Raw genomic sequence first — 71,871 nt, forward strand, 5'->3', positions numbered from 1 at the left:
ACACACACACACACACACACACACACACACACACACACACACACACACACACACACACACACACACACACACACACACACACACACACACACACACACACACGCACATGCACACAAACACTCTTTATCTTCCCTCACACCCTCTTTCTTTCTTTTTCTCCCCCTCTTCCTCTCATCCCTTTGTCTCTCTCTTTTGAAGAAGTTTTCCATGCGGATCCAAGTCAAACATCTGGGTCAGCTTATATCCAGTGGAACAAGACTTGCAGGATATTGTTGGCAGGATGTGTGAGCTGGAGCAGTTTACTCGGTGGGAATCCCCAATACACACACACACACACACACACACACACACACACACACACACACACACACACACACACACACACACACACACACACACACACACACACACACACACACACACACACACACACACACACACACACACACACACACACACACACACACACACACACACACACACACACACACACACACACACACACACACACACACACACACACACCACGCTCACACACTATTCTGGCATTGTTCCTCTCTTCCTCATTCAATGTGATTTCCAGGTGCGGCAATTCATGGCCGACATGTCAGTGAATACTTGTACAGCATGAGGGATATAGTGTGAGAGGAAGTATGTGGGAATCAAAAAGAACACAATGAATAGTTGGTTAAATGCCATGTTTAATATTTTTGAAGAATGCACTGGTTATTACCAAAAAAGATTACAAAATATGTGCAAGAAATGGGCTAAATCATATTCTATTGTTCAACGCGGAGTACATACAATAATAGGATAATCTGTTACTTCATATATGTTCACAAATTATTCATGTGCAAGAAGTGTTCTAGGTTCCTTTCTTTCAGTGCCTTGCTCAGAACATACAACAAACTGTTAAAACTGCTATATTTGAGTTTAAATATACCCTGTTCTGTATGTAAAGTCACTCACTACTTTGGGTTCAACTAGCTCCGGATATGTTGTGGTATGAAAAATAGGAGAAAACACTACCCCTGCTGAATATCCTGTATACTGTGGACCCACAATCTATCTGCTGGACCGCTTCCCTCATATGTAGTTGTAGTGTTTACAAATTGCATAAGACAAAAATCCATTGCAACAGCTATTTCCCCTCCTCCTCCTCCTTCTTCTTTACCCCTTCCTCTCCCTCCTACTTTCCCCCCTCTCCTCTCTTGTACTGATTCATTTTTTCTTCTCCGCCGACTCGCCTTCCTTTGGTGTCTCATCTGTTTTGCAATCTAGGAAGAAGTCGTTGCAGGCGACAGTGAGGGCGCCCATCAGGATGATGAACTCGGTGAAGTCCACCTCCCCGTCGTTGTTGGCGTCCAAGTCGTTCATCACCTTCTCAACTGCTTCATTATCTTTGGAGGAGCCCTGTCAGAGGGAGGACCAGAGAGTTAAGAATGTGTGTGTGTGTGTGTGTGTGTGTGTGTGTGTGTGTGTGTGTGTGTGTGTGTGTGTGTGTGGGTATGTGTGTGTGTGTGGGTGTGTGTGTGTGGGTGTGTGTGTGGGTATACATCAATGAACAAGCTTGTCTGAGCTTGCATGTCCCAGTATGTGAGTGCATACCTTCACCCGTGTGTCCCATTTGCAAACTTCATTCATGTGTAGTGTACAAGCACGTATTTTCTACTTCACATACTTCCTTACCCCTAAGTAAGTCCCCAGCTCCTCTAGTAGCAGCTCCTTCAGTTCACCCCTGCTCAGCGTGAACTTGTCGCCCTCCTTCCCGGAGTACTTGTGGAAGGTCTTTATGAGCATCTGCATGGCACTCTCCAGGTTGGAACTGGGCTCCTTGGACATACTGCAAAGATATCAGGGCCAAAGGTCAGAATCTGCTACAAAATGCCCGCTCCAGCCCAAACTGCATGTGCGGTCACATGGCAGTCAAGGGTGAAGCCACCTCTGAGTCAAAGTGATAGTTGGACAGGTAGATGGAAGGAAGGAGGTTTTCCCATTTCTACACAATGGGTCGAATAACGCTCTGTGTGTAAGCAGAGGCTATTACTCACCCTAATTTAAGTAGTGTGGTCACTGTGACCTTACTGGGTTTTACATTGCAGAGGTTTGGATGGAAAGATGGAGGATAGCGTTGGAAAAACTTTTCGAAACAATCTTACACACATTGTGTCCGGCATCTTGGAGCTTCTTGAGCTGGATTTGTGGAGAGACTGCACAGACAGACACAGATTAGTCACTGTCAATGATGCAGAGTTAGAGGATTAAGACTTTTCTTTGTCAACGTATTTACAAAAGATGCTTTGTGACACCTAAAACATAGTTTTAAGAACATTTCAGCTGTTTCGAAAGTTTACTTTTTGAGTTATTGCTCTTGTGAATGAATGGGTAATGCATGTAACAATTAAACCTGTGGTATCGGTGAAAAGTGTTTTCATGTCTGTTGATCCTGAAACAGCCTCATCATTCAAGATGGAGACCAGGAGAGAAACGCAAAACTAGCCTGGTGCTCACATTCAGAAACCCAGTACCCTGAGGTGCAGGCCTGTGATCTACATGTAATATGTGGCTACAGCTCAGTCACATTCAACTTGCTAGTCAAGTTAAAAAGCTGGGGAATCTAGAAATTAGGATATAGGCTGTTATTTTAAGGTTAATATTACCACACAGAATACAGAATCAATATGTCAATCCATCCCTGAGCATGATTTATTATGAGCTATTGCATAAGTAGAAGGGATGCTATTGTCAGTCTCCGGTTATTGCCTCTTATCGTTCTGCATAACATTGTGCCGCCGAGTTCGGAGTTGTAGGCGGCGGAGATAAAAGAGGAGGCGAGTGGACACCAAAGCTGGCTTACTGGAAAATGTATAGGGGTCACCCGTCTCACTGACTGACACAATACAAAAGAAAACCATGGAGACCAAAATGCTATCAGTAACACAATATTGTGTAAGGCATGTAATGAAGATGCATGTGGTAACGCCATGGTTAATGGTATGTCGAATGACACTAAAAAAGCAAATTGTTAAAATAGGGCATTGACCTATTATTTTGTATAAATACCAGTGCACAGTAATTTCACACTGCTTGGTAAGAAGTCCCTATTGGTTTAACTTTTTTGATGTAGGAATTCCCGGTTGTGCACTTCTCAAAGTTTGCACAGCATCAAAAGAAAGCAAACAATAACTTAAGATAAAAAAGTGAAATGACTCCCGCAGTCCTATTTTAGCGCCTAGTGCCGTTATGCTCAGAGGTTTTCTGATTCTACAGATATTTACTGTTTCAAAGCGGATAAAATGTGTATCAGTGACTATACGAGTAAACCTTCATTAGATACATAGGAGAAAGTACGATGGAGAAACCCATTCAAGCTGTCTGTCTTACCTGAGTGCTGATGGAGGGCCTTCTTTGTCTTTGAAGAGGTGCAGGGGACTGGGCCAAGGCAGAGATGGATGTGGAGAGAGTCTGCCAGTGGCTTAAATATCACCTGCGCCTCTCCCTCCTCCCCCTCCAAACTCCTTCAACCTCTTACATACTTTCTACTTCTGTTTCTCTATCCTCCCTCCATCTCTCTCCCTTTGCAGGTGCTTTCCATCACACACACGCACACGCACGCACGCACACGCACGCGCGCGCACACACACACACACACACACACACACACACACACACACACACACACACACACACACACACACACACACACACACACACACCACACACACACACACACACACACACACACACACACACAAACAATGACTGCTTTCATGCAAGTAAACAAGGTCACGCAAATTAATTATTATTGTCACAGTTTTATTCAATATTAGCCATTAAACATGTTACATAGAATTAGCAAAAATGATACAGCATAGCATACTAGCATATTGGAGTTTACTGGACATGTCAGTGGACTTAAATTAGTCCAACTGCTAAACACATACACCCTCTAGCAAGAAATAAGAGTACATCAACACACAATGATGAAACCCTGCACAATATCCTGGGAATGGTCCCATAATCACAATCATATTGGACCCAAAGCACATCCGTTTACTTGTATGTACACTTATTATATCTGCTGGGAGAATTCTTAAGGCTTGTATGCCCATCTACTGTGTCAAAGAATCAATGAGAGCTATTGTGTGTCAATGAATAATCTGGCGGCAAACACTCCCTGCTGCAAATCTTCTGTGTTTGGTTTCAGCATGTTTTAAATCTACATGGAGTTAAAGTTGGGTGGGGTTCACACTATGGGACGGAGAAAAAACGTCCGGTTCAGACAGTTCCGAATCTTTGAAAGAAAACTCACAGTGCACTCCGCTAATCTGCTGTTCCAACATGGTTAAAAGAAAGCATTAGCTACAATAGAATAAGTTCCAGATGATTAGGCCTGTTTACACTAAACCTAAGTATCTATTGCAACATACAAATGCAAAAACAAGCTTGGCCTACGGGGGAATAGCAAAAAAGGTTTGAAGCTTGCCAGAATGCTGTAATCTAGCCATAGATGGTGCGAGAGAGTGATATGTTTCTATTTTTCACAGAAAGTACCATGATTACAAATGTTTTGATATAAAAAAATATAGATTGTAATAAAACAATGAATAATGACGCCTCAAAACATTTCCAATACGTTTGTTAGTAAAAGATCATGCAGGAAACACAGCATATTACGAGCATAAAGGCTGAGCAGAGTGTGAATGAGAGAGTATTTACAATGGGAGTGTCGCAGTGAGGCAGGGTGACCACATGACTTAGGTTTATTTGTCTTGCCCATTTAGCTGCTGAGCAGTTTGAAGTGCCAGGTGCAGTTACTGTGCAAAAGGTGCACATTTGGTAGTGTGCCCAAAATGTGTGTGCCTTGAGCACTACGCAGCAGGCCAGGTAGACATATATCATAGTGGACCTGCAACACAAGCCTTTTTCTCATGGCTGCATTATTTATGATTAGACCATTTACAAATCATTAAATTGTAATTAACGAATTGCATATAAGGTGACAAAGAAGTATGTTTTCAAGTGATCTCCATAGTGGTCCTAACAAGAAAGAGTAAGGTTAAAAAGTTAAATATAAAGAGGCCATGTCAAACTTAAATATTTGGCCACAGTAATTGCAATACAATGTCATGCAACATCTTATGTATAGGCTGTTGTAAAAGAGCACACCACATAGATCTATATTGATGGCTCAGTATTATTATTTGGTTTTTAAAAAGCACCTCGGAAAATGATCCCTCTGACACAACCTCGTCTGATAGGCAGGATCACTGAAGCCCGGGATTACTTTCATGTCATTATTTCTGTCCCACGGTGTTCTACCCTTCAAATGCCTAATCCAGTGGTTTCCCAATGCCTGTGACTCAAGGATCCAGTTGCAGGTCAAACAGGGTCCTTAATCTGTTTGAGGGTGTGGCCGACAAACAGGCATGACTGTTAAATTTAGCAGCTAATACAAGCAGAAAACAGCAAGCAGCGATTAGCATATTCAAAGAGAGCCAGGTTTCTGTAACTCCAATCGAGTGCTACCAGGGTATCTCCAGATAATGCACCGGCACTTTATGGATCAATTACCATTCAAATACCATTGACATAACAAATACAAATGCTGTAATTGTGTTGGCAAGTACTTGAGATAAAAACGGACACCTGTTATGGGTTTCCTTACTTGTAGGTGTTTGTTATCTTGTTCTTGTCTACCAGTTCGAATCCAGGTGGATTAGGTTGCTCTCGTCAACAGCCCACTCCCATGGGACTCATTTGGGGCTCCCATTTGACCGTAAGGGTCCTTTGGTGTGGATTTCTTTCTTGACACTCAATTATTTAGGACCAAACTTGATCTTACATTCCGTAATCCATAGCTGACTTGGGGTTATTGGAATATACTGAAGGATCCACTTGGGGTGAACTTTTATGGGAGTTACAGAAAACAAAAGGAAGCGACAGATAGCCCATAAAGTAGACTAGAGTGAGATAGAGAGAGAGGGAGATGAGGGTTGAGCACACAATAAAGATGGGTTGAATTAATGCAAATCTTCAGCAAAACAATTTGTTTATTGTCATGCCAAATCAGCTACATAGCATTGCGAGTTAAAAGATGAGAATGTAAAAATGGTGTTATTGACAGATTTCCATGCAACAATTAAAATAATTATCTGATGTAATGGGAAATTATTAGCGTTCATGCTGAGAGTTAGCTGAGAATATTGATACCACCTCACTTTAATCTGTATGGTAAAGCTGAAGCTACAGCCAGCTTAGCCTAGCATTATGGCTGGAAACAGTCATCTAGCTTGGCTCCGTTTGTAACAAAATCCATCTATCAGCACTTCAGAAGCTCGCTTAATAAAATGTTTTACCGTACAAGAGTCACATTCTAAACTGATCAGAGATAACGTGTCAATTTGTTATCCTTAGAGGTGCTTGCCGCGTTTCCAGTCTTTGTGCTAAAATTAGCTAACCGGCTAATGGCTGTAGCTTGTTTTATCAAGGACCAAGGCTTTGTTAGCGGTGTAGAGAGGTTTTGAAAAAGTCCAAGTTAGTTTCCAAGGTAGTGGGGAAAGGACTATATTTAAAGTTGACATCTTGACTGCAGTGGCACTTTGTGTGTCAGTATGCTGCTGAGGGTAAATCTTATTTTGCAGTAAACTTTTCACAGGGATATGGCATGATAGAGTACTTCTGCATGCTATCGTAGTATATGATCATAATGAGGTAAATGTGCTTTAGTGGGATGCACATGCTGTACATATAGACATAGTGGTTACAAATAGTACAAAGCAATGTCATGTACATATTTATCATAAATGAGGAATGGGGTTTCTTCAACTAGGTTGGTAGGGATGTGAACTTGTACCAATATTTTGTATTACAAAGTTGTCTGTATTTGAACAAAAAAACTCTTTAGTGGCATATCTTGGAAATCATGCTGTGATTAGTGTAGTGTTGATTGTAAGAATGTAGTGTGATTTCTTTTTGTGAAGGAATGGATTGTCCCCTATGAGATCGCCTCCTCAATCTTCTTCCTCCACAGCTTCAGCCAGCTTCTCGACGGCTTCCTCCACCTTTTCTGTTTCCACCTTGATCTCCTCTTCTTTCTCAACCACTTCTTTCACAACCACATCCACCGTTGGTGTTGCCTCCTCTAATGCTGCTGCCACAACTGCTGCGGCTGGTTTCTCCTCCTCCTTCGCTGGCTCAGGATGCGTCTCCTCCTCTGACTTTACTTCTACCTTAGCTTCTGCATTTCCAACTAGATTTTCTTCTACCTTTGCCTCTTCATTCGCTTCTGGCTTGGCTTCCTCCTTTACCTCTGCGTTTGCCTCTGGCTTCTCCACTTTGGCGGGGGTACTTTGTTCCACTTGTTCGGAAGCATTATTTTGAGCAGGCTCCTCTTTGGCAGCTGCACGTTGTTCACTGAGCGAGACAGCCAGGTAGCCGACCAGCTTCATGTACTCCTCAAAACCAACCTTGCCGTCTTGGTTGGCATCCAATCCCTGGGCCATGTTGTTGACCGCCTCCTTGCTTTCTGTATCCTGGAGAGAATAGGCACACACAATCATGAGACAATCAAGCACGATGATTATCTAATATACCTGGACTCCCAGTGGAGAAATCAGCATACAGAAGTAGTCAATTAGCCTCTAAGAGTGGCCCTATCTACACTATAATGCTAATGAATGTCATTCTATCATATCAGATCACTTTACCCCATTCGCCCATATTACACAACCACTTGTCACAATGCTTACAATTGTGAACAGATTGAAACTAGCCTCTGTTTATGCAAGACAGCTTTGTGTTTTCTATGAGGTGGTTACATAATGCAAGTGTCGGTCATATTTCAGAGAGGTTCAATGAAGATTTCCTTACCGAAAGGACGTTGGAGAGCTGGTTCTTGACGAGGTTCTGGAACTGATTCTTTCCTAGACTCTCCTTTCCCTTGGTTGACTTCAGGAAGACCTTCACGAGGTCCTGAATAGCATTCTCCATGATTCCTCTCTGTGGGAGAAGGAAGAGGTCAAGATATTGGGTGGGTGGGTGAGTGGGTGGGTAGGTAGGTAGGTAGGTAGGTAGGTAGATACAGATAGATAGATAGATAGATAGATAGAGGAAGGAGGCGTGTGGCGCAGTGGATAGAGCCTTGGTGTTGGGATCAGGGGAGCACAGGTTCAAACCCCACTGCAGTCAGCATTTCGTTGTGTCCCTGAGACACTTCACCCCAAATTGCTCCTGTGGGGATTGTCCACAGTATTGGGAATGTAAGTCGCTTTGGATAAAAGCGTCTAACAAGTAACATGTAATGTAATAGATGGATAGATGATGATTGCAAAGGTTTCCACTATGGTTTGATGAAAAAAAATATTGGAACGATAATGCAAAACCAGTGGAAAATGAAACAGATGATCTTCCTCGCGCGTCCCCATGAGGCCTTAGTTTCAGGTGTTGAGTCTGGAGCCGCACGAGGGACGGTGATGTGAGATAAGTTAAGAGGGTGAGAGGGAGTCTGATTGAGAGACAAGCTGTGATGCGCAATGGAAGTTCTGATCTTTGATAGGTCACCTGATCTACTGAAGCTACCAAGGGTACTGGGCTTCAGATTACCTCAGGGATTACTTAGTCCCGGTCTGCTCCGCTCTCTCTCTACTTCTTTCTTTCTTTCTCACCAGCTGTATCTGCCTCTCTTACCATTTGCTTGTCACTGCCTCATACTTGTTTTCACTTTGCTGCCCTTGTTTTGAGCCTTCACACTGGTGCACACAACGCATTTGACAAAAGACTTGATAACTTGATAACCAGGAGAAAACCCTTCATAGTTTCACATGATTTATATAGAGACACAATCATCAGTTAGACATTGACAGATGTATAATATAGACATAGCTCAAAATGTAAAACATGCCAGTAGGTGACACAGCCTTTCAGGAATTCCAGTCATTGCTGTCTGTGGAGATCACTTAGACAGGAATTTACAGGCCAACTCCGAGCTAGTTTTGCCCCAAAGCAGTGGAGGGGTGTTCGAGGCGAACGTACTTGTCTGTCAGCTTCAGTATTCAAATACTGCAGAGCAAACAACAGTTTCTGCTGGTGAGACAACACTCCTTTTCTCCACAGGATGCCATGTCGCTCTTGGCAGATTAGCAGTCATTTGTAGACGACACCTTCATTTTTCAATTACTGAAGTGCATGTCCCACTCAAGCTAAGACATCTATCCACAGCAGTCACTACATGCATATGTGGCACATTAAGGAAGGGGCCTGTTACAATCATTATACCCTAAGAGACAAAGAGCTCCGACACTATTACAAAGGTCAAATTTCCTTCTCGAAAATGTGACTCTTTGACCCTAATGATGCATGATTTTGGTCTGAACCATTTGGCCACCATGTGAGCCCAATGCAGAAACATTTTGTATAGTAAATGAAGCATATCCTATCTGGTTGCCAATGCAGCTGTCATTAAATAATAGTGATAATACCAGGATTTTAAAAGAAGTACATTAGCCAAAAACTCTAGATATCATGTATATTGTCAGTATTTGTGATTATGGAGAGCAGTCCATATTTTGACACACCCTCAGCCTGAGCACACAAAGACCCTTAACGGATTTCGGTGTGTCCTTTACACACAAAAACAGCAAAGGCGTTTTTCTACTTTAGGATTGACATTTCCTCATCACATTCATTATTTATCTATAGGGACCTTTCTTTGTGTCCCAACACGTGCCCTAATTTTGACAAATTAATTGCATCACCGGTCCCATATCGAGTTTCATCCTGTCCCACTCAAGAGACAAACTAATCCTTGTTATTTGTCTTAAAAGGCCAAAACAGCAACGGCGCAAATAATTAAATATACAGGCCTACAACCATAGGGTTTCCCGTTTCACTCTATAAGTAGATTGAGTGTTGTGTTTCCAAATGGGCGAACGTGATACGGTATGTGCGCAGAGTAATGACAATACTACCGCTCGTGTGGCATCAAATATTAACAGAGGAACAAGTTAGGTTGTGGCCGTAAATTGCGGTGAGCAGACGTCCAGCGGCTGTCTCTCATCCATAGTTCAGATAGGTTTGAAAATAGCGACAATTGGACGCGGGACGTTGCGCAACACTGCCAGGACTCATCGTCATTAACACCATACACTGCTTTCAATGTTGAATTAAAGCGGTTAAATAAGTCACAACCTACACAGCTCTACAAAGTTCCACTCAGAATGCCAAGCTGTCACTCCCGTGGGCCTCTTTATAAGAAGCATATTGTGGGTAAACTGTTGATTTTGCGTAAAACTGCGCTTTTACGCGCGAACCAGGGCCTACACTCTCAATACTCTGCCACCTTTAGCTTCTTTATTATATATTCCCCTTGCAAATGATCTACAAAATGAGTACTGATCCACATAGAAATACCATATCATTCCGAGGGAAAGAGAGGGAGAGAGCGCATATGGCTATCAAACACGTCACTAAACCCGAAAATACAAGTCAATAAAAGCAGATTAACCATGCACCAACTTTTATAATTTACACTTAAAAAGGTGTAACGTGAGCCCAAATATTTCTGAGTGCAGGAGTCATTGAAACCGACCTGCAGTCAGTCCGCGGCCAAGTTTCATGGGATGGCTCTAGCAAGAGTCTATCGAAACGTGGCAAACTCCATGAACAAATACAACGCGTATACGCACGAGAAACTTAAAAGAATCCAGTAAGACGCATTCAACTCACCGTATAACGTCTGCGGGACAAGCGAAGTCTATAAATGTGCGCAAATGTAAGTTTCTGCCCTCTTCTCCGCCTTTCTACGCTGCTTTGAGCCTAGGGAACTTGCCAAACTAGTAGGACAGCAGAATCTCTTCCGTGATTTAGTTTTTTTTTTCTGTCCTTAAAACTTTTCCCCCTGACAAGTCAAAGGGCGTGTACCTGGAAGAGTGAGAGGGAGAAGTGGGATGTGGAAGAGCTCGGCTCTAACGCTCAGGAAAAGGGTGTGAAAGTGTATCAAAACACTTATACTTGTTTTTTTATTGGAATTATCACTGGGCCAGCTGTTTCACGTCATGCGCGATTTGCACAGTTTCACGCCAACTATCCAGGTTTGTGGCTTGGAGCAGCTTCATCTGCTGGGACTAGGAGACAGGGCGGGAGGGATTACTTCATCTGCACAAGCCTCGACTGCTTATTAAAGTATTCACTTGTTAAATGTAGACACAAAAACAATTTAAAACAAAGCTATCACCCACTCTCTTACAATCCTTTCCAGGGAGGATGTCTTTTTACACATCTGTTTTTCTTTTTTTCACACATCTGTATGTGTTTTGCACTCACAAAATGAACAAACATGAACAAAACCATAGTTTGCAACTGTAAAAGACAGCTAAACTTGTGTTGGAGCTTCAAGTTTTTCCCAACTGACACTTTGGAAATTTGAGAGCTTAAAGGTGGGGTAGGTACGTTTCAGAAACCGGCTCGAGATACACTTTTTGTTATATTCCATGGAATGCTCTTAACATCCCGATAGCAATGAATATCTTAAGTGCTTTGACAAAAAATCCATAAAAAATGTTCATCTGTGGAAGCCGTAATACTGTAAAAAGTACAACCAATCCGTTTAGCCGGGGCCTACCTGCCTGTCAGCCTTCCATCGGGGCACAAACTTATCTCGTGCCCTCATTGGTCATGTGCGCGTTCGTGTGTGTTGGAGGAGGGGCTCTGTAAGGAAGTGGCAGATTTTCTCCGGTTGTGTATTGTCAAATTCTAGCGATCTCGTGCCGGTTTCTCAAACTTACCTACCCCACCTTTAAAGGAATCTTGGTACCACTTTACAATTAGACTATACATTATAAAGGATTCATAAAGGGTTTATAATTAGGTTATGAATTAGGTTGTAAACACTTTATTAATCATTAATAACCATTTATAAACCAGTTCTAACATAGTTTTCATACATCAACACAGGCTCATTATTTGGCAAGATGACTAAGCCTTATATTGGCTACTTAGCGAGAATCAACTCAGTGAGCAACAGATACCAAGGATGCTGGCTGATGAAGAAGACGAAGTAAGCTAAGTAGCCAATATAAGGCTTAGCAGTACAGATAAATGTGGGCTCACTATTTGGCAAGCAACCGGTCACAGTTGCCCTGTTTATCTCATGTCTTGTAAAAGCTTATTAATGATCAGTGTTGTGCTAGTTACTGAAAACCAGTAACTAGTTACCATTACTAGTTACTTCATTTCAAAAGTAACTCAGTTACTTTACTGATTACTTACACCAAAAAGTAATGCGTTACTGTGAAAAGTAACGTTTTAGTTACTTAAAAAAAGGGCTCCCATTATATTAATGCCCTTATAGCCTTCATTTCAGTACTGTTATTGCATTGGAGAATAATACAATCTGTTGATCAACTTGACATGTATTATATGCAATCTGGATTGCATCGATATTAGCTGGCTTTACATTTTTGTATATTCTTTCTCCAGGTAGTTGGAAAAAGTTTTCCGTTTCATATGCCGTGTGCCGCCCGGACATGCTATCATGCTAACTAGCTCTCTGAAAGCGGGTGACTCCACTGTAGCAATAGCCTGCATGTGTTCTACAACATACCGTGCAATGGCTTTATCGACTTTTCCCTGGCTAGCAGTCCCTTGGTTAAAATCCAGCCGCTGTTGCTTAGGTGCAGGTGGATGTGGAGTGGCGTCGGCTGAGTCTCTGTGGTCTTAGCTACTAGCTTCGTCCCAGCATGTTGTTTTTGCAGATGTTTTAAGAGATTTGAATGACTGGTTTGGGCAGTAGAAAGGCTGTTTGACCCGCCAGGACACAACTTACATTTAACTAAAACGTTCTTTTCTTTGTGCTCGACAAAAGTGAAATAGTGAGAATAGTTCCAGGTGGAGAAACTAGACTTGAGCTCCGCCGCCGCCATGATAGTCTTGTTAGTAAACAACACAAACACGCCCACAGCCCGTCTCCGCATGTGACACAGGAAGTATTTAAGTACATTTACTCAAGTACTGTACTTAAGTACAGTTCTCATCTCTGTTCACCTGGCTGTTGACTATATAAAAAAACTAACGCAGTAACGGAGTAACGCACCATGTAGTAACGGTAACTGAGTTACTGAATTTAAAAAGTAATGCTTTAGAGTACTAGTTACTGCCAAAAATAACGGCGTTACAGATACTTGTAACGCGTTAGTCCCAACACTGTTAATGATTTATAAAGTGTTCACAACCTAATTAATACATGAATTACAAACTATTCGTAAATAAGGGTAGTCTTATTGTAAAGTGGTACCGGAATCTTCATTGGAAATATTAAAGCCAGTGAGGGTGGCAAAACTGTTGCAAGAGGTAAAGCAGTCTTGCCAGATTCTTGAAACGGCTTTTGGGAAGTCTTGAGATACAAGCCTTGTTCAGACACAGGTTATTTGGTGAAAAGCCTCCAGGTTTCTCACCAAGGAGACTTCCCCGTATACACAAAGTGCACACACAATCACACAGGTAGTGCCCTTACTTTTTTTGTCTCACCTTCACTCCTCCCACACTGGCAGCTTATCATATCTAATTTGGATTCAAAGGGCACATTTTCTAATCTGCCAACGTATCTGTGTTTTTAACATCACTTAGCAGCACCTTATCCTTTACAGAATTAAAACCGGCCTATAGGCTATAAAACAGCTGGGTAGCAAGCCAGCACACATAACTCTGTCTAGACATCAGAATAAGCACAAAGTGATGGTGTAACACAGATAATTAACAGCTAAACAAGGACAATGCATTTACTATAAAGCTCAACATGTCACAAACTTAATGGGATGTATGTGGTTCACATATCCCAATTACACAGTCCACTGAGGCCTTAGTGAGAGACAGTAAAGGTCCGGCAATGGGTTATGCTTAACGCTTGGAAAGGCCGCTTTGTGTAGGCATTATGAAGCTCTATGGAACAAGATATGGGGCGGATGGTTTATTTGTGGCAGCAGTAACGCATATAGGATTACAGGCCCCTAAATCAAGGCTGTAATACACTCCCGCTCAAATGTGGGTGCATGGTACATCATATAATGTGGTGAATGAATGACAGGACAGTGAGTGTTGGTGGCTGAGGGCTCAGGACAATGAAGCCTTTAATTCAAAGTTCCCTGCATTCAACACATGGTTAACTAAAGAGTTACACATGTGGCACTGGTGGAGTGATAAAAGAAATGCCTCTGAGTTTACAGTGGGACGACTTCAATCGAGTTGATTGGTGGTGCACAATCTTGACAGAAGACGGCGAGCTCTACTCGGTGAAGCCTCCTTGCTTGTTTGCCAGTGTTCCAATCAGCTGCCAGAACTCGAGGAAAGTCAGCTCCCCGTCGTTGTTCTCATCCAGCGAGCCCATGAGCTGATCGATGGCCCCGGGGTCGCTGGCGTTCTGTTGAGAATCACAGAGAGGAGATCAATACGAGATCACTCTGAGCTGCAATCTCTCTGCAAGACTGTCCTGCCACCTAATGGTTAATGAACATAACTGGAGTACTAATTCAATTACAGCCACAAAATAGTTTCCTGATGATGAAATCCTTCAAGAAGAAAAAAACCTTTTGATTCTGTGCATGGGTTTGATTAAATGTCCTATGTCTTGGATGATAAGAGTGGTACAAAAAACAAATGGAAAAAAATGGACAATTCCACTTTCAGAGATTCAACATTACACTCACACATTTGAAATAAACACATTTGATAATCAGTTTAACAAAAAAAGGGATTTATGAAGTAAAACCAATACACCTGTATTTTGTATAGCTTGTCAAATGTTTGCTTGCCTTCCTTCATCTAATGCAGTAATATGTATGTCCCTAAGACAACCTACGTAATTGTAATACACATCAAAAGGTAGGAAATCAGTGTTATTTAAAAAGAATACAACATCATACACAATGATATACTCCACAGGAACAAAAGAAAAATAATTATAGGTAGAGTAAGAAAGAAAATTGGCTTAACATGCAGCCCTATATATTATTTGTATGTTGCAGTCTGAGACCTTGTAATGATACTTCATATACCGACACAAAGCATAAACAGAGGTGGCAGAAGTACTCAGATCTTGTACTTGAGTAAAAGTACACAGAGTGTAGAAATAATCTGTTACAAGTAAAAGTCCTGCATTCAAAATGTTAATCAAGTAAAAGTACAAAAGTATTAGTACCAAAAGTAAAAGTACTCATTCTGCAGTTTGGTCCATTTTAGAATAATATATATTAAATGTTTTGATCATAATTATTGATCATTAAAGTGTTGTCAAAGCTGGTAAAGGTGCAGCTAGTTTGAATGACTTTGTATACTGATGGGTAGCTTGTGAATTTAATCCAGGTGTAACTAAAGTCTGATTTAAGTGTTGATTATATTTCACATCATTAATCCAAATCTGCAAAGTAACTAAAGTATTAAATGAATGGTGGAGTAAAAGTACACCATTTACCTCTGAATTGTAGTGGAGAAGTACAAAGTAGCAACAAATGGTACTTACTGTAAGTGCAGTACTTTAGTAGATACACTTAGTTACTTCCACCTCTGAGCATAAACATGGGCCCCCAAAATGGAACATAAAAAATAATAATCACAAAAGCTATATGAAATATAAACGTGTATTACATTCTCATATACAGATTGATTAAATTGTACAATTACAAATGTGGCGTTTTGTGAAAAGCAATAAACAGACAGTAGCCTACTAACATTACTCTGAATAACACTGCAGTCAAATCTCAAAGGTCTGCAGTTATGTTGCATCATAAATGATAGTTTCTTGGATATGTAAGTCAGGTAGAAATCAGGGTCAAAACACTTCTATAATTTACCTTGACATAGTTGGGCAGCTGAGCGGTCACCAGGTTGTGGAACTCCTCTCTGCTCAGAGTGCTGGAGGCTCCATCTTTCCCAGCGTACGCCTTGAACTGGGAGACAAAGGTGCAGATGGCAGCTTCCATGATGGTTTGTGCAGGGACCTGAGAAGTAAAGAAATGAAACCTCAACGAAAATCTTTCAAAGTCCGACTGTTGTAAAAAACAATGGCAATGGCCTCACCTTTAGTGTTTGAGATCCTGAGTGGTGTGTTTCAGCTGGTATCAAGAACCCTGTGCCTCCACTCTGACCATCACCTCTCTGAATATATATACGCTTCATCTCCGCACACATCAGCAGAAAACACTCAACTAGCCCTCTTCTCCCCCATCCAGCGCCTGACCTTATCTCGGCCTGATTTCCACTCAAAACTGCACACACACACAGCTAAAAACTGACACTGTCCTACAAAAGGGCAAATTTGTACTGATGGAAGCACAAAAGCCGTTTCTAGTCGGTTTGCAGAGAAGGATCTCTGTCAGGCTGTTCTAATCAAGTGACTGAATCGTGCATGTGTAAGCAGTAATCAGTTTATACAAAACATGACTCAAATAGGGCATTAGGGACAACACACTCTTTCCAAGTAGTTAATGTGCATGGAGAAGGAAGAAATGCTCACTTTACATGTTAAAGGAGCATAAAGATTATGTAGAATGAGAGATTACTGATATTTTGGGGAATTTTATTTTCTCAAGATTATCTTTTAGATATGTTGTAGTTTACTGTGCAGTTTACTGTGCCTTTGTCACCTTTGATTCTGGAATCAGGTTGCAACTGGATAAAGGAATCCTATAGTTAGAACATAAGCATGCAGAAATGATGGCATGGCGACTTGTTTCAGAATTCAAAGAATGACAAGCTCTCTCTGAAGCGTCGTAGTGACTTGTTCTGGACCATTCTCATTCATCCGCATATCAGGTCAGTGAGTGCCACACAGGTTGCTTTGTGTAGCATTACAGGCTGAGAGTTGGTGCCTGTGAATGTGTAACCTCCCGCTCAAAGTATTTCATCTAGATGTGCATATTTTGGTTGGGCATCATGGCTGTGATAAAAGATGCCTGTCATACCAACACATCCACTTCCTGTCAGACAGTGAGTCACACATGTGCTGGGTATCACTGTACATTTAACTAAATACAATCCATCTAAAGCAGTGGATGTATTTTATGATTTACTTCATGTAGAAAACAAGCAAAAGCGTTTTTAGTAAAGACAAACGTAACACATTTAATGGTGCAAGATTTATTGAACTTAACACCGACTTCCTAAAAGAGGACATAAATGATGATGAATGAAATTCAAATTAATCAAATGTTTCAATACATTTGTCCAGGGATCATTCACATGCACGTCTGAGCCAGATCCCACAATAGCAGTAAGCACAGAGCCCTACCATTAAACTAAGGATTCTTCTAATGAAATTAAGTTTTCTTCCGATCCCTTTGGTCTTAAAACGTTCTAAATAAAAAGTTCCTCTGTGCAAACAGCAGAGAACGTTTAACACTTCATGTGTAAACCCTTTGACATTCATTCTCTGCCTTATAAACAGCCCCATTAGGAGCCGTGTAAACTTTTCTTCTTATCTTGCAGAAGCAAATGAAATCCAAGACCACTCGAAGATATTCATAATAATAAAGGCACGTAAGCAGTAGCTGGCAAACTAAATAGTTCACAATATTCACATTCAATGCGTGTGGCCTGGGACAAAGTCTTATTAAAAATGAATAAATAAACATGAAACACTCCAAAGCTCCTGAAAAATGAGAACCAACAATCACTATCTGTCGACTTTAACTTCACATCCACCTAAAGAGGGAACACTTTGAACTGGCCAACACTGTAAAGCAGTGCTGCAATACTTGATGGACTTTTGTGTGTTACTGTATGTCTGGCTCACAAAATGCAGCAGCAGCTTCCTCATTTTGGCATTTGCTTGAACTCAATAACTTTGACTCTATCAGGTGTGTGCATGTCAGGTAACATCAACCTGTGAACAGAATAAAGGGACAATGACAAATATATTGCTTTGGTTGCCAATCTCATTTACAGGACATTAAGTCTATCCTTTTGACTCTGATGCTCTGGGATACCCAGTAATATTTATAGATCTTGTGTTGGAGGTCCCCATGGCTACATTACAAACATATTAAAGAGAGTTCTTTAAAAACACACAATAGAGAAAATAAACGTTGCTGTAAATGTGAATGTTTTTGAAAAGTGCTAGGGTGGTTTGGCAGTCATAAATGTAGCTATGGCGATCACTTTAACCGATTGCTTTTTCTTTTACAACGGACGTTTCTCAAACCGGTTCCTTGTTCAGCACATCTCCTATCGACTGACAGTTGGGAGTTGCAGAATGAAACGTCTGACAAATGTATAAACTAAACACTCAGGGCTCTGAAACGGCACTGTGTGTGTTTGCCCAAATCCACACAAAGAACTGGTCTGACCTGATCTGATTCTCATCACTGAAAGAACCGGGATCTCATCCTCTGGGATTAGACGGCTACAGACGACTTGAGTCAACAAAATAATAATCTCAGCATTTGTTTAAACCTGCTCGCAGTGGCTCGCTGTTTTCACACAGTGCAATGACAGAGAAGAATTCAACAAGCCTTTCTGAACTCATTTGAAGTGTGAGAATATTTCAAAGCACTGCGACGTTGCTTCACAGAATTATTTTTTGCAATTACCATCGCCCTAAAGCCCCATTGTTCTGTATGATTTCACTGTATCAGTTTGAATTGACATGATGAACTGCAACATGCACTAGGTATTGAGAAAACACTATACAGCAGAGGAAAATCCACACAACACATTACTGAAGGACTTTGCATTCGGAGGCATGACCTGACAGAGGTAGGTAACAACAACCAAGTCAAAAAAGACAACAAGTCTAGCTTATAATTAAAGACTCAGGGGGACACATTAATGAGAGGCACGACCACTCTGTACCAGAAGCTACTACAATTACAGCTCTGAAGAGGAGAATGTAGGCAAGAAATGTCCTATAACACCACCGGCTGTGCTGTATCTTAGCGCCATTTTGTATTACTTTCCCCCTCTTTGTCTATTCAAGCAGTGGCGGCAAACTTCCACAGGGCCTCCCGTTCAAACTCCTCCATCTCCTCCTCCAGGGAGTCGTTGTCCTTCTGCCCCTTGCCCTCCAAAATGTCCACCATGTCCTCCAGGATGTCTGCCACGTCTTCGGCAAAGTCACTGAAGAGAACCCTGTCGTGGATGAACACTCCATCCTCGAAGAACTCCGCCGTCAGCTTCCTGATCTTGTCTTTGCTCTCGGACGAGGACCCCTCCAGCTTGCTCAGGTACCCCTCCAGCAGCTCCTCGAACTCGGGCAGCTCCACCGGGTAGAGCCCCTCCTTGCCGGCGCAGTCCTCCACCGAGGTGCAGCCCGGCTGGGAGCGCACGCTGCGTCTGAGCTTCTGCTCCTGGTCCCTCCAGAAGTCGCTATGCTTGTGCTGCTGAGGCTGGTGAGGCTGATGGGAGTGATGGGGCTGCTGGTGGAAGTGATGGGGCTGCTGGTGGTTGTGGATGTTGTGGTTGTGGAAGCTCTTGCCATGATGGCTGTGCCACGGTTTCTCCTTCCTCCTCTCCTCTCTGTCCATCCTGCGCTCGTCCTTCTTCCTCTCCCACTCGGCCTGGTTTTTCCTCCACGCCTCTTTGTGAGAGTTTTGCTTCTTCTCTTCTTTCTCTCTCCAGCCTCCCTCTTTCTTCCTATCTTTCTCTCCTCTCCACTCTTTCTTTTCGTCTTTCTTCCACTGCTCATTATTTTTGCACTTGTTTCCTTTCCATTTGGGCTCCTGTGGCTTCTTCTTCCCCCACCGCTCCACCTGTTCAGAAAGCCTCTTCCGGATCTCCTCCAAACTATCTCTCACTCGTTTCCTGTCGCCTCCGTTTTTCTTCATCCCTTGCAGTCTCTTCTTGCTCTCCTCAAGAAGAACTTTCTGCCTGTGGAGTTCTTCCTTCAGTCTTCCTCCATCATATGTGTCCTTCTTCCTCTCGGGTGCAGCTTCTTTCTGGTTACTCTGACCCTCTTTGTCCCCGGGCGGAGGGGCTGAGCTCGAGGTAGCGGGAGGCATTTCCTCATCAGCTGTGAAAGATTCAAGATATAAAATGTTATTATATCAGAAAGAAAAGATTAGCACTCTGAGGAATTAAATGTTATTACTTTCATAGTAGATTTGTATCATAATAGATCAGATTTGATTTAATATTGATCTGATTCACTTCCTGTTTGCCACATGTACCTGAGAGCTGGCTGAGTTCAGTCACCCTGGACCTCAGACTCTCCAGCTCTTTCTTCAGCTCAGGCAGAGATGACAGCTCGTCCTTCAGCTTCACATTTTCTTTTTCCAGATCTGCTTTTCCCTTCTCATCGCCGCTCACTGCTACTGCCTTCAGTGCCAGGTCAAGTTCTTCTTTCTGAGACTAAGAAATAAAGAAAAATAGCATGAGGTTCTGCACGACTAAACAATAAACATTGACGACATGCTGCCTATTTATTGCTGCGCATTAACACATCATGATTAGCTTGAATTCAGATGGTATTCTGACCTGTAGCTGAGCTTCTAGCTGAGCCATATGCTGCTTTTCCTGTGTCAGTATATCCAATAGCTCTTTCATATCCTGTGGATCACCGCTAAGCCAGTCCTGAAGTGAAAATCATTGGCAAATGAATACAACACATAGTTTTAAATAATCCTATCACTACCATGTGTCTTTCAAGTTTTAAGACACATATTTTCACATACAGGACATGATTATGACATTGAGACTGAGTGAGTGGTAGTAACATACCTGGCTTTGTTCTACATCACTCAGTTCAGATGCGTCAAAGTCACCTGTCATAAGAAAACAACACATTGTTTACACAAGTATTACGACAGGACTTTTTGTTGACTCACAGCAGCCAAGCCGTCTTACAGCTGCATTAGATGCTCTTGTTGTGAAATGCATTCTCTATGCTGAGGCAATACTTGTGTTGCGAAACACATTTTGTATTCAGGCAAAATTAGTTTAATTCCAATTAAGAAAATGAAATATTTAGTCCTAACCAAGCAAAATGCCAGCAATAGTTACTCTTCCCCTCTACTAAGGCACCCTAAACATCCAGTGACTTCTAAACTGTGATGATGAGTGCTATTGTATAATTCAGTATGCGTGTTATTTGCCATTTTCTGCTGCGACTGCATTACTGCGAAGTGTCAAGCCAGATAAGTGCTTGGACAAGCTACTGAGCGTTAGCCAGCTAGCGCAAACGCTGACACTGCTGTCAGATATTTAGTACTGGAACGACCATTATTCAGGTCAGAGAGGACACTGGTTGACATAGTAAAGCTTGGTCAACAAAAATAACAGTTGACCAAGATAAGAGGCATGTACTGTTGACAGCTGAGCGCAAAGTGCTTATGCCATTTGTGTAAACTGGTTTAGTCAATGAAGCCATTGTGTAATAATGTCATTTAGACAATATTTACAATAAAACCACTTATGTAAAAGGAAAATATGAGAACAAATCATAAAATATTTATAATATTTATCAGATAAAAAAATACTATAGCATTGTTTTAGTAGTGCCTTTAATGCATCAGACCATGACAAGTAGAAGCATAATAGCAGGCGTAGTTAAATATTGGAGGAACTCACCAGACAGAAAGAGGGAAGCTAAGAAGAGCAGGATCAGAGAACCCACAATGCACTTGTTCAAGGACAACCACGGCTTTTCCTCCTTTTTCTCGGCCAGCATGAACTCCATTTCCTCATCTTCATCGTCTTCATCTGATGTTCTTGGTCTCTGCGCCCCGTAGGACGGGACGTTCCTCCTTCTGAGTCCATCATCAAAGCTACTAGATGGATCTACGAGAGGAATTAATACAACAAGATCAAAAAAGACGACCTCAACATGAAAAATAAATGGCAGAGGGCCATCTGATTTTATGATATATTCTAGAGAGAGATGATGACAGCGAGACTTAAGTTCAACCACATGTTTTTAAATGTGGCCCTGAGTCAGTTCAACAAATCATCTCGACATCTGCGGCTCCAAAAGCGTTGGAACCAAAATCATAATTAACTTCTGGCAGACTGCCTCGCACAAAATACCAACATCTAAGTGAATACACGAACCGTAAAACACAACATTGTGTAAACATTATGTAAAAGAAGTCAGTAAAAAAGTCAGTGCTGCCTGAGAAATGGATGACCTTTTTCTCACCAATTTAAAAACAGTAATTTCACGCATCAAAGCTTCTCCATTTTCTCAGCAGGGTGTACGCGTCCCTGTCAAGCTGATAAATCACTTTCCAGATCCCAGAGAGACACAGATGACAAATATGTAAACCAATTCTTCTGCTTCAATCTACTCGTGCCAATTACAAACAGAAGTAACCCACTTACTTTTCCCAAGGCTGTGGGCGGGGTCTCAAACACTCCAGGGGCCCGTAAAAGCCTCATGTTCATGGTGTGGCAGTTGTTTTATGGTAACATGATCAATTGGAACTTTGTTTATAGATAAACATTTAAAAAAAACGTAAACAGGTTCTTCTTCATCACCTAAAATCGAGGCGCTATCGTGAAGAGACCCGTGTCCAAATCTTGTTTTAATGCTTTACTATTTGAGTCAACATTGTGCATAAATTAGTTTGTGTTTAATCATATAACCACAAAGCATATTCATGTATTACATCAGCAGATATATTTATGTAACTTCCGGATGAACTCAGCTGTTCATTAACAAAAGCTAACTTAAAGATCAGGTGTTCAGAAATAATGGACTATTTGTCTCACTTGTTGTGCTCTATTGCATTCGGCTTACTTCCAGCTAGCAGCAAAGGGTGTGGATGCGGTGATGTCAGATTGGCAAACACTTTGATGAAGATATTTCAACAGGTAGGTCGACCGTGGGAGCACAGCCTAATGAGCATGGCTCTCTCTAGGGGTGGCTCGCGGAAGGCACAGACGTTTAGTCTAGGTAGAGGAACGTGTATATACATTTAAGAGGAATCACTGCAAGTGTATAGTTATCTAATTGAGCAGTGGTTCCCAACCTTTCTAGCTTGAGATAGACATATTTTGCAGTCCCTTATTCTTTCATTTACAGGATTTTGAATGCATGAAGAGTGTGTAAAATGTTATGACTGTATTAGATAATACTAAAAGGCTAAATAAATAGCCCTGTAGTTTTTTTGCCTTTGTAGCATCATAAATATCCCTATATTTTGACAACATACCTTCTTCTTCTTCCTCTTCTTCTTCTCTCTCATACTGGGTCACTGTCTCAGTGGTGTCCAACTCTTCCTTTTCCACAGCTGCCTCCTCCTTCTCCTCCACCTCCTCCTCCTTCTTCTTCTCTTCTTCCTTCTCTTCTTCCTCCTCCTCCTTCTCCTCTGCCTCTAATGAACCAACGGTCTCAGGTGCAGGACTTTCACTGATGGGGCTTTCTGTCACCGGGCTCTCAGTGTCTGGGACGTAGCTTGGTGGCTCTGGACTATCAGGAACAAAGCTCATATCATCTTCCACATGAGAGGGAGGATCTGTGGCTGTGAGGGTCTCAGTGGGGAAGCTGACCTCAGGTTCAGTAGTGAAGTCAGGACCCTCCACAGCAGGGCTGGCAGGAATCATCCCGATATCAGCAGGTGTGTCAAGGTCTTCTTCTGTAAAGGCGGGAATCTCAGTCACTGGCGGCGCATCGCAGGAATCCTCAGGCTCAGATGCCAGGAGTTCAGAAGCAGAGACATCACGTGGAGCCCCCATATCAATGTGGGTGACAAAGGGTGTGGCTCCCAGGTGCTCATTGTCACTGGGGGAGCTGGTTACAATATCATGGATAACCGGAGGCTGACTCTCCAGGTCGAGGTCTGGAGGATCAAGAAGGTGGGGGGGGACAGGACTCATCCGGGGTGGGCTAGAAGGGATGATGATTTCACTGGGCTCTGGAGAGGTCTCTTGACACACCTAGAAATAAGAAAAGTATGGAGAAAAGAGAAAAGTTATCATTGAATACTTCTTTATCATTTTTGAGAAATCTATGTGTTATTTAAGATAAAGTGATATGATTTTGTTTTAGTGCCTACATTTTACACTCAGTGTGTATTGATTACAGCACTTCTCTATCATTTAATAACGGCCTATGGTGCCCAGAGTGACGTTTTTCTTAAGAGAATGTCACTGGGCATTTGTTTTGGGTGTAGGAATGGGTATAGTAAGACTGAGGGAGTTATCCAGTCACCTTTCTGGAAATACAACATCTGATGTGGCTCAAAGCATCTTACTCTATACATTTCACGATGTAAGGATGCTTATAAATGTTAATTGTAGAAATAGAGGCTTGACTGTGAAATGCCCACAACGTTGATGTTATAGATCTGAAAAGGCTTCTTTCAAACTCGACTACACCTATGCTGGAAACGAATATTGTCACACTGTTAATGTGTGGGCCTTAAGCAAGTCCATACATGCGAGAGAAAAACACAACATCAAACAAGACATTTCACACAACAAGCATTAGCAACACCTGGTAATAACAAAATATGGTGTAGGGGGATAGTGATAATGTTAGTTGTCTATCGTATGTCTTGACTGGATTATTGCAGTTTACTGTGTACCAACCTGATGGCCTTCTTCAGACAGGACTGTTTCTATTGGGATTTCACTAGCAGCAGCAGCACCTGCATCAATCACACAATGACAAATCGAAAATGTGAAATGTTGACAATACAACACAATTCTTTTTTCGTTTTTAACAGTGATATTATATCATGGCTAAAAGAGAAAAAACATTGTTTCCTCTCTTAATACACTGTATCTCGTGGATATAATGTATCTTTTATTCTATTTTCACTTTTTAAAATCCTCCACAGAACATTGTTACAGATTAGCATTTGCTACAAAGAATGACCACAGTGTATGTGGTTCTTAGGCATGAATGTATAATACAACTGATGCTTCTGTTGTGTCCAATTTAAACCATGGGATAGGTATTTTTGGCCATAAATGTTGATGATTGTACCTAGCCAATAGCCACATATTTTGACTCGTCAGTACCTGTCACATCCTCAGAGAGACTCGGGGCATCACCCAGGCTCTCAGTGCCGTCGTCTAATGGCCCGACATTCTCCACAGCAGCTTCCTGTAGAGTCAGAGGATCCAGGGAGATCAGGCTTTCCTCAAGCATTTACATTAATACCTATAGTACTCTCCTTGGTTTCACTGCCCTTTACATTTACAGCATGCCCTACACAGGCATGTATGAGGATGAGCATGCACATACGCCTGGTCTGGAAAACACATCAATGTTTATTTTCTTTCGTCTGTCAATAAGATTGCATCGTTCAATGTGTTTAACTTGCAACAATAAAGTAGATGCTGAATCGCCTTTCTCCCTTAATGAAATGCTTGACAAAAGCAGCCATAAATTATAGTCTAACATACATTTTACATCCATTTACTTTAAATGTGATAACTACTATTGTGTTATATGCTTAGCTCTCCTATTAAGTCTAATCTCATTGATATGAATGTGGTGAAGATAATATGACCTAAATGATGCAACAGCACCTCATACTGCAGGCTCATATATGCTAAAACCTTTTTAAAAAAGGTAGGATGTATTGCAGTGGTGTTGAATTACAATTATTTTCAAGTTGCTTTGACTTAACAGGCAATTGTGTACATATTGATAACGGTCATGCACAAATAACTGCATATAGAGCTGAAGGATGCATACAAGTGCAGACATGTCATGTGTTAAATGAACGTGTATTCACAAGCAAGGAAAATAGCTATCCTTCAAATTGTATCCAGGCAAACAGCTTCAAGTTTCAGTTTCCTGAGCTGCTTCCGTCATACCTCAGGGGAGAGGAGGGTCCAGCTGTTGGTGGAGGACCCGCTGCTGCCTGTGCTGTTGCTGTGGTCAGACATCGCCCTCTGCAGGCTCAACGTGGCACAGCACCGTGCACACTCAGCTGTATGGCTTTCTGCAGACGACGACAGAAACAACCAGTCTTCATTGAACAAGCCTGATGCATACACTACATGTATGTATAAATTAGGCTAGATGTAATTATGTGAATGCATCATGGTAAACAGCTTTAATATAGATAGGCTAATAGATACAATCAATGATGCACGAAAAAAGCACACAAAATGACTATAGCCTACTATGTCTATTTTGTTTGCAATATTTTGATGGTGAATATACTAATAGTGTAAGAGGACACACTGAAGTAACGACGCTGCAGTTTGAGATCTGATTTACCGCACCCACGGGATAAGAAGAACAGATTGTCGTTAATACAAGTTATGTAATGGTGTGTTGGCATCCATAATATAATGCTGCGCAGTTTTTTAAAGATTGTTCTGTCAGAAATAACAGCAATCTCCTGATCTTTTTCACCACCGCTGCTATTTTCAGCCCACCATTCATTCACATAAATCCGGTCAATCGGTGAGGCAGTTAAATAACCAAAAATGGTCAAACCCTAGACACGAGCACTTCATGGATCCAGACACGAGCAAAAAACGGTTAATACTCACGTACCAAAAGCACAGTGTGTGCTTACGCTTCTGTTAAGCACATGTGAAAAATAAGCATTAAAGGGCTATAGGTGTTGTTGCAACCAAATTCAGGGATCACTCATGTGGTAAACAAAGGATGGTAGGCTGAATATTCCCACTCTTCCGCGTTGTTTCTCACTCAGGCAGGCCCAGCAGTTCGCTAGCGCTTCAAGCACCTGCTCGACTCTATCAAATTCAACACAAAGAAGAAGTTTACCCAAATGTGTTTACACCTCAGTCGCTTGCTCTTTTTCTCTTCAAAACGTTTTGTTTTTTAGTACGAACAACGATCCTCTCTTCCCATGAACTTGGGAACTTTGGGAATTCCAAGCTGCGTCACGTCAACCAAGACGCAATTCGTCCAATAGGATTTCAGCAATGGCTGCAAAGCTCCCGCCCCTGAACCAAGGCTGGCCCAATCAGATAGAAATATTGTGTCAGGAGAACGACGCACAGCCCAGCATGATTGACGATAGCAGGTGAAAGTGGCAGGTGATAGACCTAGCTGATCCTTCTTAATAATACAACTTCATGTGAACTTAACCCTCAGGATGCATGCGTGTACACACATATAGCCTATATATATACACAGAAGGAGGGGGCTACCAGGACCAGCTGTACACTGACACGTCTGCAGAGCTATATTTGAACTGTGGGATTTACCAGAGGATCACCTATCTACTCCTGTTGCTGCAGTATGGACACATATTTCATCATCTGGCCCTCTTTTCCCCTTAAATTAAAGTCTGTAAAAATGTTGTGTTTTCACTGGAGGAAGAACTAGAAGTAGCAATACCATTTCACAGTGTAAAACACATAATGTTATAAGTTAAAGTCCTGCCTTTAAAATGTTACTTAGTAAAAGTGATAATAGCTCCAAAATCTGAAGTCCAACAATTAAAAGTTGTCATTAAGCCCATTTTGCAATAAAATCAAGTAGTGCGTATTAAGAAGCAGTGATGCAATAACTTTTCCATTACTTGAATAATGCAGCTGATGAAAGTGGGGTATATTTTAACATCATTATACTGCTAGTGCTGCTATGTAGCTTAACCTGTAGTATATACATTATTAGAATGTATTCATTCATTTACATTATGTATTCATAATCTAAATATTCAAAGAAACTAGTAAATTAACCTGTCACAACAATAGAATAAAGGACAACGTAAAATGCAGTAGAGGAGAAGTCTAAAGTAGAAAAAGTAAAGTAACTCAATATTGAATTAACTACAGTACTGAAGTAATACATTGATTACTTTATATGTAATTTACCCTGGGGAAAGCAGGGGAAAGGAAAGTGTAAAACAACCCCTAAATAAAAAAGTACAAATTATATCTCAATGTTTTTATTAATACTATTACATTTTGGTAAAGCAGAAGGGGATCAAACGATGTCTGTCACATCTGTAAACCATCTGCAAGTTAACAAATAGTATGTTAATAGTAAATAAATGTATACAGTATTTCTTTATGAAATGTAGTACAACCAGAACTTAAGAAGTAAGTAGGAAAACAAGCAGACTAATTATTTGGTTAATAAATAAAATAATCAAAAGATTATTCCATAATGTTAATAATGATTAGAAGTTGAAAAAAATACACAACGTGTTAAAATCATTAATGTATTAAAGAGTAAGAAAGAGGAACAAAGCTCTTACAATATATCCATAGTCAAGAAGAAACTAAAAAATAACACGGGATGACACAGTGGAAATATCTGGGTCATGTTTGGGTTGCTTTTGTAAATTATAGCGTTCATGTCATAGGTTCATGTGTATACTGACCAATAAGGAGACTCTGTAGCGATGATGGTGATTTCCTGCGACAGACTTAACAGACCAATGACAAGAGAGTAATGTGGATGCGTTGACCAATGGGAAGAGAGGATGTCTATTTGAACGGCAAAAAGCGGGTTAGCAAACATTCGAGAGGGAAACAAAGAGGAGACAACATCTTACTTCTCTTGGACGCGAAACACAGGAATAATTTACTTTTTTAAGGGTCAGGAATTCTTTGGCAATAATATAAGGTAATTCTGAATCCCGGTTGATAGTGCTCACCCAACAGCAGCAACATCTAGTTCTTTAAAAGTTCTGAAAGAAAACGCTTGTTCTCGGCTAACTTTAGCGAAGTTAGCTCAACGTTAGCCACACTCGCTAAGCTACGCGAGCTTGCTGTCACGTTGTTCAACATTTGTCTAATGTGTCCTATTTCTGATTCTCACTGTTGACTAATGATGAACATCTCTCCACCAGGTCCCCGTCATGTCTCACAAACAGATCTACTACTCTGATAAATATGACGATGAAAAATACGAGTACAGGTGTGCATGACTCATGTTTATCCAACATTCAATGTGACTTCATCATGTCAGCGCTATTTTATAACCGTTTAACAAGGTGGCATTGTACAGAAGCCATCGTCAGTTATTTTCCATGATATGTCATAACAATGAACATTAATTTTCTGTTAATTTCCCCACTGGTGTTCTACAGACACGTCATGCTACCCAAAGACATTGCAAAGCGTGTACCAAAGACCCATTTGATGTCGGAGACCGAGTGGAGGAACCTTGGGGTCCAGCAGAGCCAAGGATGGGTGCATTACATGATCCACCAGCCAGGTATTTTATCCTCTTTCTAGGGGTAATGTCTTCAGCTGATCGCATAATGTACCAGAAGTGAAGAAAGCAGTAATATCTCTCTCGTCTTGATCACTTTCTGATAACAGTTATTTTGGTTCTCGTATCATGCCAATAATAGAAATCAGATCAAAATGTACAGTGTTACAGCAAAAGTGGCATAGCAGGTAAAAACAGGCATGCAATAATACACAATAAGCTAACATATTAATATATAGAAGAAAACACACATTAGTTATATTGGAATAATAGGTAAGTAGTAGGGCTGTGCGATTATGGCAAAAATCATAATCACGATTATTTGGGTCAATAATTGATATCACGATTATTTTCACGATTATTCATTGACCATTTATTGAACTTTAAAACAAATAATATTTTACCAATAAACAAGATCAACAAATATGTTGGTGCGCACTTCCAAAACCATACTAAACATAAATTATTAATATGATAAATAAAAATAAATTAGACCAAAATGAATTAAATCAAATATGATGCAGTGCACTGTCACAACCTACTGAAAACTCCTCAACATATAGCCAACATTTTGGTAAAACATATTCAACATATTCCACTCAGTTAAACGTTGAAGGCTGGCCAACCGTCATGGTCCAGAAGTAACAGGAAATAAATGTTGAACTACAATTTAAGACCAAATAAAAATGTTTAGGCCACCATGGCAAATGCTGGTAGGGCTGCTCATGTCATCTCTTAAAGATTTTTTGCAAGAAACACCAGCCTGTTGACATGGTCTGGTTTCAGAGATGAGCGCACAGCGCAGGCAGGTGACAATACCTGTACTGAAGACCCTCAGCCACGCCCCGACACATGGGGTGACGCCGGCCAATCACTAAGCTTTGATGCGTTCAAGTGCATTATTCTGGCACAGGAAGATTATGTTACAGGACATTAACGATAAAACAGAATATTGTCGTTCTATTTTTAGACACATCTCGCGATCGACTGGTTGGGCACCCCAGGGCTAGACCATAGGTCCGTTGTGGTCGCAAAGTAGTCAGCTGAAGCCACATCTCTCTCAACTTGCCCACGGCATTTGTCATATAGTGCAGGCAGCGCAGACCTGCTGAAATAATACCGAGGCGCCATCGTGTAACGCTTGTCCAACGTGTTGACAAGTTGCTTAAAGCCCTGGTTGTTAACTGGGCACATATCTTTAGCGATGTGAAATGTAATGGCAAAGTACTTGCAAATAGTGGAAATAGTTTTACCCTTATTTTTAACGAGTTGCTGCTCTTGTTCTGACATCTTCGCTCGCGCTGAACACTCACAACCCATGTCACTCCCACGTGGCCGAGTGGGCTTTTAGGGAGGGGCGAAAACGCACCCAGCAAAATAATCGTATTTTGTCAATTATGCTGTTTTCATAATCGTCGCAAGCCATAATCGCGATTAAAATACGATTAATTGCACAGCCCTAGTAAGTAGGTTAGTACACATACAAGGCTACACAATTATGAGCAGCAACGTCAGGACTTAGTGACATATGTATAAGCTGTTGAGACATTATACAAGTTATGATTGAAGATGTTGGATTGATGGGGCTTTCAAATAGCTTTACCAAAGTACAGTGGCGTAACTTGAGCAGCTTCAACGGTTTAGTCATCAATTGTGAAAAAAAGGAGTCCGAGTTACAGTTCAACATTGATGATCAAATTGAAGAGTGTACATTTGAGTGTAAATGTATAAGACAGCCTTTGTGCCAGATGTTGTTGACTGCAGGGCAATTGAACTATGAGCACTGGCTCTGTTCCACAGCGGTCATGTGCTAAATCTGTATTTACACAAATGTGATCACAAGATGAACTTAACGAGGCTCGTAACACAATGTTAATAACTGATATGTCACTAAATGGCTAAACTAAACGTGTCTACTACTGTAGTGTTGATTGAAAGTTGAAGTCTAATCGCCAATGAGGGGTTCATTTCATCTAAAGTCCTTGAGGCAAAAATGACAGATGCTGAGTGTTTGATTTTAAAACGGGTTAAGTTTCACCTATTTGAGGGGTTTGTAAAGGCTACCGCCTAATGTTTTTGTTTAGTTACCACAAGCATATGGACGGCGAGTGTCCAACCCAGCCGCACCCTTTATAAAAAAATAATAGAATCTCGGTTAGAGGAGTCAAGTTTCTTCAAAGCATCACAATAAGTGTGATTATCTCTGCTTATATATTGTGTGCCTTGTTCTCCCCTCTTCCAGAGCCGCACATCTTGCTGTTCCGGCGCCCTCTGACTTGCCAAAAGTCATAAGGGAGAGAATCTCTGGGTCCTTTGGAAGATCAGCCCCGTTTGCCACAGATCGTCTCATCAAAACAAGATCATGCTGTCAAGATTACCAAGCTCCTTTGTGGTAGGTGACTTGCGATTTGGGCTGATGCCGTTGGACCTGGAGAAGGACTATCACATTTATGAACAGTGGTTGTTGAATGGAGAACGCATTGAAGGAATTCAATTAGGGAAAAGACTTCTTCATGTGTTAACAGCGGGACTCCGGAAACCTTCAAATCAGCTTACATGGTCTTTTTGACTTTACCTTATCTGTCCAACTTGCTGAACCCGCTTGGATATTCCAGCCTTTTAGAACATGAATTGTTATAAGATGTGGGATGTGAAACTTGTTAAACGGTTAGTGATACCAACGGAGTGTATACTGGGTCGGAACACAAGCCCGACAGGAAAATGTGATCTTAAATTAAGTTTCGACTCGGGTAAAGACCAAACTGCGGTTGTAAGTGACATGTTGCTGCTTGGTTTAAATGACACTGAAAATGTGCATTTAACCATTTTATGTCATATGCATGTAAAGCCGCATCCATGCGAGTCGTCAAAAAACTAGTTTTGATCCCGTTTTCCATGAGAGCCTATTATTAGTTTGGCCTACTTAAAAAAAAAAAAAAAAGAAGATCTTTGGTACCATAGAGCTGCTCAGTATTTGTGTTGTCTGTTCTGAAATTAATCTAAACTTTTTTTTAAATCTTATAAGTGGATTTTGGAAGTATTTATAGTTAACAACTGGACAACTAAACAGTACCACTTAATACATGAAAGTACATAAAGGGGAATAGAAAAAGGAAATGGTGTTTGATGACTGAAACTTCCCGAAAATGCTCTTATAGAATACATCCCGATCATTGTATGACATGTAAAAGCAAGTCTATTAGTTATTTTGGATTGTGGAACTTTGAGTTGTGGATTGAAGGAACTTGATTTTACTGTCAAGCTTGTGTTGAATGAATGCACCCACTCTTGACATGTTTGTAATCCTCCTCCCTTCTTACTACCACACACTGAGCTGCTCTGCTGTCACTGAGGCCTAAACTTTGCCTTAAGAAACTTCTTTGAACAAGTGCCTTTTTGTAAGGTCTGCTTTTGTCCAGTACTCTTTGACAAATATCATTTTATAAATACATGTGTTGGTAAAGAGCTGTTCTACTTCTTCAGAATTAATAAAAGAATAAATGCAATCAAATCAAAGGTATGATGCATTTAGTCTTTGATGAAACGACTGAAATGAAATCAGTGTTGAATGATGATGTACCCATGTTTGGTAATCTTGAAACTAACACTAGAATATTGGATTACTGAACATGGATTGTGAAAAAAACAAAATGTGGCTGTATCACAATGTAAATATTTAACTGTGCCATTTCTTCCCACTCTTTCTTTTTTTCTCTCTAATTTCACATTTACATAAAAACATTATGCCGGACAAAAGTTTTTATGCCATCATGTAGTAGTTGGTGCAAACATAAATCTACCGACAGTAGCATGACATTCTTGGACACCTCCTTGCTCCTCACTATGTTTCCTATCACAACTGTAAAATAAAAGGAAAATGCATCAAAACAAATTGCTTTAAAAAAAGAAAGAAATGGTGAATTACATGTTGCAACTGTCCTACATCTTTCAGCACAATTTCTTTAAATTATATTTGGGCAAATGGATCACACTTAAAAAACCGTTTCATTGGCTGTATCACAGGAGGCTTTCATTGGACACACTGTCTTAATATAGAATCATTTAATGCTGTATCTTTACTGTAAATAGAATATATAAAAGCTAAATGAGCATCACCAACCGGCACAGAAAACTTCCTCAGGCAGTTTTGTTTATTTCCTCATTGCTTTGTACTAATTGAGTATTTGCTTTTCACACAGTGCTCTATGTAACCTTTAATATTTGTTTTTAATTCTGTATATGAAGAGTTAACCCTGTTTACAAAACCAAATCTATGGTGTTCTTTTTTGTTTAATAGATATGACGCCACTAGAAATGCATTCACAGCTTTATTACAATTTGTGTGCCCAAATGACGCTGAATAATTACCATGTGTACTATAATCGGGCTGCGGGCTCATCACCTTACCTACCACAGGACAACGTAATGAGGCTTCTGGGATATAGCTGTGATCTGATAATATGCAGGGCTGTATGCCAGGCAGCACTCTTCATGGACGTGTGAAATGATGGTATACCGTTGGTGTTCATTCAGTGGCTCAGTGATCTGTTGTCTGGCAGGTGCTGTGGCCAGACTCATGTTTTTCTTATTAGTTGCCCGTAATATTGCCAATCTAACAATTCCTGTGTCACCCATTACAAGTGAAATATGGGTCTCATCTACCGGTAAATGTGTGTCTGTGAGCTTAATGGACAAAATGTTTTACTGAATTGGAGAGTCGTTATGGAGGCGTACGTGTAAAAAGAGAGGCAGGCGCCGCATCTGCCACACATTTCAAAGTTATACTTGCTTTAAATGACAGGGGGTTTATTGCTCTACACAAGTTTTAATGAAAAGGCAAAAACACAGTGAGACTATCAATTTTAAACACAATTCACCTCTTTTTAATTAAAGTGTTGGGTATTATATAACTGATAGAGTTGCAACCAGCATTTCCCTCCCAGTATTACTTATTGTGCTGCTTATTTCCTCTATCAATCAATTGATCTATAAAAAGGATGAAGTTAAAGGGGCCCTATTCTGCTCATTTTCAGGTTTTATAATTGTATGTTGTGCCTCTACTGTGACATTGCTTTAATGTTCAAAAAAGGCTTTATTGTTCTCATACTGTTCTGCAGCACCTCTTTTCACCCTCTGTCTGAAACCAGAGCCCAGTCTGCTCTGATTGGTTAGCTGGACGGCTCTGTTGTGAATGATCAACCGCTGGTAGATGGCCCATCCCTTAGCAAATCATGTATGTGAGTGTTACATAGTGATGTCATTGTGTTAAGCAAGTAAACAAAGGAGGCGTTTCAGACAAGGGGGGAGTGTGTGTACAATACATGCACAAAAACCTAGAACACACTACAGGAAAAGGAAAACGCCAACAAGAATAGGGCCCTAAATAGAGATAACAATCTCTCAAACAAAACCCACTATTTTCAGCTTACTAGCCGCAAACTAGTAGATGGCGAAGATTTACAATTGAGAAAAAAAAATTGAAAGCACCCATGGATTCATTGACACATCTTTTGAAAATGTCCATCCCAGTTTCTCAAAGTCCAAGATGATGTCTTTAAATATCTTGTTCTGTTAGTCCAAAACTCAAAGAGAATCAGTTTAATATGATACAAAGCAGAGAAAAATAGGACTGAAAATTGCATTTTTTGCCAGGAAATATTGCTTAATAAAAAATTATCAAAATAGTTTGCAATTTGTAATTCAATCGACTAATAGTTGCACTTCTAACATGCACTCACAACAGCTAATCTGAATCTGGGTGAGAATGTTTAAAAAGTATGATTATCGTCATGTATTAAATGCATCACTGTAATACTCTTGGTCATTGTGGTCATTTCAAAGGAAAAATACCCAGTTGGAATATATCGGGGTACAAACAGGTAATCCTACAATGTATTGGGAAGTAAACATGAATTAAAACCGTTAGAATATGATGCTCCTTATCTTCCAAACAGTATCAAAGTCAAGCAGTGTTATACCCAAGTTCCCATCAGCAAAAACACGTGGGTTTGCTATCCTGGCTCCAAAATGGTGGAATGAGCTCCCCACTGACATCAGGACAGCAGAAAGCCTGCACATCTTCCGGCGCAGACTGAAAACTCACCTCTTTCGACTCCACTTCGAGCGATAGAATTACTAACAAAGAACTGCTAACAGAGCACTTATATACTAATAAAGGACTGGCTTATCTAAAGCCAGTTGAGTAGCACTTGAAATGTTTGGCTCTATGAAACCTGATGTACTTATATGATTCTGTTTTCTTCAAGGTTGTGTCTTCCTGGTCGAATGTACTTATTGTAAGTCGCTTTGGATAAAAGTGTCAGCTAAATGCAATGTAATGTTATACATCTGAACACTTCATGGTACACGAGGGGAGAGCAATTTAAAAGTGTTTCAAATCAGGCAGTCCAAACCTTAAGGGGTGTGGTTGCTAAAGGGTTACTGTCTTATTTAATAATTTGTCTTTGAAAATGGTTTGCGTTTGTGGAGTGAGGATGTGGTTATCAAAGAAAACATATTACTTGTTATCCAGTATGTCCGATTGCCTTAGGCTGAATGCTCCTATATATAATAACGATCAAAGAAAACAGAAAACTCCCCATTTAAATACAGAAGGTTATCCGAAAATGCCTCTTCTGTGTGATTCCACTTTTCAAGTTTTACATTTGAGGCTTTAGAGGGCAGTATAACACAACCTTGTAAAAGGAGAGGACAATCTACATTCATTTAATTGGCTTTTTTTGTCTGTGCTGCATGGAACAAAAATATGTATGATCCAGGGTTACATCAATACTTTCTATTTGTCTACATTGTATTTGCCAAACCATTTCTATAATGTGAAACTTCTGTGATCTAACAAAAACATCTGGGAGATGCTCACAGCCCAACGGTGGGTGTAAACCGTGCCCATGGCGACAATCACACACCGTGGGTAGTAACTACACAACTTTGGAAGTCAGGGGTAATGGAGGAAGGAAAATGTTTTGTGAATCACAGATTTCTGACAATTTCTGGATGAATGTTGCCAAAGTAATGGGCTGTGATGGTCAGCAATCAGAGCCTCCTGCTGAGATCCAGAGATGTGTGGTGGGCAGAATAAGATGTTTGACACATTTGGGTGGAAAAAAGATTTAGCAACTGCAACATGAATCATGCTGAAAATGGTTTCCTGCTGGAATCTTAAAGGTAAAGGATAACCTACATCTGTAACTGTATTTGCAGAATAGCCTGTAATAATGACCCAGTTTATCAAGTTGATGACCTTTAATGAAAATCTATCAGTTATAGTATAATACGATTCACTTATTATATTATTATGATTACAAATTGTTTGGGAAAAACACAGGTTGATATTAGGGCTAACTAACCATTATTTCCTTATCGGTTAAGCATCAGATTAGTTTCTTTGAACAAATAATTAATTGTTTGGCAATTTCACAATTTTCGGACATTTTAGAGACCATTTTCCCTCTTGTTTTGTCCACTCAAATCAAACCAGCAAATGATTGCCTCTGAGGAAGCTGGAACTATTGGATATTTGCCATTTTTGTTTGATTAATGACTTAAATGAATGAAACATAATTGAATTAACAAAATAAAAATGGTCACACAGCATTTCAAAAGCCAATCCTAATCATGTAAAATGTCTCATTTATTGTTTTCTTTCTTAACCAGATTCCGCTGTGCAAATGAGAAATGCAAAGTAGATTTTGTTTAATGTTTTACCAAACAAAGAACCCACATTTTCAGAGGGATATCTGTCTCTGGTGGGTGGTTGTGGTGGTTGTTGCAACATTTGCTAAATGACGTGTCATTTTTCTTCCCTGTCAGAAATCTGTCCTCGATGTACCTTGGCCTACTTGTTGTTCTGTTTTCTGAATAAACAACTGGAATTTCGCCATGAAGCATTGGAGCACTCTGATTCAACACATTCTCACTCCCAACTCGGCCTATGTTGACGTTATGTCAGGGTCCCTGTCGTCACTTTCCAACGCAAGGGGGGCCCTTTAGCGTCGAGTTTCAACTATCAGGGAGTCCCATTTACTTGCATAGAGCTCCCTGAACGTTGGTAATAGACGAGTTGGGATCGCGGCGAAATGCTCTCCGCAGATCCATTCTCACAGCGTTTATCGACCTTTTTCTTACTCAATATCAAGCCAAACTTATTGTTTTTACAATAATTTTAATTGAATAATGTAGGACTTTTGTTGCCGTCAGTTATGGGGAGAGTAGGTGCTCAGAATACTGAAATCTGTATTGTTTCATAGTTTTTTCCTTCTAATTTTGTATTCTTGTCTAAACCACACACTGTTATTTACTCAACAATAAGACACAATTATCCTTGTGTTTATTTATTTGTTTGATTAATAAACACAAGTTGGAGTCCGTCAGGACCGAGGGTCGGAGCAGCTCTTAGTAGTTGCTTTAGAGAATTTTACACCCGGAAGTAAGTATTCTCTCTGCTTCGCTTGACAAACCCCGTGATTAGTCCTCAAGCTGTGATTGGATGTTTGAGTGTGCGCCGAGGGTTACGCCGAGCGTCGAACAGCACTTTGAAATGGGATGGAACCAGGGCCGTATTCATGGAGTCAACATTGGGGGGGACCAAAAATTCAATACAAATTTGAATACTAATTTCCTGCCATTCTAAAGGAAAATACATAAAAAATCGCTAACACATTGGATACTTTAAAACCTGTTAAACCCCATGCCCCTGCCCGTGGGGGCAAAACACAACAATAGTCACGAAACTGTGTCTCAGGCATGGGTGTAGGAAGCATCCTCAATGTGGGTGGGACAATTTGACGGGGGGTGTGGGCGGGCAGGGGACCTAACCTCCTCTAGGGGGGTCCGGGGCATGCTCCCCCGGGAAGATTTGTTTTTAAATGTTAAAAGCATCAATCTGGTGCACTTTGAGAGCAACATTAGGGACTAAATGATTGTTTGTTTGTAGCCTTTATTTAACCAGGTGAAAGCCCCTTGAGATCAAAAGATCTCTTTTTCAAGGGTGACCTGCAAAAATCTATGGATACATTTCAACAACACCCATGTGAAACAGAACTGAACATTACATTGCATTTAGCTGACGCTTTTATCCAAAGCGACTTACAATAAGTACATTCGACCAGGAAGACACAACCTTGAAGAAAACAGAATCATATAAGTACATCAGGTTTTCATAAAACTAGGGCCACCAGGGTGGGTGGAGGGGGTCAGGAGGAGGGACGCAAAACTAGGGCCACCAGGGTGGGTGGAGGGGGTCCGGAGGACGGGACTGAACTGACCGCCCAGGGGCACGGCAGAGGACCAGGAAGGGGTCTCGGGCGGACGGCCCGGGGGCAAGGCAGAGGACCAGGAAGGGGTCTCGGGCAGACGGCCCGGGGGTAAGGCAGAGTCCAAAAAGGGGGATTCGGGCAGACGGCCCGGGGGCAAGGCAGAGGACCAGGAACGGGTCTCGGGCGGACGGCCCGGGGGTAAGGTAGAAGCCGAGAAGGTGGACTCGGGCGGACGGCCCAGGGGCAAGACAGAGTCCAAGGTGGGGGTTATGGAGGGGCGAAGGCCAGCGCGGCCGGGAAAGTCAGGGGGCCGGGCTCGAGGGCAAAGGCCGTGACTCTCAGGGGCCCGGGATCGAGGGTGAAGGCCGTGGCTCTCAGGGGACCGGGATTGAGGGTGAAGACCGGACAGCTCCGGAGGCCGGGCAGGAACCGGTGTCGACCGGACCGGATCCGGAGGCCGGGCAGGAAAGCGCTGATGGGACAGCTCCGGAGACCGGGCAGGACCCGGTGTCAGCCGGACAGAAACCGGAGCCGGTCGGACAGGCTTCGGCAGGATCCCCCACGGAAGTGGACCAGGAGTTGGCAGGAACCCCGGCGAGACAGGTGATGGACATGGGGCTGGCAGGGCCCCCGGTAGAACCTCCAACGGCATGGGATATAGGGTTGGCAGGACCCCCGGCAGGGGAGTAGACGGAGGGACCTCCAACGACACAGGACACAGGGTTGGTAGGACCCCCGGCAGGGGAGCAGACAGCGGGACCTCCAACGATACCGGACCTAGGGTTGGCAGGACCCCCGGCAGGGGAGTGGACGGCGGGACCTCCAACACGAGAGGAGAAAGGGTTGGCAGGACCCCCGGCAGAAGAGTAGTCTGCGGGACCTCCAACGGGACAGGACATAGGGTTGGCAGGACCCCCGGCAGGGGAGTGGACGGCGGGACCTCCAACGAGAAAGGAGAAGGAGCTGGCAGGCCCACCGGCAGGAGAGTAGACGGCGGGACCTCCAACGGGACAGGACATGGAGCTGGCAGGACCCCCGGCAGGAGAGTAGACGGCGGGACCTCCAACGGGACAGGACAAAGGGTTGGCAGGACCCCCGGCAGGAGAGTAGTCGGCGGGGCCTCCAACGGGACAGACATACGATTGGCAGGACCTCCGGCAGAGGAGTAGTCGACGGAGCCCCCAACGGGACAGGACCCGGAGTAGAGACCCGAGAGGAGACTCGAGAGGAGACTCGAGAGAGGAACCAAGGGGGAACTCGAGAGGGGACTCGAGAAGGGACTCGAGAGGAGACTCGAGAGGAGACTCGAGAGGAGACTCGAGAGGGGAACCAAGGGGGAACTCGAGAGGGGACTCGAGAGGAGACTAGAGGAGGGACTAGAGGAGTAACTAGAGAAGGGAACTCGAGAGGGGACTCGCGAGGGGAACTAGAGGAGGGAAGAGAAGAGGGACGAGAGGAGGGACTAAAGGAGGGACTAGAGCAGGGACTAAAGGAGGGACTAGAGGAGGGACTAGAGGAGGGACTAGAGGAGGGAACTGGAGAGGGAACTGGAGAGGGGACTCGAGAGGGGACTCGAGAGGGGACTAGAGGAGGGACTAGAGAAGGGAACTCGAGAGAGGACTCGCGAGGGGACCAAGAGGAGGGACTAAAGGAGGGACTAGAGGAGGGACTAAAGGAGGGACTAGAGGAGGGGACTCGAGAGGGAACTCCAGAGGGGACTCCAGAGGGGACAGAGGAAACTGGAGATGGGACTGTGGCAGCTGGAGCCGGAAACCTGGCTGTAAGGTCCGGAGCGGAAGCCTGGACCCTGGCTGTGTAAGCCAGGCAATCCAGTATGGATGCAAAGCTGCGTGGGCCGGTACTGGAGCATGGAGGCATGGCTGCTAGCTTGGCTTTGCGCCTCCTTCTCTTAGCAGCCGCCTGTGGCATCAAAAAAGCTGAATCCGCTGGGTCCATCTAGGGTTGGTTCGTAATGTTACGGTAGAGCGAAGGAAGCAGGTAGGACCCAAATGCAGATTAAAGTGAAATGAATTCCTTTATTTCAAGGCTATATATATATACAGGCAGAACAGAACACTCACCGAGGACAAGCCAAATCACAAGACGAACCAACACTCAACACTGGGAGACAGGGGAATTTAAACACAGGGTAACTAGACACAGGTGGGAACAATCAGGGGTGGGGCTGACACTGAAGAACACAGGAGACACACAAGGAGTGACAGGTGAAAACAATCAGGAAATTAGACACACCAGGGAAACTAACGACAGGAGGAAAAACACAGGGAAAAGGACCAGACAATATACCAAGAGGAAAACATGACGGGGAGAACAGCAAAACACTCAAACCAAGACATAGAAAACGTGACATAACACAATAATTGTAACATTTAGTCTACTATCCCATCATTCAAGGGTGGTTTTCACTATAAGAAATGGTTTATTTTTTGCACGGATTTTTTTCACGGATTTGTTTACTATGTTCAATCTGAATTTACTTTAAAAACATCTATATTGATATCTATATTATATACTGACACTAGCCCGCCAAACCCTGGCTAACAACTGAAAGCAGCTAGCCCACAGCTAGTTAGCTACTATTCCTGAAAAGTTCGATTTTAACATCAGAACTACAAGTTACTTACACAAAGAAGCTAAACCGGAGGGTTCATTAACATTACCATTACGAAATAAAATAATATAGATTACTTTAGGGCTAACTAGAAAATATACCAGAACTGATGGAGGGCAAATTAAAACATGACTGACCTGCTTGGAGCATCAAGCTAACTGAAGGTGGACTCAGACGTGCAACAGCCAAATACACCCGCGGGTACAAAATAAGGAACCAATTTACATATGAAAAGAAATATCATTTTGGTGAAGCTCACAATAACAGAAAATATAGATTTTCAAGTATACAAATAACCAAAATAAATAAGTCATAGAATAGCAATTTTATTTAAATTAAAAAACTTTTTTTTTTTTTACTATTTATTGGGGGGGACATTTTGAGTGTATCTGAATATTGGGGGGGATGTGTGTCCCCCAATGTATATGGTGAATACGGCCCTGGATGGAACCACGGCAGAATATCCAAAACACGTATAAGAAAAAGGTTGATAAACGCTGTGAGAATGGAAGTGACGACAGGGACCCTGACATAACGTCAACATAGGCCGAGTTGGGAGCAGTGGTGTAGTGGGGATTTTTTAACTGGGGGGACGCTATTTTAATTAGGTAATCCCAAACAATGCCACACAAGTGCGCACGCATGCAGTGCACTCACAAAACGGGCAGACAGGTCCACAGAAACTACCGGTATGCTTTGTCCCACTTTTGTTACTATGCAAAAAGCAGACGGCGCTGCGCTCAACACACACACAGATTCAAAACCATGGACACACTGGCACATAAATTACATAAACAATGTATAGGCCTAAATTGCATAAACTACAGTATTGCAACTAAGCAGACCTCTCTCTCTCAATCTATTTAAAATTCATAACAAACAAACAAAATTCCCAAAGTTGTCCTGAAATTAACTTATTAAATAAACGAAACGAAAAATATAGCCTATTTATGCAAACAACTGAATCTGGATTTGAAATTAATCTGATTAGGCCTAGCCTACATTGCAAATAAGCAGACAGCGCTGCTTCTCACACACACACACACACACACACACACACACACACACACACACACACACACACACACACACACACACACACACACACACACACACACACACACACACACACACACACACACACACACACACACACACACACACACACACACACACACACACACACACACACACACACACACACACACACACACACACACACACACACACACACACACACACACACACACACACACACACACACACACACACACACACACACACACACACCTTGTGTTTTGAAGACTGATACATCCGGAATGGATGAACAAACTTTGCAGCCCAGTTTCCCAGCTTTTCAGTCTATCCACGGGTAGGCCTATGCCTCTTGTTTTCTCCGCCACATCTCCTCCGTCCATGCATCTGGGAAAGGTGAGTTTGAGCTAGCTAGGGGAACGTTGCTATAGCTAACATTAACGTTAGTGCTAGCCAGTGGCGACTGGTCATTAGGGGCAGGTGGGGCACAGCCCCACCTAGTGTCAGCAGAAAGTATTAAAAATAATGATTACAAAAAAATGCAAAAGAAAAATATATATTAAATATATTTTAAGATCATGTTTAATGATCTGATTCGTCTGTACATTGCTGTTTTAGTCTGTGTTCTTCTAATTAGTGTCTACCGTGTGTGCCTATTGAGCTGTTTAGAGCCATGTGGGACAAAACCCGATCCTGCCCCTCCCTCTCTCTGTTTAAGTCAATGGTGACTGTAAAAACTACACTGCGCATTCTCAGAGTATTTTCCTATTTAATGTGTGTGGCAAAAAAATAATGACCATAGGGGCAGAGTGCTGCCATCCCCACCACACGTCATCTCACATCATTCAGAGCTGATTGGCTGTAAGTACGTGTGCCGCGAAAAGTGTGGTGTGTGAAGAGGAGACGAGAGAGCTGCAGTGACGCGTCCTAAAACCCGGAAGTAAGCTGCGCATGGCTTCCCTCCACAAAAAAGCAATGATATTTCACCATAGAATTTTAGAAAATAGCTCAAAATAAGATCTGTGGGAAACGTAGCTGTTAGATAAATGCAAGTTTTGTTCAGCCGGATAATATCCACATGTCTACCCTACTTTTATAATTTTCGAATCATAAATCTATTGATTAGATTAGATTTATGATAGACTTTTGAAACTACAAGAACATAAGGAGGACTTTTACAAAAAAGTAATAGAGATCTTTGTCCAGCAGGATAGGCAAATGGACTTCATCTTCAAGTCAAGGTAAGATTGCAATTTTATTGAAAATGGGATCTTACTAAGAGAGAACAATTCAATATTTAAATGATAAAATTACATTTTTTGGGTATCCTTCTGTTGAACTGTCTGTTTAAAATTAATTGAAACATCAGACTAAAGAGGCTTTTGAAAATAATATATTTTGATTTAGGTCAAAATATAATATTTGTAAACCTGAAGAGTCAGTGCCAGTGCCTCACCAGCCATGAACCTCACTGCAGAAGCTTATAGACATTGAAGTTGTTTGTGCCCCACCACTTTTGTTCATATAAAAACGCCACTGGTGCTAGCATTATCCACGTCTTTAGGCAGCTCTTCTGATGATGTAGTACTAGTAGCAGCTTCACTTGTAGCTTCGGTGCTGCTAGCCTCTTTCTTCTTGTGAATTATATTCTTTTTAAAAAAGAAGTCAAGTAAAAAAAGTTTGCATGCCATTATAGAGCTTTTTCTTTAGCGTTCTTGAGGGAAAGAGCTGCCGCAAAATCGGCGGGCGGCGAGCTGGCTCTCCCCAGTGGGTGTGTCACTGACACACCCCCAGCTCTCCGCAGGGTCACGAGCGTGATGACAAATCATAATTATTTAAGGAAATCGTTTTTTTTGTATTATAATTACTGTGAAATGTATTATGTTTTTGTCATTATTACAACAAATACACACTTGCAACTGTTAACACTGGCAATGATTTTATATTTATTAGACTATTAAAAAAAAGATCATGCTCCAAATAAGTGGGGGTACGGCGTACCCCTGCGTCCAACGCCCACTACACCACTGGTTGGGAGTGAGAATGTGTTGTCTGGTTATATCTCACACAGGCTCCGCCCTCTACTGGACTATATTGGTACTACCTCTCAACCATACTATGCAAGCATTCACCTACTGAGATATCTATAAACGTAGCCAGCCCCTGGGGCGGGCCTACCTGAATGTGCACGCAAGCACGGATGTGTCTCAATTCAGGGGTTGTATCCTTAGAAGGGTGCATTCGTAGACCGCACACGTCACTTCCGCCGAAAGAAGGCTGTCCCAATTTTTAAAAAAAGACGAGGCTCCTCCTAATGCGGTCCACGAATGCAGCCTACTTTTCCCCAATTTGAAGGATTCATCTGATGTACACTCCGCGGCCTAGTATATCCCAGGGTGCAATGCGCGCAGGGAAGAGGGAGTTTTTGGATCTTGGCTCTGTTATAGATAAGTTATACATTTAGACCGGTATAGCTGCTGTTAGCTTTATTTATTTTTCTGACATATTCCAATGTGTTACTGTTTATTCAACTTTGGGACAACATTACAACCTTTTTATTCAGCTCATGCTGCTTTGAGGTAGGACTAAAAGAAAAGTCTATTTTAAATATTTCCACCAGATTTGATCATCTTTTAATTAGGTTAAAGTGTATTTAATTTATCCTAATCCCATAATAATAAGACAATCACAAATAGACAGCAGCCTTTTGCTTGATGTTAGTTTGTGCTGTCAAAGGGATGGACGTGTGACTGTCATTTCATCTCTTTAGTTTTTAAAAACCAGAACAGTACATCATTTTAAATGATCCTTTAGGGATTGTTTGTCTGAAATGCTGAGTTACATTTTGCTATAATACTTTTGCAACCCTGTGTTTTAATATGATTAATTCACTTTTTTCTCTATAATTAGGACAATTCTGGAAAATTGGATCTGCTGGAGAAGGACCCCTAATCTGAAAAGTGCACAGCGGATCATCAGGACAGAGCTGCCATCCACTTGGACCCCCCGTGGTGCTGGAGAAGGACCCCTAACCCCAGCGGATCATCAGGACAGAGCTGCATCCACCTGGACCCCCCGTGGTGCTGGAGAAGGACCCCTAACCCCAGCGGATCATCAGGACAGAGCTGCATCCACCTGGACCCCCCGTGGTGCTGGAGAAGGACCCCTAACCCCAGCGGATCATCAGGACAGAGCTGCATCCACCTGGACCCCCCGTGGTGCTGAAGAAAGCAAAACGGCGATCAGGAGCATCCTCCACCCAGACCTCGGCTTACTGCCATCCTACAGACTTGTGTCTTACTTTCAGAATTTGATTTTGTACGTGTCCTTTCTTTTAATAGATATTTAACGATTATAGCTTGAGTCTGTCTGATTCCCCAAACAGCTGCTTCTATATACTTGCTGCACATATAATAAAAAATAAACAACTCCATAAACACACTTTTGCTGATATTTGTGTTACTGCCGGTGATGTTAAATAACATGATTGATTTCCTCTGTCTCAATGATGAAAGTTGTAATAATAGAAGACATGAAGCTGCAGAGAGAGGATGGATATATTCTTACCTCTACTTTGTGATAAGATGAAAATACAATATTTATTTGTAATTGTTAAACACAGTGTTAATTTCATTTACTGTGGTTTTAACCATTATTTACAACATGTGTATAAGCAGTGGAATAATAGGATATCTCTAGGTCATTCAACTGTCTTCAGTTTAATTTTATTAATACAAGAAATAGGTCATAGAAAATGTTTAATTGTGTATTTCAGCAGAGCGGGGGTCACGGTGCTGCTGGACCTGGAGGTGCTGACCTGGGGTCAGTGGGACATCATCTGGGCAGGGTTAAGGGAAGAAGGAGAATATAAACTGTTATAATCACAGCTATTAAGATTAAAACACTACTATTGTTAACAATCAATCTATACAACATGCTTTTGTTCATTTAAAAAACATATTGTTTTATTAGTACAGAAAAATTAAGACTTATTGTAAATATGAAATAATATGATTAAATTACATCAGCTATATTTAATTAATTTGTTAACTTACTAATATAACATTACTGGGGGCTAAAGGAACAGCTTCATCTTATTTACCTGGCCATGGTTCTCTTTATTTAATCTCCGACGGTGATCTCCAAAAAATATAAAAGTAAAGTTCTCATTCATAACACTCCGTTCTATGTCTCACTATGGGATGCGCCTCATCGCGGAGCAAACAGAAGCATCAATCTCATTACGCCAATCCTGATTGGCTGGTGATCTTGACGTCAGCGTCAGGGAAATCACCCCCTATAAGTAGCTTGCGCCACAACGCATGCGTGTTGTGTCCCGTCAATTATGTTAAGTTTTGTCATGTTAGTTTAGTTTATGTTCCACTTCCTGTTTTATTTTGTACTCACCTTGTCTCATTCCAGGTCCCTTTACTTCCTGCTCTGGTTCCTTTTCCCGCCATCATCAGTGTCTGCCCCGCCCCTGATTGTTTCCACCTGTTCCCCCTTACCTCATGTATATATTGTCCTGTCTCCCCTTGTTAGTTGTCGGTTCGTCTTGTTCATTGCTCCAAGAAGTAAGATCTAAGCCATTGTTTAAATGAAAGTCAGTGTTTTGCCTTTTACCCTCCATGAGAGCGCTTTACGTTTGTCAGTTTGTTCATTCCTCTAAAAGAGTGATTTTGTTTATTTTCAAGTAAAGACTATTTTTTCTTCAAAACCTTTTTGTCTCTGGGTCGTGCATTTGAGTCCTCCAAGCTATTGAGTCAAGGTTCCTAACAATGCGTCATTCAAACACCTCTTCTCGCTTCAGAGCACATCTCACAGTAGCGGGCAAGCTTCACTGTCCACAGACTGAACCCAAAATACCCATTTCGGTCGACGGGCGCTCGCCGGCTACTCCTTCTGCTTCGCAGGAAGACGGTAGTACTAACACCGTTAGTATTTAAAATCGACCTCGCCCTTCTCCTACCCGAGAAAGTAAGGTAGGTCCGATTTTTTTCAAGCTAGCAGCACACCTGTTGCTAGCTCGCTCCCTCTCTACCGACATCACGGTAGCGAGGAAGTTTTTCTTTTCTCTTCCCCACGGAGGGGAAAAGGATTAAAAAGGAGCATACTGCCACACCAGTCAGTATTCTCCGGGAATAAAAGACCCACACCGTCCTTTTTCTCCGGATTAAGGACAAAGTGGTAATACCTTTTTTCCCGTCCCACCTGTCGAGAGCGGGCCCTCTCCACGCCACGAGGCGACCAAGATGGACGCCCCTCTCCCTCACACCAGAGGAGTCAGGGACTCGGTGGCTTGACTCGGTGGCTCGACTCTGCGCCTGCGGGTTGAAGATCTCGGGCACAGACACACACCAGTTCTGTTCGTCCTGCCTCGGGCTGGAACACGCCCGAGGCGCTATCGACAACTCCGGCTCATGCGGACATTGTGTCCGCTTCACCGTCAAGAACCTCCGCCGACGGTTAGCGAGACAAGCTAGCCTGTCGGAACAGGACCCCCCCCATGTCCATGGACCCGCCGGCCGGCAGTCAAGACACTGGGGCGTCCGCCACAGAGAGTGAACCCCTCTCCGTGTCGGTCTGGGGTGGCCACCGGAATCCCGCGCCCTGGCAGGCCGGGACCCGGTGACGACAAGACACGCGGGAACGGATTCCCGCGCTTTACCAAGCTGGGGCTCCCGGTTAGACCTCACCATGGTCTCACTCGCGGAGGATGTCCTTGAGCTGGACTATGAGGAGGACGAAGAGGAGGACGCCCTGGCGTTCCTCCTGTCCGAGTCAGATGAACAAGAAGAGGACACCTTCATGTCATCGGCAGGCTGCAAAGCCTGGAGCGAGGGCTGCTCTCCCGGGCGGCAGCACACCAGCTTCGCCCGGTCTGAGCATGGACCTGCAGGCCGTGTGCAAACGCGCTGCGGTCAGACTCAACGTCCCGTGGCCTGAAATGGCCAAGGAGACCTCCAGGTCCCGCTACGAGGGGAAACATCTTCCCCAAACAGCGGGCAAAAGGAGGCAACTCCTTCCGGTCTTCCCAGAAATGTTGGATGAAGTGTCGGTCTCGTGGAGAGACCGCCCCTTCAGCAACAAGGTCCCAATCCAGGGTGCCTCCTCCCTGGACTGCGACGGAATGGAGAGGCTTGGCCTGCTCCGCATACCGCCCATGGAACCGCTGGTAGCGGCCCACCTTCTACTAAAGGTGGGCCCCTCACCGAGCAGGAACCCCACGCTGCCAGCAAAGGCGGACCGCTTTCAGTCTACAATGACTGGGGGGTCTGATGACGGCAGTTTTAAGAGCCAATGGAACATGACCAGCCTTGAGGGAGCTGTTGATGACGGAGGTGATCATAGGACTTATAGCCGAGATGTTCGATTTGACAAGGGCTGTGGGTAGAGGGTCAAGTGTGCAGGTGGAGGGTTTCATCTTGCAGGTGATGTCCTCAACCTCTTGCTGAGAGATCTCCGTGAAGCAGCAGAGCGGTTAGAAAATCCCATGCTGTGGGTTAACAGTAGGGACAGACACAGCGCAAGGAGTAGAGAGAAGAGAGCGAATAGTGGCAACTTTTGTCCTGAAGAAAGTAACACAATTATTGCACTGCTCTTCTGTAGTGTGTTATTTGGACATAAAAGGCTAATTAATTGGTTTGGGAATGGCCATGGAGTGTTCTTGCAGAGAAGTTGAACCTGGAGCACATTGGAGGACGTTGCGTGCACTAAAGGTTCAGACAGGTGAGTTGGCAACAATAGCACACTTATTAATATAGATTATCTGATAACATAGCATGTGTTGTAGGCCGCTACATTGTGTAACTGTTCAAGTCCTTTTTGCTTTGTGTGTTTGTGGCTACACCTGTGGAGTTATTGTTTGTTTACCTCGTGTGGTCTGCCATTGTGATGTTTCATTCTGTTGTTGACACTAAAGCTGCTATTTTGTTTATTTGGCTTCATAATGCATGTTGCACCCTCATTGGTGTCTATAGACTTTTCATTTCTAGTTGGCCCTTTTTGTGCACTTGTCTTCGTTTTGTCCTCTTTTCTTGTTTAATTTGTGTGATGTTTGATGAAGTTGATTGTACATTTATAATTCATTCAGAGGGATGATTCAGGTGTATGCAGAGATCTCAAAGTGCCCTCTGAGGAGATTTAATTTATCCTTGGAATGAACATAGGGCTCAGTGGCCTGATGTTGGGCCATTACTGGAGTTAACATTAAATGGACATTTATTTAAGCTTGACTACTTTTTTTTTAATTTGATTTGAGTACATTTATAAGAACATACAACTATAACAGGTTAAACAATATGTGGGTAAAGTACATGTAATAGTGTGTAGGTGCTACAAAACAGTCATTTAATTTGTGTGTGTGCTGACCTCCAGCTTTTCACCATGCTGCAGTGAAATAGAAATGTACTGCATGGCTCTTTGACATAATTGGTGGTTCCAACCAAGCAAACCTCTGACCGTACCCAACAATGTTGCTGGGAATGGCTAGAGGTGAAATGTACTATTCAATGAAAGTGAAGTTAACAGTTGTTCACTTTTTTGATTTATATTCACTTAAACTTGTTTTAGTATAGGCTTGTAAATCCTTCTTTAAGTATAGTTCTGGGTTCTGTCCCAGATCCCAGGAGTTACATTTTGTTCATTTTTACTGACAAAGATTCTTGGTTTAGTTCTGTGTCGCTGTTAACTTTTAGTATTGGGAATTATCATTGTACCGCAATTCAATAAATAAAACCCTGAAAGACCTCTGAAGTGTTATCTAGTTGAGCCAGGTATATGAATAATTTAATGTCAAATGAAAAGCGTTGATAGGAAAATGTGATTGAGGATAACGGGGTGTGAAGAAGGGCACAGTTAAGGAGCAGATAGAAATGACTGAGGGACATTTTACACTGAAAAAAGGATGTGAGACATAACGAGACGGAGACAAACCAGGCAAAAGGTAACACTTAACAGGAACAGGAGAGGGATGTGAATAGAAAGGAAATACAAAAACGGGGAGTCTGAGAGGGTAAGATTGGGGGAGAGAGAGAGGAGAGAAAGAAGGTCAGACGAGGAGATGGAAAGTGCTCTGGCGAGAAGGGGTATTTATGTCTGGGTGTAGTCGGCACAGCGGGACACCTTCTAAAAGGAAGCCAAGTTTAATACAAAGTGTGAGAGCAGAGAAAGCTGCTGTTTGAAAGACGGCTGATGGAACAAAGAGCCCAAAATTGCTCCATTAGACTGTCCAGAGAAGCGGATTCTAAAAATGAATTTTGGAACGGCATGAAATTATTCATAAGACTAATCTATCAAAGTATACAAAAAAATGGAAATCCATTCTAAGGTTAATATTCTGTGAAACAACAAACTGTCTATGATAAATTAATCTTTGAATAATACATTTCACAAATGTATAATTTAGTTAATGTAATTTACAGATTTGCCTCAGACTGATAGTGTCAGGCAAAATGGAAAATATGAAATTATCTCCACAGCCTAACACAAAAGGCATGAGACCTTGAGGCCAGAAGGGCAATTCTGGTGAAAATGTCATATATTACATTTAAGCTCCTGGTGGGATCTGTCAAGAGGCAAAGCTACCCTGCTGAGTACATTATAGAAGACAAAACATAAATGGAAAGTAACTCCAAGTCTTAATACTATGTTATAGGGAAAATGCCTGCTGGGATTTTCTTACATGGCATGTTAAAAAAGAAGAAAAGACTATCTATCTTTGATACATTAATGTTATAAGGAAAAAACTGATTATAATGTCCTTGCACTGTATTAGAAAACCCCCGTCCAAATGTCACATGATAAAACGAGTTTCAATAAATCTAATAACAAAGTATTGTTTCTTACTATCTAACATGAACGCTATAAATCAATGTAAGTCTTGGAATCTATTGAATCTAATTCAACTAAATATTGCTAAAATGTCAACCTTACTCATTGGCTAAAAAGCCATTTAAGATAAATAAATAAGTCTATAACCCTAAAATACAGTCTTAACGTTCCAATTTGACAGATAATTAGTGCTTTAAAACTAAATGAGGACATACATTAAATTAAACTGTCAAAGAGCAGTTATTAATACCACCATAATGTTGTTGAACCTTGGCAATATAAAAAAAGAAGAATGAAAATAATAAGGGACAAAAATACCCTTTGAGCCAACTCAATGGCATTTAGTACTGAATTCTTAATTAGTTCTACTTTTATCTGAAGCTACTGTATATTGACTCCTACTATCGCAGCATTTACTTCATAGTTTGCAGGGGAAAAAATGTAAGAGAGAAATTGAGAGAAAGGAAAGTTACTATAATTGTCAAAAATGTGGAGAGCCAGATCGTTGGTTTTTCACACAATCGAGCAAAGTGACTTCCCTGTGCTCTTCAACAACAGTTTCCGGTTGGTTGAATGTAGCTTAACCTAACGTAAGATGGCTTTGTTGTCAGTCAACACACAGGAGTTTCACCAAGATCTCAAACTGAATTCATCCACTTAAGTTCAATTGGAACCTTCTGCGAGAGGTTAAAGTCTGAGTCAGCGCCTGCACCAGCTCTAACTCACCCACCTCCACCAATCACTCCTGTTGATAAAAAGGTCCTCTAATGGAGTAGGCCGGTCAGGCATTGATCTGTTCTGAGGAGCAACTCTGGCACCTCTGGTGATACCAATTTTTAAGATGTTTAGTCCGGGGCATGTTGCCGGTTAGCTGTATTGAGCTAACCTTGTAGAGTCATTGGACTTTTCGGCGTGTTTGTGTAAGAGCTGTTATATGAGTTGGCTCTATTGAAAAGGATATTAAGATTGGCAGTGAGAGTTCTTTCATGAGCTGGCCTTAGGATTTCTGCGGCCCACCGAGTCATACAGCAGAAAAATCGGTAATGTATGTCGATATGAGCAGCAGGGGTCAAGCTGCCTCTTCTTACAGTATTATGCTGCACTATAAACACACGGCACAGCATTTCAGGGTCTCTTAGATCCCTCTCCATCATTCCCCTGTAGGTAGCTTTGCACCTGACAGAAATATTATCCAACCATAGTTTTGGATTACATCCTGAAATTCTATTCAAATGGAGTGAGGCTCAAAATTAAATCAACCTTAAATTCCGTGGCAGCCGCTCATGTATTTTCCAGAGCTCTTTTACCTCATTCACACCAACGGTGTTTCAGGGCCGGTTCGGAGCTGGAGCTTGAAAAGCACCGGGTTTTCCTCTTCACACCGCAGCGGAGCAGCCTCTTAGCTCCGGAATCCGGTTCGTTTCAAGCACCAACAAAAAGTCCGGCCAGAGCAAAAGCACCACATACGTCACGCTTACGTCGAGGCGGGGGCAGGGGCAGAGACAGATCAACTCCTGAACAACAACAAAAAGCCCGCGTTTTATCCAGTTTGTACACAACGATGGAGAATCTTAACAAGAGTTTCAGAGTTTCAGTGTTTCTGCCATAGACTGTATATATAAAGGTTTCTGCTCATGGTGAAGCAACGTGTCTGCGTGTTAAGGTGGAACCTGAGCATTCACGTTGATCATCTCTCATTATAACTCATTATAAATCTATAAAACTATAAATATTAAACTTTACTTCACGTGCATTTGAGAACAGCTGTTACATACCTGGGTGAAGGTTACAGTTCATTTAAATGAAAGATACAACGTTACTCCACACTCATGGTTCAGTCCACCTTAAGAAATAAGACCGACCTCGGAAGCAGTTGTGTTTTAAAAAAACCTTTATTGACACGAGTACACTTTTTTATAAGAATATAACTAAACCACAGAAATGACTCCGGAAAAGCTGCAGATAGAGCCATAAGAAATGAATGCAACTGATTTCATCCGCGCAGTTTGGCTTTATGAAGCAAACGGTTACGTCATGACGCAAACGATGACGCAACTACGCATTACCAGTCGGACTCTGGGTGGTGTGAAAAGAGCCAGAGCTAAACCAAAGAACTGGTTCTGAACCTGAAAAGCTCTAGCACGGAGCTTGAACCGGAGTTGCGTTGGTGTGAATGAGGTATTTGTGGGAAGCAGGTTATAAATCAATTTTAGGATCGACCGAGCGCTTTATCTTGATTTTCAACCTTGACACATGCTTTAGGGGTCTTTTAAACATTAGTATATTTCTTGCAAAGGCACTGGCGGTCCAACGTCTGACTGCTCTCTTTATGTAAAACAACAACTCTGGGCCGATTCAACCACTCACCATAAACTAGGCATATTAAACTGCACCTGTTGATTGGATGTTGCTTGTGAGCAAATGGATTGTGTGTGATTGTGCGTATGCATGGTGTATTGATCCAGCCAGAGAAGAGGACTTCCACATGGCCTTGATGTGTGAGATGCCGTCTGGACCTAGAGACTGAACTATTGATCAGCATGTCGAGTCTTAAGTAGCCTTCCATTCAGGCCCCTTTCACGGCAACACCCTTTCAAAATGACAGTAATTAATGGAAATGGTTAAATGACCCCACACAACTCAAACATTATGAATAGCCTGGGCAACATGGATTTATCTTTGTGGATTATGGAGCACTGTCTTGCATATTGACCACTCGTGAGGCTACTTATCCTCCCTCAGGATAGGCACTGTGTCAAACTGGAGCTTTGTGTTTATGAACTATACTCCCAGTGAGTCAGTGAATGTTTACTTCCCTTCTCTTTGTTCTCCTTTCCCCATGATAGATTGGCAATATATGAGCCATTTCCCCCCTTTCACTCCTTACTGCTTGTAATCCAAACACATTTGAGTGTGATGGTTGTCAAATGGTAGCGGGTAATCAGACACAGACAAAAATGAATAATGCATCACAATATGTCTGGCTATCATTGTGTTGATTATTGTCTGAACGAGCCAGAGGACTGTTTTCAAAATGAAAAGATATTCAGCCCAGCTCTATCTCTTCATTCAGCACCATATGATGTATAACCATATAAACATGGTTATTATATTATTTTTGTGTCAGAGTATACTGCAGCACAATACCAGAAGGTTGTTCTAAGCGAAAACTGCAATTGTCAGTTCCTTTACCATATTCAATTAAATTCAATACCTTTATTTATCCAGATAAAATCCCATTGAGATCAATGATCTCTTTTTCAAGGGACACCTGAGATATATTGTTTCCTCAAGAGACGTTGGCTAGTCATCCATCACTTCACTTTGAACCAGTAGTGTAGACACATTGACAAACAGTATAAAGCAGACAATTGAGATTGATACAACTGTAGAGACACACTGAAATATCTGGACAAAATAAAGCAGACCACCGCAGCAACACTGTCTCCTCACAAGACCTCACACACCATCTTTATGGACAACTGGGCTCAAGTGATCAATAAGCAGTGCAAACATCAGAATATGCAGGCTGAAAAAGTGAAAAGTGGATCTGGATGTGCAAATGATTATGATGATCATTGGACACAGCAGTAATGGCAGATGGGTATTAAAGAATTTGCACATTTTCAATAATTTCTCCTTTTTTGATTTATACAGCGTATCATCGTGAAAGCGCCGTTGTGATTTGTGAGGATCATTAGTGCGAAAGGACAGTGTTTTAGGAGGAGGGCTTCTCACATCAGCGATAGTGACAAAGACAGAGAGTGAAAGGAGCGAAGGTGTGAGAAACTAATTGTAAAAATGACAGCAGCATTTAGCCACTGTTTAACAGCCAAACTAAAAGGTGTCATGCAGCAGAAAGGGTGCTTTATTGAGTTGTTAGCCATTGTGGAGCAAAGAAAGTTCATCCTTTGTCCAATGCTGTACTATTAGAGGCATATCTTAGAGTTAAGCGAATTGAACTCCAGGACTAAGAGCTGCGGTGTCATTAAATCCAAAAGGAAGAATGGACATGTATGATGAAGCGGCATCCATTTCCACTGCACGCATATAAAACTATAATCTTTTATGACAAGACTCTGGGATTTCGGTGGTGCTATTGCAATTTTTCCGAGCGGTACATGATGACAAGCCCTCTCAATTCTTTTTATCTAAGCCTTAATACTTTTAGCCCGACTTTCTGAATGAACTGTCAGCCACTATGGTCGCCTTCTCAATGCGTCTTTGGAGCTCAAAGGACTGAATTAGGCTCTACCTTTAAAGATAATTGCTTAATTGGGTCTTTTCATATGCTGTCGGTAGCTGAGGACCTGAGAAAGGCTCTGATAACTCTGTAATTATGCAGATATGGCAGATACACGCATTTGAGCTGTGAAGAATGAGCTGACAGCCTTATGCTCTCTCTGCGTCCACTCTCCCTCCATGGACTTTGAGATACTGCGAAAATTGCAGGGCCTCGACACAATACTTAAGTGTGTGTGTGGCAGCCTGACCGTGTGTCTGAGTGTTAGACACACCAGTGTATTGTCAGGACTCAGGACTCATGACTGTATCTCGGTACACGAATGAGACGTCAGAGAAAGTCTGAATCAGGCGAGGCTGCAGGTATGAAATCTTTGCCTCTGCTTTTATTCCCGCCCCACTGCCACTGTCTTCTTTTTGAAAGATGGAAGAACATTATTACACGGTACATCTTCTTCCTTCTAGTACAGCACTTGGATACAAAGTGTCAGATGAAGTCTATTTGTGTAAGATGTTTTCGGGAGGAACATCACATACATGGCGGCTGCTTTCATCGGAGCCTTTTCTTCTTCTTTGCTGTCAATATAACTCTGTCCGTAGAGATGTACCGAGGTGGGGAGGGAGCGGGGGGAGAGAGGTAAATACAGTTATGGTCTGAGGCGAATAACAGGAGGGTGTCAGATGAAGAAGTGGGAGCCAGAGCGGTATGAAGGGAGGGAGGAAAAGTGGCGACGAGGAGGGGGGCAAGGAGGGCTAGAGCCACCGCGGGGAAGAGAGGGAGGGGGGAAGATTAGTTTTGCTCTGGTAACGACAGATCATAAAAACACGGAGGGGAGGAAAGAGGAGAAGAAAAAGAGAGAAGGGGCGGAGGATTAGTGCCACTTCAGGAATGACAGAACATGGGGGAGTGAGAGAATGGGGGGTGGGATGGGAGGAATCCTGCATTTAGTTAGGATTAGTTTGGCTTCAGGGACTGGGGATTGAATGAGGGAGAGGAAGTCGGGTGATCTGGGTGGCGTCAGGAAAACAAAACCTCTTATCAATCAATTGTTGACAAATTGAGCCCACGGACAATCTCTCTCTCTGCCTCTCACCCTGCACCCCCAGCCCTCTGGGATGAGTTTATTTACTGGACGTCACTGGCAGCACAGATTTATAACTAATGATGCAGTGCTAAAGAATAGTGTTGAACTGCAGTCAGCCACCATATAAGATCATATCTCTAAGAAATAGTACTTGCGGTTTCTTAAATATTATGTTTTAATGTGTCCTATATCAATAGTACCTAACATTTTAGCCATGCAAGTATTATACTGACATTAACATCTACTTTAAAGACCTACCTTCCTGAGTACAGTCTCACAGAGCTGCTAGCATGGCTGTAGACCAAACAAAGATTATATTGTAGTGCCGAGAGAAGGGAGTCGGAGGCGGTGCATCGAAGGTGCAAAGTTGGCTTTATTAAGCAGGAGAAAAGCACATTTGGTCGGCTTGAAGACCGGGAAGCCAAGAGGAAGAAGAAAGGGGGGCACACAATAAGTAGTCAACATCATATGTGTCTGTGTGGAAACAATACCCCCAACCCGTAGTTCCATGAGTGAATTATGTAACCCAGTTAATTAGTGATCACTACACAAGCCCCCCCAGAATTCAACCATGGACACAATCCTTGCGTCTGGGAGGAAGCAAGCACCACAGGGGCCGAGGAGGGTGGGGCCGCAGGCCAGGCCACGGAACGGGCCGTTGGAAGGAGGCCGCAGAAGAGGGTAGGGGCCCCAACGAGGGCGAGGGCATCCCCACCGGGGGGAGGGGGGCGGGCCATTGAACGGGGCCGTCGAAAGGGCCGCCAAAAGGGCTGTGGTAGGCGTCGTGGCGGATGAAGACAACATCCGCCAGCCGTAGAAAGCTGGGTCGCTGTGCTGCGACGTGGGGACGGGCGTGAATATCCCGGTGGTCCCCAGCAGGATGGAGCGCAGGATGGAGCACAGCCTAGCCGCAGGCGAGCGTGCAGCGGCGGCGGGCACGAAGTCCTCGGGAAGAATGAGCGGTATCCCCGGGAGGCAGGAGCAGTCTCCCCGGGAGGAAGGAGCCGTGGACAGAGGAGAGGCGAGACGGGGTCCAGAAGTGCGCCACCCAGGCACCGATGACAGCGTGGGCGATGTCCGAAGCCGCCGTCGAGGCGAACCATGAGCCGCGGTTAGAGGAGAGACCAGGCAGGGTCCAGTAGTGTTCCACCCAGGCGCAGATGAAAGCGTGGGCGACGTCCGAAACTGTCGAGGCGAGGTCCAGACGTGCGCCACCCAGGCGCCGATGAAAACGTGGGCGACGTCCGAAACCGCCGTCGAGGTGGTGAAAAAGCAAGTGTCCACACGAGGTCGACCGTCTGATCGAACCTCCTCTCAGGCACCGGAAAAAGCTCAAAAGGGTCGTCCTGTCCACGATCAAAAACGGGTGGGCGAAATTGTGAGAGGATCCACACAAGGTCAACCAGGCTTGGTCGAACCTCCTCTCCACCAAAAAGGATTAACAGTCGTTAGTTGTCAGTCGTCGTTAGCTGCTAGCCGTTAGCTGACGTCGTTAGCTGTTGCCGTCGGTAGCTGCTAGCCGTTAGCTGTTGTCGTTAGCTGTTAGTCGTCGGTAGCTGCTAGCCGTTAGCTGTCGTGGTTAGCTGTTAGCCGGTAGCTGTCGTTGTTAGCTGTTAGCCGTTAGCTGTTAGCCATTGACGACGGCCATTAGCTGCAAGCCGGTAGCCGTTATTCGATGTCGTCGGCCCGGAGTCTCTGCTAGGCTAAGTGTTTCTACCAGGGAAGGTGCCGCTGCGTGTTGGAGCCAGCACCTCAGGGGTAAAACGCCGGGCGGCCAGGAAGAACCGGTCAGCTCCTTCGGCTAAAGCGCGGGGCTCAACACTAGCCGTGTTAGCGAGCGAAGTCTGGACATGCAGCCGCATGTCGCAAAGAAACAGCTCCATGAAAATGAAGTCGGGCTCTTCCCTACCTAGCAGGTCGTGTATCGTCTCCATGTGGTAGCCATGGACGTCTCCAAAAATCTCCGGCAGTTTGCGAAAAACGGCGTTTCTAGCCATGTTCGGTCCAGTGTCGGAAACTTCTGCGAGACTTATGTCGGGGTCACCAGTGTAGTGCCGAGAGAAGGGAGTCGGAGGCGGTGCATTGAAGGTGCAAATTTGGCTTTATTAAGCAGGAGAAAAGCACATGTGGTCGCTTGAAGACCGGGAAGCCAAGAGGAAGAAGAAAGGGGGGCACACAATAAGTAGTCAACATCATATGTTTCCGTGTGGAAACAATACCCCAACCCGTAGTTCCATGAGTGAATTATGTAACCCAGTTAATTAGTGATCACTACAATATCTTTCTTTACCTAACCAATTTTTCTTGACCCCGTTTTCAAAACATGAGTAAAAAATGATAATTTATAAACTCTGAGGAAAATATAACCGCCATGCTAAAATAATCTGATTACACTATAAAATGGCAGATCCTATTGGTTTGCATTTTTTTGACTTCATAACCCAGTTATATAACATATCTTAAACTCAATACTTTACAATTCATGCTTTCCCGTCCAAAATGTATCACATCTCCTCAGAAAGAAAGTCTGAAACGGCAACAGCAGATTATTGATGGCCAAATGATGCATTGCTTAGTAAGGCATTTATCTTCTGTCCTTTGGTAAAGGATGGTCCAGTGTACCCTTTGCTAGAGGAGATAAGAAATAAAGCAATCAAACACCTTTCCTTAGCATTTAGAGAATTCTAACTGCTATTATCATGATTGCCATTTAAATACTTTGGGTTCATTTCACTTACCTTCCTTAGCAAAAAAATACTTTCAATCAAAGCCTGGGTTTTGGTGGCTTGTAAAACTTAAAAACAAAGCAACTGTAACTTGCAACAATTTCTCAAATGGCACCTATTTGTAAGAGCTATGAGAAAAAAATGTATTTTCGGATTGTTATTTTACATAAATGGACTTGCCAAACTATCCAGTATTTCATAAAAAAATAGCAAAACATCTCCACTTTTTATTCAGCAGATAAATCCTAATTTCTTTCACCGCTGGTGTACAATAATTTAGTTTCTGCTAAATGGTGTGAATGACCAGAAATGGAACACGTCACCTCATCAGCGTAATCAAATATCTCATGTTTTCTGGAGGTAGTCCATCCCTGAAAATCACGATTAATTACCTCCATCAGTCCAACACAAGAAACTAGTTTGCCTCACATGAATCAGCATGAGCATCTGCAGCTGTTCCCATTTCGGCTGGCAGGAATATCTTGTTGCTCCTATTTTGCTTTGGAAATGAAAGATTTGCTTGCGAGATATGTTTTCCTTTTATTGAGTCCATCGAGGGAGCATTCAACACAGAAATAGTGCTCAACAGGGTGTTCTTTCCTGTGATAGAGGGTATGAAAATGATGCAATAACAACCCATTTGTGGCGTCTGAAGTTTTCTTCAAAGTTGAATGGATACAAGAGGGAAAAATTGTGATGACAAGAAATATTGTTAACTACCTCCCTGGTTTTAGAGACTTTGCATAGCAGCCATTAAAAGAACAAATAGCCATGCTGGAAATAAACACTGCGGCTGGATCACATCTATGACTAATCAAGGTTCTTTGATAAACCCCATTATATCCACTAACATGGTACAGTCTGCAAAAATAATGGAAAATTAGCTAGTACCACTACATGTTTTCAAAGCTCGGTTGGATGCTACAAAATCAGATGCTGTTGGTACCTGTACATGTGGTTAGATATGTAAATTGTAATCCCTGTACATTTTGCTGTATGATGTCCTTTTGTTGTTCTGTTGTTTATGTTTTTATGTCTTCTTGTGGAACCTACTGCTGCAGGTCTCCCTTGAAAAAGAGATCATTGATCTCAATGGGATTTTACCTGGATAAATAAAGGTTTTGAATTGAATTGAATTATATGAAAATAACAGATGTCTCCTGTTTTTCTATGCCCAAACGTATGTGAGAACTGATTAAGCTGTTGCCAAGCCAGGTGAGCATTTATATGAAGCTGCACACTGTATATTTTCTTCATGCTGTGCCCTGACAGGAAGCGATAGGGGAGAAAAGACAAAGAGAGAAAGCGGTACAGCAGTAACGATGACTGGCCTATTAACAGGACTGGTTGTCAGTGTCGGGGGGTTCAGCTGCGGACAGTGGGCAACAGTAGCTGCGGAGGAACGTTGTTAAAAAGGAGCAGCACTGTCAGATCTGGACATCCTCCTAAAGTGTACATGGCTGAGGTCACAGGGCGCATGGTTAACACTCGCAGAAGAGAATAACAAGTCCGGTGCTTTGTACAGATTGACTCTGAAGACTGTCCCAATGTGAATATCAAACCTCCGCCATGACAAATAGGCAAAGAGGGCGAGGGATGAAGAGCCTGGCGAGAGTTGTGAGAAAGGAGGAGAATGATGGAAAGAGGTTACTGGGAGGAAGGGAGGGTGAGAGAGTGAGAGCAAGAGGAAGTGAGGCAAATGGAGAGAGGTGACAGTGCAGGGAGAGAGAGGGGAAGAAAGAGACAGAAAGGGGGAAGGTTTGTGTTTAATTAGCGGCCCTAGAGAGTCTTGGTTGAGCCAAGAAGGAACATGGGATGTTCTCTAATTGGCCCTGCTCTGTGGAGAGGGAGGGAGGGAGAGGGAAGACATACACAAGAAGGAGGAGAGGAGGAGGAATGACTGGACTTTTGTCTGCACATGTACATGAGCAGGCTGTTGTGTGTTTGTCCAAAGAGATTTGAAACCTAAGTTACTGTACTCATTACATCTTTCTTTAGTACAATTGTATTTGGTAAATTATGTGTTGGATTAATTCAAGTAATAATGATTGAGTTATTTTAGTTCTTACCTGTAATAGTTGTAAAACATTAATGCCAACAGTAGCTTACATCAGCACGGAAAGTATAAAAACCCTTTGTTGCTTGCCTGCACGCAGTGCAATAGTAGAGGAAGAGACTGTGTGCCTTTGGCACAGCCATTGACTAAGATTAAGCAGCATTGGGTATGAATACCAATATAATATATTTGAGCATACTTCTTTCTTTTTCCTAGTCTCATGTATAAGACATTAAATATGACTGCAGTCTTTAAGAAATAATGTTGCGTACGGTATCAAAAGTCGCACAATCTAGCAGGAAAGTTGCCAAGTTAGCTACAAGTGTGTAACGGTATGTGAGAATCATATGTGAACTGAGACAGAGTGAAGTTGGGTGTCACTGACATACCTCATTGGCGTTGACGCTACCAATCAAAAATGTAGGGTTGCAAATGATGAATTGGACTATAAATATTAATAGCAGAATGCAATGAGCAATATTGACGAGTATATAGGAAAAGTACATCACTTAACATTTTGACGTATTTCACAATAAAGTGTGTTTTTGCTGCACAGGGTCAAGGAGAAACTTGGCTGCCGTGTCACACAACAAAGAGGAGAGCAGTGAAAGCTCAGAGGATATGAATAAGGGAGCAGGAGAGATGGATGAGGGGAGTGGGGTGAGGCAGGAGAGAGACAGAGATGGATGGAGTGAAGAGAGTGGATGTACAGGGGCACCGCTACGGAGAGAGACAATTCACAGATGCACAGAGGAGATCTGGGAGAGGCTTTGGAAAAATGACAAGTCAAGAAGTTGGGGAAGAAGGGATAATGAGCAAAGACGGAGAGGAAGGAATGTGTTTGTGTGGGAAGGGAGGCACAGAGGCCAGGAGAGAGACGTGGAGAGGAAAAAGGAATGTTAATTGGAGAGAATTTGGAAAGGAAGAGATGTGCCCAGAGAGATCGAAAGAGAGCGAACATGAGGAGATTTAAGAAATGTTTGTGACAGAAAAGGAAAAATAAACCAACTCCAGTGGGAGAAGGGACCGTCCAAGAAACAAATCAGACTAGCTCAGCACTTTCTTCTTCATCCAACCCATTTAACATGGAGGCATTATTCTAACCATAGACCTAATCCATACTTGTGACAGCATATTGGTGATCAATCAAAGTGCCAGTTCCGAATTGGCCATGCTCAGTCAGATGTGACATAAACAAGGCCTTAGGATCGATATGATGTAAGTGTATTCAGTCCAAGACAAACACTGTGTATCTCAATTCAGTTCTCATTTTGTCACTATGTACTTTCATAAAAAGAGTAATTTATGCTCACCTAAATAGCAGCAGAGTGAAAGATGATGTGTCAAAGCAATCAATGGTAGTATTCTTAACATCATTAAATTATGTATATCTTAGTGCCTTTTTATTCAGACAAGGAAAAAATCCACATTAAGCTATCACTTTTAAACGATTTTCTTGATATGTGCACAGGGGGAAAAAAACTCAAGGAAACAAGTATAATAAAGAATTACAAAACATAGACACCAGAGCAGGGGTGGGCAAACATTTTGGCTCGGGGGCCACTATGAGTTTTAAATTTGACAGACGGGCCGGGCCAGTAGCAGATCGGTAAACAAATATTTAGCTGTCCACTCCTCATTATACACTCGGCACTCAATGTTGACTTTTCTTTTCTTTGGTCCACTCATTGTTACAGATGCAGGTTCAAAGGTGAATTATTGCGTCATTGTGTCATCGTTTGCGTCAAGACGTAACCGTTTACGTGCCTTCTTATGACCCACATGGCGTTTTACGCCGCTGATTTTCTCCGCAACACCGCTCACAACAACATCAATAGAGGACTGCGTCGGGTAGTTTTTAATTATACGATGCCAGATTAAATTAAAGAACTACTTCTCCAACCTTGTACCTTTCTCCAGAGTGCCGTGGTGTATTGTTTATTAATGTGGTTCAGCTGCATTACAAAAACAGCTGTGTGATTACTTAAAAAACAATGATTTATTTGAAGATTTTCAGTCTGGCTTTAGAACACATCATAGCACAGAGACAGCTCTGGTTAAAGGAATGGATAATTAATTAATCAAAACTTCAGTATTTAGTGAAACATTATGTTTAAACCATACCCTGAAGAAATCAGCGATATTCCCCGGTAAATAATGATTTTATAGCTCTTTTTTATCAAAACCTTTATATTCCGTCTGGCCGCCGCCATTTTTGCCATTTTTGCCATTTTCAGTAGTCACGTGATGGTCGTGACGTCATCCATGCGTTCACTTTGTCAACACACGGAAACATGGCTGAATATTTGAGTTCGGACTCGTCAGCAGAGGAAGAAGTTTTGATGTTTTATCAGTATGACAATACGACACCCTCTGTCCGTAGACCCTCACATCGTACAAGGAAAAACTTCTGAAGAAAACCCCCAGTTTAAAGGGAACATGGGAGAAACCTCAGGGAGAGCAACAGAGGAGGGATCCCTCTCCCAGGACGGACAGACGTGCAATAGATGCCGTGTGTAAATTGAAGAGATAATACATTTGCAACATAGGTAGTCCAGATGTTTGGAAATGCATGTGTGTATAATAGGAAGATGATATAAGATACTATATGTATGTATGCATGTAGTACCACCCTTGCTAGCGATTCCCTCTCTAGTTTAGCATACTCAGCTTCGTTGTCCCTGGCCATAGAATCACGATTTTATGGGGCCGGAAAAAACTGGGGGAAAATACACACTAGTCGCTACTACGCTATATGGAAAGGCCACCAAAAACTGTCCTGGCCTGGACGCTAAAGGACGTTAAAACGGGACTAGCCGCTGCAATGGAAATGCGCTATAACATACCTTATTCTTACTCCGAGCACTACTTCTGCTCCTCCGTCGCTTCACACTTGCAGAGGGCGATTTCTCAACTGGCCGAACTGGTGTCCTGGTCGGTGATGACACCAGAAAGACCGATGGTACTGCATCTCCATTAAGTAATGGTTGTTCCATAAATCCCATGTTATGTTTTATCATACTCATACATACATAGTAGTCGTCCGGAAATTTGAAATGTTCGCTGCATACATGAGCCTGTGAATCTTTCGGTTCGGGCCGGCCACATTTCGCTAGCCACTGCCTCCGAATGTACTTCTTACGCTTACCTTTTGGCAACAGATGGAACCGAGCATTCCGTGGATTGTTCCTATCAGAATTGTGGCAATATTTCGCGATACAGTGAGGCATATTTGAAGAGAGAAACTACAGTAAATAACATGGAGATCAACGTGTCCTCAAAAACCAAACGCATGGTTTACGTCACGTCCGGAAAATGGCGGCGCCCACAGTGTTGATGTTATTTCGGTATATAATCAGTTTAAAATCACTGATAATGTCATCGGATTAAAAAAAAAAAAAAGAAAGACTGGCAGAGACTGGTCTGTTTTATCGGATGATAATTATTTAAAAATGAGTGTCATGAGCATACCATTCCTTTAAAGTCACAAATGACATTCTAATAGCCTCAGACAAGGGACTTGTCTCTATTCTTGTTTTGCTCGATCTCAGTGCTGCATTTGATACTATCGACCATGATATCCTATTGCAAAGACTAGAGCACTTAGTTGGCATACAGGGAACTGCTTTAGGCTGGTTTAGGTCTTATCTATCTGAACGCTCTCAGTTTGTACGTGTTAACGATGAATCTTCCACGCAAACCAAAGTTAGCCATGGAGTGCCACAGGGCTCAGTGCTCGGACCTATTTTGTTCACATTATATATGCTTCCGTTAGGCAATATTATAAGGAATCATTCTGTAAACTTTCATTGTTATGCGGATGATACTCAACTATATTTATCAATCAATCCTGATGAAATTAATCATCTAAATAAAATTCAAGACTGCCTTAAGGACTTAAAAACGTGGATGACCTGACATTTTTTGATGTTAAACACGACCAAAAATGGGGCGAAGCCTGCGAGCTAGTTCAGGCAGTCAACTCGAGCACTTATGCTGCATTCATACATAACGCCCCCTTGCCGCTCTACAACCAACCAAACAGAGTCTCCTTAATATGCCGCTCTATTTAACCTGCCAGATCTCTCTCCATGCATTGCTTGCTGCTGCTATTGCTGCAGCTACGTCGCTGCTGCTTGCCTGCCCCACCACCACCCCAGCTTCCACCTGTAGGCTCGGGGGTTAGTTATTTAATCATCACTCATCGTGCTATGTATATCTATGGAGTGATGATGCCCGAGCCTAGTCGCCAAACTCAACTATATGCTGCTTCTAATAAACATGTTAAAGGAACACGTGAGTTGTCTGACTGAACTGAAGTTATTGTACTTGCCCCGAAGAATCTACGAAACAAATTATCTAAAGATATGAAATGAAGCTCAGCGCAAGTTCAGGCAGGAAGACCTATCACTCCGTATTGCTCGTCATGGCAATACTCGCTCCCTCCACTGGATGACAGGGAGCGCCTCTCCTTAGCCAACATATCACTTCCCTCCATTCACAAGCCTAATTATCGCACCTGTTAAACCCTCTATATATGCTCTCCCCTTTTCTATCAGCTGTCTTCCAGGCGTCAACGCGCAAGCAGCAGCAGGGCTTCGTCCCAGCTCCAGGCATTATTCATCAGCTCCGCAGTCTTGCGGATTAAGCTACAAATGGTGTTCCCCAGTCGGCTAGCGGGTCCAGCCGGCCGCCCCGCAAACCCGGACGCGGGAGGAAAAGACAAGGAAATCGGGCTCCACGGAAGTTCCTCCGGGCTTAATGGAAATGGGCTTCTTCACGCAAACAATTGACGCACGCCTTCAGTCTCTCGAGAGGGCATCACTGGCTCAAATGCGGCGCTTCCGGCTTCACGCGGAACGGTCCTCATCGCAGGCGAAGCTTTACCCATTCTGGCTTCAACCACAACCCCTCCTGCAGGCAGGCAGGCAGGGGTTAAGCTACATCCCATTGAAGTTACTTCCTCCTGCGCCTCACCTCTAAAACAGGCGTCAGGGTAGCGCTGGCAAAAGGCAGTTGCAACAAATTCACGAGATGTTTCGTTATATTGTTATGACATTTGGGTCATGCAGAACGAGATCACTACCTTTTAAGAGAGGGGCGTGACGCGTGCATGTGTGCATGGGTATGGTAGAGCGAGCGAGCGGGATACATGTTTTCTAAAAGTAAACAAGGCAGCAGAAAAAGGAAGGTCTGTGATCTTGCGAATCTATCTCGCGAAACAGAAGAGCTAAATAAATGCAACGACCTCCCAAGAAGAGCTCGCCTCTCTCCAGTCTTTCCGATAAAATGGGTTATTGAACCCGAAGCGTGTTGCTTCTGCTGGGAGACGACAGAGAGTCAACCCCCCCCCCCCCCGTTTCCACGAATACGGTCTGGGAGCCGACAGGAAATTCAACACTATACATTTCTACTTTAGTTCAGGGTTAAGGTGAGTTCCAGGCAGTGTTGGGTGTAACGTGTTACAGTATGGAGTTTCAGTAACGTATTACTTGCGTACGAAGAACGTAATGCATTACTAATGCAGTTCGGGTAATTACTACCCATTACAATGCTCAGTAACTAACGCAGTTTCAAGCTTCAACACAATATTACCTGAAATGAATGGTGGTCTCATCCTCATCCCTGCAACAACTCGGACGATAGTCCTCCTCTGCCTTCACATCCTACATCCGCCCGGACATCAGTGCCGTGCTGGCTATCCAAAGGTCCCTCAAACACTAAAAGATGGTAAATATACCTATAACTGGTGTGGTAACACGTCAGCATGTATACGTGTCTACGGTTCCGTGTCTGTCAGGCTATGACTCCGGATCTGCGTATGCTAATCCTGCAAGTGCAGGTTGCGGACGTGGGTCCGCGTCACGTTTAACCCTGCGGGTGCAGGTTGCGGACACAGGTCCGCGCTTAGGTTTAACCCTGCGGGTGCAGGTTGCGGACACAGGTCCGCGTTTAGGTTTAACACTGCGGGGGCAGGTTGCGGCAGTGGGTCTGCGTCATGTTAACCCTGCAGTGCAGGTTGCGGCCAGTGGGCCTGCGTATGTCTAACCCCGCAGCCCGGAAGCGATTCCGGCGCTCATCATGTCCCCATGTTAATCTCTCTTTTCATCCATAGATCTCCGCAGCCAGCCGCAAGGTAAAGATTGCTCACAGCTCCGTACTTCATACTTCACTTCTTTAGGGGGTTCATCAGAGCGGTTCTTTCCCTCCTGAATGATCATCCTGCAAACCCGGGGCCTAATCGCCAAAACATCATTACAGTTACTTGTCGTAATACGTCAATCACTATTCCCGCATATCATGTGTCCCGGTAATAAACATGTACTCATACATCACGTCTCTCCTGATTGAAATGTAGCTCAGCGTAAGTTCAATCAGGAAGACAACATCATCGGGTGTCACACATTATCTCAATAAGTGATCAGGGGCATTACGCCCCGGTTAGCCAATCATCGCACCTGCTAACCCCTTTAAATCTGCTCTCCCCTTCCTCCCATCATCCTCACTCAGATGATGGAAGACAATCTGAATCACTCAATCAGTTTATCAGCATCTATGACTCATCCTGGTGCACTTAACTGCTATTAAGCTATACTATATCGTGGGTCATGTCTCAGCATTTAACTAAGTGTACGTCTTTTCTGCGTGCATTCTGCACTTCATTCATATTCTCGTTTGCTTACTTGGCTCGCATCAATCCAGGCTATGATATTCATGCATTACTGTACTCCAGCTAACAGCTCGTGCTTACTTATTTACATCTCCCTCTTCGCCCGGACATCGGCTCGTGCTGCAATCCAAGAGCTCTTCAGTTTACCGATGGTAAATAATGCATAACTGGTTGTGGCGTCTTAATAGCATATCAGGGCTTTCGTTCAGATAGGCGCAGCCACCTCTGCTGCAATCAGGCATTTCTCCCTCATCCCTGCAACTCGGGCGGTGGTCCTCCTCCGCCTTCACATCCCACATTCGCCGGACATCAGCGCGTGCTGGCTATCCAAGGTCTCTCAAACACTAAACAAAATGGTAATTATGCCTATACTGGTGGTGGTGGTTTCATAGCACGTCAGCATACGTGTCACTGTGTTCATGTTTAACCCTGCACGTCAGGTTGTGACCTCCGGGTCTGTGTTCATGTTTAACCCTGCACGTCAGGTCGTGACCTCCGGGTCTGTGTTCATGTTTAACCCTGCACGTCAGGTCGTGACCTCCGGGTCTGTGTTCATGTTTAACCCTGCACGTCAGGTCGTGACCTCCGGGTCTGTGTTCATGTTTAATATTATTGCCATATATAACCCTGTATGCCAGGTAGTAAACCTTCGGGTCTGTATAAATGTGTCCCTGCTAAGTTCAGGTTGCCCCGCACGTTCAGGGCGCCCCGCACGTTCGGGGCGCCCCACACGTCCGGGACGCCATGTGCGGCCAGGACGCCCTGTATGGCCAGGATGCCCTGTATGGCCGGGATGCCCCGTATGGCCGAGATGCCCCGTACGGCCAGGAAGGACGCCTGGGAGGCATCAGTACGTCTAAATTCCCACATGTATTAACCTCTCATTTTCATCCATAGATTTCCACTGCATCCCACAAGGTAAGATGTCTTCACGTTCAGTACTTCATACTTCACTTCTTTTGGGGGTTCATCGGAAACGGTTCTTTCCCTTCCCGAATGATGTCCTACAAAACCTGGGCCTAATCGCCAAAACACATTTCATTCACTTGTTATAAACTGTCATCATTATGTTTCATTTATATAATGTGACCGATAATAAACATGTATTCCATACATCACGTCTCTCCTGATTGAAATGAAGCTCAGCGCAAGTTCAGGCAGGAAGACCTATCACTCCGTATTGCTCGTCATGGCAATACTCGCTCCCTCCACTGGATGACAGGGAGCGCCACTCCTTAGCCAACATATCACTTCCCTCCATTCACAAGCCTAATTATCGCACCTGTTAAACCCTCTATATATGCTCTCCCCTTTTCTATCAGCTGTCTTCCAGGCGTCAACGCGCAACCCTCCTCCACCCCTTCGCCTCCTGCTTTCAACTCAGGGCCAAGCTCAACCTTCTCCCTTCCAACCGGACCTAACCACTTATCACCACCACCAGGTCTAGACCCAGGGGGGTTCATCGGAAACGGTTCTTTCCCTTCCCGAATGATGTCCTACAAAACTTGGGCCTAATCGCCAAAACACATTTCATTCACTTGTTATAAACTGTCATCATTATGTTTCATTTATATAATGTGACCGATAATAAACATGTATTCCATACATCACGTCTCTCCTGATTGAACTATGGATGGCATTAATTTGGCCTCCAGTGAGACTGTAAGGAATCTTGGTGTTATATTTGATCAGGATTTATCCTTTAACGCCCACATAAAATCAATTTCAAGGACCGCCTACTTCCATCTACGTAACATTGCAAAAATCAGGCATATCTTGCCTCAAAACGATGCAGAGAAACTAGTCCATGCATTTGTTACTTCTAGGCTGGATTATTGTAACTCTTTATTATCAGGGAGTACCAAGAAGTCAATCAAGTCGCTTCAGCTGATTCAAAATGCTGCGGCTCGTGTACTAACCAGAGCTAGGAAAAGGGACCACATTACTCCTGTTCTGGCTGCCTTACACTGGCTCCCTATAGAACACAGGATAGAATTTAAAATTCTTCTTCTCGCCTACAAAGCCCTTAATGGGCAGGCGCCATCTTACCTTAAAGAACTCATTATACCCTACTGTCCTACTAGGGCATTGCGTTCCAAGAATGCAGGGTTGTTGGTTGTTCCTAGAATCTCTAAAAGTACAATGGGAGCCAGAGCCTTTTCTTATCAAGCTCCACATTTGTGGAATCAGCTTCCAGTTTGTGTTCGGGCGGCAGACACCCTATCCGTTTTTAAGAGTGCGCTTAAGACCTTCCTTTTTGATAAAGCTTATAGTTAGGGCTGATTAGATTCAGCCCCTAGTTTTGCTGATATAGGCTTAGTTTGTCGGGGGACATCTTACTTCTTCCTTCTCTCTGTCTATACCCGTGTACACTCATGTTCCGATTAACCCAGCTTCCCCAAATGTCTTTCTTTTTGGTGTCTATATACGCTGGGATCCGGAGTCATGGATGATCCTGCGGTCCTGTGTCCTGGATTGCGAGCGCTGGATCTTGAGTCGTGGCTGTGGTCCTGGATCATAGGTCCTGGATGGATATCCTCGTGGATTCATCTTCCTATTATACACACATGCATTTCCAAACATTTGGACTACCTATGTTGCAAATGTATTATCTTTTCAATTTACACACGGCATCTATTGCACGTCTGTCCGTCCTGGGAGAGGGATCCCTCCTCTGTTGCTCTCCCTGAGGTTTCTCCCATTTTTCCCTTTAAACTGGGTTTTCTTTGGAAGTTTTTCCTTGTACGATGTGAGGGTCTAAGGACAGAGGGTGTCGTATTGTCATACTGATATTCTGTACACACTGTGAAGACCACTGAGACAAATGTAACATTTGTGATATTGGGCTATATAAATAAACATTGATTGATTGATTGATTGATTGATTGATTGATTGATTGATATTCAAGGAGTGTTGTCATAGTTGGACAGCTCAGATCTGTTGTATGAAGCGATGCCGGTAGCGGAGTAAGGCACACACACCAAGTGTTCAGGACATTGTTAATACAGCGAAAATCAAAGCTGACGATCTCTTGATTTGATCTGTTTTCTCCCCCAGACACCATGGACATAAGAACATTTTTTTCAAAGAAGAGGAAAGTAAGTCATAAGCTGGTAGCAGTTAATAAGTTAACAGTGATGGCGGCGGCAAAAGCGTCTCACTTCTGGAGAGGAGTTTCGTCTTTATGTCATGATAGAGAGATACAAATACTGTATAGTTTAGATGAGAAAAAGCATCGAAATGCCAGGTTACTAGTATTTATCATGTAAACAGGGAACATGAATAACCCGATCTCTCTTTGCTCATGTAAACACCATGATGTACTGTAGAGACGCAGTCAGTGTGTTTTACTGGAGCCTCAGTTCGATAAGAGATTATTTTCTGAGTTCTTTAAGGTACTCTCTCTCTCAAAATGGTAATGTGCATTATGTTTTAATTATACTTCTTATCATTCAGAAGCTTTTTGTGTGTGTTTATGTTTTACTGAGTGCTTATAGGCAATTTCCATCCCATTATTTAACTATTTATTTTCTGTGCACATTACATAGACTAGCTAATATTCTACCTACTGCTTGGGACTTTGAGTCTTCAAAATGTCCAATGTCACAGACTGGGACTTACTTTAGAGTCAGTTGTATTTACATTCAGTACGACTTGTTACGATTCAATGTGAAAGAGTATACTGCTCAATAAATAATTATCACTTCACCACCTCTCTTGACATCTAGGCGCTTGAGAGTGAGTCAGAGGCAGAACACAGGGACAGTGGAGAGAGGTCCGTTGCTGAGGTGAGTGATAAAAGGGAAATGACAGTTTAGAGTCAATTGTGATGTGGACTCTCATCCCAGAATGTTAAGGAAATCAGTGGGGATATTGAACAGGAAACATTTCAGTCAATGGGCATCATATGACCAATATAGACAGAAGAGCAACATTTAAGTCAATGATACCATAACGCCCACATAAAATCAATTTCAAGGACCGCCTACTTCCATCTACGTAACATTGCAAAAATCAGGCATATCTTGCCTCAAAACGATGCAGAGAAACTAGTCCATGCATTTGTTACTTCAAGGCTGGATTATTGTAACTCCTTATTATCAGGGTGTACCAAGAAGTCAGTCAAGTCGCTTCAGCTGATTCAAAATGCTGCGGCTCGTGTACTAACCAGAGTTAGGAAAAGGGACCACATTACTCCTGTTCTGGCTGCCTTACACTGGCTCCCTATAGAACA

General features: G+C 42.8%; 5 protein-coding genes across 6 annotated transcripts; 1 reads left to right on the plus strand and 4 right to left on the minus strand.

The window, feature by feature from the left end:
* Nucleotides 1–1,209: 1,209 nt before the first annotated feature.
* Nucleotides 1,210–3,434, minus strand: s100s (S100 calcium binding protein S). The gene is made up of 4 exons (XM_034094889.1): nt 3,385–3,434; nt 2,164–2,210; nt 1,690–1,843; nt 1,210–1,413 (listed from the first exon to the last, which is right to left on the minus strand). Exons 2-4 carry the CDS (start codon nt 2,175–2,177, stop codon nt 1,222–1,224), a joined length of 360 nt encoding a protein of 119 aa, XP_033950780.1. The 5' UTR covers nt 2,178–2,210; nt 3,385–3,434; the 3' UTR covers nt 1,210–1,221.
* A 361-nt stretch (nt 3,435–3,795) lies between these two features.
* On the minus strand, nt 3,796–10,916 carry s100u (S100 calcium binding protein U). Its single transcript, XM_034094459.2, has 3 exons — nt 10,726–10,916; nt 7,873–8,001; nt 3,796–7,535 (listed from the first exon to the last, which is right to left on the minus strand). Exons 2-3 carry the CDS (start codon nt 7,990–7,992, stop codon nt 7,014–7,016), a joined length of 642 nt encoding a protein of 213 aa, XP_033950350.1. The 5' UTR covers nt 7,993–8,001; nt 10,726–10,916; the 3' UTR covers nt 3,796–7,013.
* Nucleotides 10,917–14,089: 3,173 nt separating this feature from the next.
* s100a11 (S100 calcium binding protein A11) lies at nt 14,090–16,164 on the minus strand. Its single transcript, XM_034094946.2, has 3 exons — nt 16,069–16,164; nt 15,843–15,989; nt 14,090–14,413 (listed from the first exon to the last, which is right to left on the minus strand). The coding sequence occupies exons 2-3, from the start codon at nt 15,969–15,971 to the stop codon at nt 14,279–14,281; spliced, it is 264 nt and encodes an 87-aa protein (XP_033950837.2). The 5' UTR covers nt 15,972–15,989; nt 16,069–16,164; the 3' UTR covers nt 14,090–14,278.
* Nucleotides 16,165–17,111: 947 nt separating this feature from the next.
* Nucleotides 17,112–26,941, minus strand: pbxip1a (pre-B-cell leukemia homeobox interacting protein 1a). 2 transcript variants are annotated; one of them, XM_034094311.2, is made up of 10 exons: nt 26,678–26,941; nt 25,753–25,880; nt 24,949–25,033; nt 24,514–24,572; nt 23,136–23,859; nt 21,553–21,762; nt 20,704–20,747; nt 20,461–20,556; nt 20,154–20,334; nt 17,112–19,996 (listed from the first exon to the last, which is right to left on the minus strand). In XM_034094311.2, exons 2-10 carry the CDS (start codon nt 25,822–25,824, stop codon nt 18,960–18,962), a joined length of 2,508 nt encoding a protein of 835 aa, XP_033950202.1. In that variant the 5' UTR covers nt 25,825–25,880; nt 26,678–26,941; the 3' UTR covers nt 17,112–18,959. The 2 variants fall into 2 exon arrangements, with proteins under 2 accessions (XP_033950202.1, XP_033950203.1); XM_034094312.2 differs by lacking the exon at nt 26,678–26,941 and adding an exon at nt 26,444–26,656.
* A 1,416-nt stretch (nt 26,942–28,357) lies between these two features.
* Nucleotides 28,358–32,975, plus strand: LOC117455583 (cyclin-dependent kinases regulatory subunit 1-like). The gene is given in 5 exon segments (XM_034095144.2): nt 28,358–28,492; nt 28,719–28,786; nt 28,959–29,086; nt 31,326–31,358; nt 31,361–32,975. Coding segments are annotated over 4 exon segments (339 nt in total). The 5' UTR covers nt 28,358–28,492; nt 28,719–28,727; the 3' UTR covers nt 31,480–32,975.
* Nucleotides 32,976–71,871: the final 38,896 nt, after the last annotated feature.

This window comes from Pseudochaenichthys georgianus, chromosome 11 (assembly GCF_902827115.2).
Source record: "Pseudochaenichthys georgianus chromosome 11, fPseGeo1.2, whole genome shotgun sequence".
NCBI lineage: Eukaryota > Metazoa > Chordata > Actinopteri > Perciformes > Channichthyidae > Pseudochaenichthys > Pseudochaenichthys georgianus.

Excerpts from the sequence above, each read along its gene's own strand:
- s100s (XM_034094889.1), bottom strand. Across the intron at positions 1,414-1,689 it reads AGCTGGGGACTTACTTAGGG|GGCTCCTCCAAAGATAATGA; the intron begins GTAAGGAAGTAT and ends TCCCTCTGACAG.
- s100u (XM_034094459.2), bottom strand. The coding sequence starts at position 7,992 with ATGGAGAATGCTATTCAGGACCTCGTGAAGGTCTTCCTGAAGTCAACC. Across the intron at positions 7,536-7,872 it reads AGCTCTCCAACGTCCTTTCG|GATACAGAAAGCAAGGAGGC; the intron begins GTAAGGAAATCT and ends TATTCTCTCCAG.
- s100a11 (XM_034094946.2), bottom strand. The coding sequence starts at position 15,971 with ATGGAAGCTGCCATCTGCACCTTTGTCTCCCAGTTCAAGGCGTACGCT. Across the intron at positions 14,414-15,842 it reads AGCTGCCCAACTATGTCAAG|AACGCCAGCGACCCCGGGGC; the intron begins GTAAATTATAGA and ends GATTCTCAACAG.
- pbxip1a (XM_034094311.2), bottom strand. The coding sequence starts at position 25,824 with ATGTCTGACCACAGCAACAGCACAGGCAGCAGCGGGTCCTCCACCAAC. Across the intron at positions 25,034-25,752 it reads GGACCCTCCTCTCCCCTGAG|GAAGCTGCTGTGGAGAATGT; the intron begins GTATGACGGAAG and ends CTGACTCTACAG. Across the intron at positions 19,997-20,153 it reads TGAACTCAGCCAGCTCTCAG|CTGATGAGGAAATGCCTCCC; the intron begins GTACATGTGGCA and ends AATCTTTCACAG.